Here is a 72089-nt window from a genome sequence, read left to right as displayed (position 1 = left end):
GTTTGCTTAGATACCCAAGAGGTTTTCCATATCTCACTTCTAATGAGAAGATAACCTTATGACCTGGGCAGTCTGTGTGCAAGGTTGTGACTGTAGCTCGCAGTGTACTCACACCTGCTATATTACTTGTCTCTTGGCAAGGGGCTTTGAAATAGGTAAAATGATGTCCTTTGATTCATGCATAAATTGGATTTAAATGAAGCAGAATTGCACAAAGTTGTTGGCCTTTCTCTTCAAGAAGGGTCAGAGTCCTGGGGCAGCTAGGTGGTGTAGTGGATAGAGCACCAGTGTAAGAGTCAGGAGGAACTGAGTTCAAATCTCACCTCAGACACTTGATACTCACTAGCTGTGTGACCTTGGGCAAGTCACTTAACCCCAATTGCCTCATCCTGGGTCATCTCCAGTCATCCTGATGAATATCTGGTCACTGGATTCAGATGACTTTGGAGGAGATGTGAGGCTGATGACCTGCACAGCCGCCTCTCACTCAAAACAAAGTCAAGTGCAGGTCATGTCATTATTTCTCTGATGGCATGGTCTTCTTCAGCAACAAAGGATGAACACACACTGGCTAGAGTGCAGTGGCATGACAGAGTCAAGACAATTGGTATTGGCTTGAGATGCAGTGGACGACCTTGGTGTCTTGCATGTCTAACCAAGCTCTAAGCACTCCACTACCTGCATCAGCTGCCTTCATGGCCATTGGAACAAATTGTTCTAATCTATCCATTCCACTAGGGAAGACTTCACGTGCTTAGGATAGGCATCCCCCCTAATTCATCCATGGGTTTGAGACCCCTTAGTTACCATCAACCTGGTTTAGCCCATCTCCCAAAATAGTTTACTGGGGTGTGGCTGCTGTGCATACTACAGCTTCTTGGAACCACAGGTGAGAATTTGGTGGGGCAGATAGACATCAAATGTGGAAAGCAGCCCTTAAAAGGGTCCTCGCACAAGAGGCACTAGTCTTCTCTGAACATAAGGTACACCCCTGAAGAGAATATAAATCTGAGGGGAAAGAAAGTATTAACAACTGATATCATGGATGGATACCACCTATAGGAAGTGACAATTCGTTAAGCCTTGAAGGGAACTGAGGATTCTATTAAGTAGGAGTGAAAGGGAGGTAATTCAGGAAATGGGGTAGATAGCTTGGGATGTAGATGGGAGTTAAAGTGCTGAGTTTGAGGAACAGCTAGTAGTTCAGTATGGCTGGAATACAGAGTGCAAGAGAGGGGGTGATATGAAATAAATCTGGTAAGGTAAGTTGGAGCTATAATGTGGAATGCTTTAACTGTGAAAATGAGAAGTTTGCATTTTTTTTCAGAGGCTCTCAGGAGTCACTGAAGGTTTTTGATCTGAAAAGTCACTTGGTTAGATCTGTGCTTTTGGAATATGAATTTGATAGGTGGGTGAGGATAGATAAGAGAGGGGAGAAACTTGAATGAGGAACATCTGTTAATTAGGAAGCTATTGCAATTGTCTAGCAGCTGTATGAATGGAAAGGAAGAATATACAAATGTTGTGGAAGTAGATGGTCAGGGCATGAATGTTGACTTGATATTAGAGATGAAGGAAAGGGAAGAGTCAAGGATGACTGAACTTATGATAGATATGGTACCCTCAAAAGAAATAGTTTGAAGGAGTAGCTTGGGTGAGATATAATCAATTTCATTTTAGAAATATCAAGTTGCAGGTATGGTTAGGATATCTAGATGTAAAAGTCTAATAGGCAGTTGGAAATGGAGGACCAGAATTTAGGAGAGGAATTGCAAATGGATCTAAGAGTCATTCCAAAGTTCATCATGATAATTTAACTTATGAGACCTGACAAAATCAACAAGTAAGTGAATATACAGAGAAGGTGAAGCAGGTCCAGAAGAGAGCTTGTGTTGGAGATGAATGAAAATCTAGTAAAAGGGGCTAATAAAGACTGGTTAGATGAATAAAGATACACTGAGGAAAAAATGTCATGGAAACCAGGGGAGAAGAGAGTATCTAGAAAGAGGAAGGGGTCAACAGTGAAAACACTGGAGAAAGGTAAAGAGAAGACAGAAAAGGTTGTGGAATTTAGCAGGCAGATCATAGGATCATATAGTTGAATATGGAAGGAAGCCTTAGAGATCAGATAAAATCAGATTCATTTTACAAATGAGTCAACTGAGGCTCAGAAAGATGGAGTGACTTGTCCAGGGTCATATAGTAAGTGTCTGAGGCAGAATTACAGCTCAGGTATTCCTGACTCCAGAATATTTGACCTTTCTACACCATTTAGGTAATTTTTAACCTTTTTGAGAACAGATCCCAAAGAGTGGTTGGGTCAGAAGACACTCTGCAAAAGTTGGATGGCAAAGGATTGCAAGGTAAGTAGGATGTGAGGAATTAGAGGCAACATATGTGGACACAGTTTTTTTTTTTTTAATAGTTTATGTGTAAAAGGGAGAAGAATTATAGGATGGCCACTTGGAGGTGGGTGGAGAGTAAGTGAAGACCTTAAGGATGGGGGAGACCTGGGCATGTTTATAGGCAACAGGGTAGGAACCAGTGGGAAAAGCTGGAGATGAAAGAGAGGGGATGATTAAGGAGGCTATCTCTCAGAGAGGATGAATGAATGAATAAAAATTTATTAAACCCTTAATGTGCTAAGCCTCTAGTAAACACTAGGGATAGGAGCAAAGATAGTCTATACCCTCAGGGAACTTTTTTCTAATGGAGAAGACAACATATATATAGGGAACTAGTGACCAGACAAGGATCATTTGGTTTGGAAAGTCATAGGGATGATGAATGGAGCCATAAGGGAATATGATGACAAGTATTTTCCAATAGTAATGGTGATATTAATTTGATTATGGTTCTAGAGATAGAGAACAAGGGTAAAGGGTATGCATGCAAAGGCAAAGTGGCTGCTAAAGAAGGTAACAGTATATCATCAAGTATGACAAGGTCTCCTATTACAGTGGATAAAAAAGATACTCACCACTCAATGAGGAAGAAGCAGAAAAGACTAAAAGGATGAATTACATCTGGGCATAATCTCTGTTCTGATGGTACAGAGGCGGTGCAGCTGGAGAGAAGTTGGCTAGGGAGAGAAGGGAAGAAAGGATAGCAGGAGCAGTTAGCTATATCTCTTCTCCCTACTCCATTCCCAGTCTAGTTCATTGTTTATCTGTAGCATTTGTCCAAGAAATATTCTCATGATTCAACATTTGACATTTTATATCCTGGCAAAAGAGAATTAATGCAGTTCTCGTCCTTTTATCGTTAATTCTCAGCATCTTAGTCTGCTGGCATAGATGGTGGACTGGAAAGTCCCTTGTTGCACAAGGGAAGCTGTGGAGGAGATTTAGTCAACTAGCATGAGCTGCACTTGGCATCCATTTAGATTCCTTCTGGCTCTGGGGTATTATAATTCTGTGATTCTTTTCATCGTTCATTTCTCTAATTAATGTTCCTCTTAGGGACATTACCTGTCCCTACCCCAAACTCTTCCTCTCCTTAGAGACACTCCTTGCACTCATCTTCCTAACCTCACCCTTTTCACATAGAAGGGGGATGAAAACAAGCAAACAAAATTAAGAGGACAAAGTTGAGTTCACTTTGAAATTTTCCCCTCACTCAGAAATTGTGGCATTTTAAAAACATGAATGTTATTTAATGTAAAATGTTTACAATTTAGAAAGGAGCAAAGCTTCAATTTAATTAGATTTCATTTGCTTAAAGATGACAAATCCCATGAATTATACAATAGATTTTTTAAAAATATTATGCCATAGTCTATAAAATGATGAAAGGTATGGATAAGAATACTAAAATTTAAAGTTGCTGCTGTTGCTACAGATGGTTAACTGAAGCAAACAGGGTTAAGTAGTTTGCTCTGGGTCACATAGCTAGTGTGAGGATGCATTTTAACTTAGGTCCTCCTGACCCCAGAGCTTGTGGTCTATCCACTGCATCACCTAGCTGTTCCCCAAACTCAGAATACTACATTCTTCAGCTTTGAATTTTTGAAGAATCAAGTGTTCTAGTCTTTGAAGATTGATAAGGCTTGCAAGATTGCTATAACTTGCTGGTGGGTGTCCTGGCCTCAAATTTCTCCCTACTGCAGTCCATCCTCTACTCCCTCAATTGTCAAATTAATTTTTTTAAAGCACAAGTCTGACCCCCTATTCAAGAAGTGCCAGTGGTTCCCTATCACCTCCAAGATAAAATAAAATACCCTTTCTTTATTACTCACCACATACTTTATGATCAAATGACACAGACGTCTGTACTGTTCTTCCAACAATTACTCCATCTCCCAAATCTGTGCATTTTTACTGACTGTCCCTCATGCCTGGAATTCTCTCCCTCTTCATCCATGCCTCCTGTCTTCCTTTAAGTTCATCATTTTGTGCAAGGCTATCCATGTTGACCATTGAGCTCCTCATTTCTTATAGCACCATGGTATTCCACCACAATTATATACCACAACTTGTTCAGCCAAAGTTTTAATAAAATGGTAGGGAAATTATCTTTCTGTAACTAAGGGGATAGATTACATGGTCTCCTGGGGCCTCTTAGAACTCTACAATTAATGTAGAGTTCTCCAAATTTATACATTTGGAACTTACCTTTCCATAGAAATAACATTAGATATGGTGGTTAACTTTCCCTGACTATTCACCAAAGCCTGTGTAATCTCACAGTGCTATAGAAACCATTCATCATATTTAGCAATATTTCTTAGGGAAAATGCTTTTAAAATTCCAACTCAGCATCCTTGGAGCACATATTCCTAACTAGGAACTCCAGCATGCTTTATTTTCCTACAAGTCTTTGACAGGGAGTGAAGGATTCACAAAGTTCCAAGCCATTGGTGGTGGCTCTCGTGGTCTCGGGAAGGGCCTTCACATCTGAGCAGGAATAGAGGGTTGGGGAGAAGGTTGGAGGCAAAGGTCCTGAGAGCTTGGGGAGATGAGTTATGAAAACTAGGATCTCCTGGCGTTGTAAACCCCTAGTAAAATGTCTCTATCCCACATAAGTTCCTAGTTAATGCCTTTGTTTTTTCTATAGGTCTCAGAGAGCAACTTCCTTTTACTGTCTCCTAGTACTTCTTGTCAGGTTTTTAATTATTCCATGCCCACAAGCATAGAAGACATTTGCTTCTCTACCTTCCTTTCCTTTTGAAGATTACTAAAGATGTTTGTTTTTTCCCTAGTTCAAGGAAAAAGGAGTAATAGCAAAGAGCTAAAATGAGATCCTTCTAATGCTCTGCTTGTCTACCTTATCTTCCTCTAATTCATTATTCCTTTCCTCCCTTCAAATTCATATCTTAGAGGAAAAGACAAAAGCATGCAAAGATGATAATGGTGAGCATACAAAAGGCTATAATGATATTTACTGATATTTCAGAGGAATACTCAACTTCAGGGTCAGCTATCCTAGGCATTTGTTACAGCAATTAGGATATGTTCTCAGACTTGGGTAAGGAGGGACATTGCCAATAAGACCAGTGCTGAAGTTAGAAGATTAATTGCTGTAAAGGAACTATGAATGGACATGTGGTGGGGTATGATACATTTCCTTCTTCTATTTTCCCCTTAGCAGGTCAATACTGACATAAAAGAAACTACTATTGATAGAATAAAAGATCAATCAACAATCCATCACCAGACATTTATTAAATGATTATTATGTGCTAGGCATGTGTATCAGTAAGCACCCCAACATACACAGAGGGTCCTGCTATCACAGGTTCTTACATCTGCATTCATAAAAGGAAAGGTAGCTTTCAAGGGGTTAACAATCACTTTAATCAAGCACATGTGTCATTCCTTTAGCCAAGTACATATATCATTTAGTTAGTTCAGGGGAGTCAGCACCCTGAATTTCAAAGAAAATACAGAGAAATCAAAAGATCAACAGACATGGCTTCCTCTGCCTGAATTCAACAGTTGGATCCCAACTGTCTGACCATAGTTATCAGAAAGAGAAGCACTGATATCTGGGTTTTCAAAGGTGGGGGCCTCCATTAACAGCTTCCCAGAGTCCTCATCTGGCCAAACAAACACTTCCAGTTAGTAAGCCCCAAAGTAATCAACAGACATGGCTTCCTCTGCCTGACCATAATTCAACAGACAGGTACAATTGTCTGACCATAGTTACCAGAGCGGGAAGCACCAACATCTGGGTTTTCAAAGCCGGGGCTCCTTAAAGCAGTTCCTGGAGTCCTTGGCTGCCACTCAAACCTTCCTATAAAAGCTAAGCCACAAAGTAAAACCTCAACTCGGAGTATTTACACCTTTTTAAGAGCCAGAGGGCATCACAACCCTTTGACCCATTGCCTCAACAGAAAAAACAAAAGGTACTTGAGACCCTCCTACAAAACAACTCCCCTAATCAAGCTTCCCACAATGAGCAGGCCCTTCAATGGATGGGATCTTCTTTAATCACATTATTCAATCAGAGGCACTTTTAGTAAAACAAAAACAGCAGAAGATCCTAATTTGATTGCCATCACAGCATGGCCTTGGGTGCTGGAGATATGAAACTGAAAATGAAACAGTTTCTACCCCCAAGAACTTTACCTTCTCTTTGGGGGAGTGCAAAATAAATCAAAGGTAATTTCACAGAGAGGGACAAGAAAGGAGGGGAGGGAGATGTTGCTTGTGCTGTTTTGTAGCAAGCTTGGAATTTTAAGAGGTGGAAGTGAGGGCAAATTGTATTCCAGGTATTGGGGATAGCCTGGTCAAATACAGGGAGATGGGAAATGGAATGTTGTGTTGGAGGAACAGTAGTGAGCCCATTTGTATACACTGTTGGGTATATGAAAGAAAGTAATGTATAATAAACTTAGAAATATAAGAAGAAATGAGAGAGAAGCTGGCAAATGGGAGTGGGTTTATCAAAGTGCTTTCTACTGAGGAAAAGGGGAAGGGAAGAGGTAAAATAAGCTCTAAGTAAGATATAGAATTGTGAAGGGAATTCCTATGACCAACTAGTTGTCACTCAGATATTACAGTCATGATGAATTCCTGCATATGAATTTGGAAAATGTCCTGCTGCAACCTTATACTATGGTACAATCTGTGCCTTGATTTCCGTACATCAGGTTGACCAAGTTACTCAAGCCCAGGTCCAGGGCCACCCTCCTCTAGGGCTTAGAGGTGGGAGCCAGATTTCCTGGTTTAACTCAGGCATTGATAGATTGTATCTGACATCCAGTGTCATTATTACTTATTCTTCATTCTGGTATGTTTTGTTTGTGCTTACTAGCAGTATAAAGCATAAAGAAGACTGACCCAAGATCAGTGTCAGGAGTTCAGTCACCCTTACTTTGATGGTAGTTTCTCCACCAGCACTCATTCCTCCTGTGGTTCTCACTGAATATTTTGTTAAATTTTAAACTTTAAATGACATGATTTCTGTGACACACTCTCTTAACTCCAAAACTGGCTAATCTCTGCCTCAATGAAACCATTCACACGCAATAGTCTAAACACCCCTGAGAAAATACCAGAGCAACCAACTGCTCATCTATACCTTCCCTTACCTATGTGCCTGGTAATATTCCAGTTTCATGACAAACGCATAACCCCAATCTCAGTCATCAACCAAATAAGCTTTCATCAAGGACTGACTATACACCAGTCATTGTACATGGAAATGGAGTGAAAACATTCCCTTACATTTGAGTGAAGAGGTAATATGTACATCTACAGCAATGTACAAGATATACACAAGGTGACCTTGATAGGAAGGTGTCTGGGGCAGCTGGAGGACCAGTTAAGGCCTCAAGCAGAAAGTGTCCTTGAACTCAAGCAAACTAGGGATTCCAGGACACAAAGAAATTACAGCACAGTATTGTAGATGTAGAGGCAGCTGGTGCGAAAGCACTGAGACTGAAGATGGATCCTCATGTGTGAGGAAGAACACATAACCCTGAATGACTGGACCATAGATAGCAGGGAAGGGAGGGGAATAATATATAAGTAGACTGAGAAGGTAGGTCACTGTCATTTTGAGCAGTGTTTAAATGCCAAATGGAGGGATTTTTATTTGATCCTAGAAGGAATAGGGGGTTCCCGGAGTTTATTGACTAAGAGGATAATGAGGTTATCCCTGAGCTTTAGGAAAATCACTTTAGCAGTGGTGTGAAGGATGTATTGGAATGGAGAGAAACAAATAAATTAGGAAGCTATTGGATCAGACCAGGCAAGAAATGAGTATTTTTGAAGGGATATTTTAAAAAGACATTAAAAAAAAAGCAAAACAACTTCATGCAAAACAGAATGATAAACTGGAAGATGCCTTAGAGTTCATTTAATCCAACTCCCTTTTTTTTTTTTTTACAAACAAGGAAAATGAGGCATAGGAAAACCAAGTGACTTACCTAGGGTAAGATGGGTGGTAGAGATAGAATTCAAACCCAGATGTCCTGTCTCCATCTCCAGTGTTATATATAATGTACCACATGCTTCAGAAAGGAGAGGTTGGGGTTCAAAAAAACTGGGAAATTTTCAGCTGTTTGGAGTTGGAGGTTACTTTGTAAACCTTTTAAACCTTAAAGTGATACATATATATATGCATATATATATTACTTTCTCTCTTTAATGCTTCATACAGTGCCTGGTATATAGCAGGCACTTAATAAATGGTAGCTCAATGACTGACTTTGATTATTGGCAGAAGACAACTTTTATTAGAGCTTAACAAGCATAGTATATAAATTTGGAAACATGAGCATTATTTATGAAAATATCAGCAAATGTATTTTAAATTAGAAAAAGGAATGAAAAAGAAACTGTCTACATGTACAGGTAGACATCTAGATACCTATAGATACTTATAATGACAATAATTCCATTCTTTCTATGTGTAGATCCTACTCTTGATCATATATAGACATAGATATATAGATACCTATATATATTTTGCATATTTTGCACAGCATTCCATGTTTCATCTTCCTGCTTTTTCCTAGACTATTCGTAATACCTGGAATATACTTCCTCCTCTCTTCCACCTCCTAAAATCAGCTCAAGCACCATTGATCCCACCTAGTCTCTCTTAGAGATAGAGATCTCTAGGTGTCTATATTGATTTTGCATATAGATAGAGATTATATTAAAGGAACAGGTAGGTAGCACAGTAGATAGAGCACTGGCTCTGGAGTCAGGAGGACCTGAGTTCAAATCCAGCCTCAGACACTTAATAGCTGTGTGGCCCTGTGAAAGTCACTTAACTCTGTTTGCCTCAGTTTCTCATTTGTAAAACGAGCTGGGGAAGGAAATGGCAAACCACTTCAGTATGTCTACCAAGAAGACCTTAAATGGGGTCATGAATAATTAGACTCAACAGAAATGATCAACAACAAAAAAGAGATTATATTAGATAGTGATTTTATAGTGATTATGTCTATTATAGATAGAGATATCTAGATAAATATGAATATCTAGAAATCTCTAACTATGTGATAGAATAGGGGCTATAACACTGGAAGGATAGCATTAAAGTTAATTCTAATTCCCAGTTGATTGAATCTGAAAAGGAGTAGAACTGATTGACTCAGATGGCTACAAACACATACATGGACCATGGGTTACAAGTAAGGGGAAGTAGTGATTCTAATGAAGGCAAAGTGGATCTCAAATATCCTTTGTCATCCTTATTGCTGTTTCTCTTTTCATGTTATTGGTTGTTCTCTTGTTCTGAGGTGGTGAAGGAAATCTAGTCTTATAGGCATTCTTTTACTTTGACATCCTGTTAGAAATTTTAACTATGATTTAACAAATAAGAAACTACTGGTTAGCAACTTGAGAGTCCTTTCAGAATCATTTACCTGTGTGATGGACCATTGAGTAGGGGAAAATGAAAACCAGTATTAAACTAGAAAAAAGGAACAAAGATGAGATGACTCTAGGGACAAAAAAGATCAGTTCCAACCTGACACACACAGCCAAGTTATTAACACCAAAAGATTGGAAATTGATAAAGGAAAAGACATTGACACAGATGTTCACCATTTCCTACAGACACTAACAAATGTAAAACAATCATTCTAGAGACCAAAAGAGCTCAGAGACTGCTTTATCCAGCAAATACTTGATGACCTAATAATAATTAATCACATTTACATGGCACTTTATTCACAATAATCCTGTGTGGCAAACAAATCAATGTTCATAAGCCTTAATTAATTTAGATGAAAAGATCAGGATTTGAAAGGTTAATTGATATGTTCATAATCCCACTGCATAGGACATTTCTGAGCCAGGAAACTAATACAAAGGAGAATGGTATAATATTATGACCAATATCACTTTACAAAACAGAGATGAAGAGTGGAGAACAAGACTTCATAAAGCCTTGCATGGGAAAGAGCTAAGATAGATAATCATGAGAGCTTTAGTAGATGAAATCATGATTAGAACATTAAATAGATGAAAAAAATGGAACAGATGAACAAGTGATATAATGATCTACTTTCATCATTTGTGAGAGTAGAATTATAATATTTATTTTTTATAGGAGGAAGGGAAAATGAAAATGAGGGGGGTGAAGTCATAAAAAACACATTGAATAGACTAAGTATAGCCAAAGGATATCTATGCTAGAATTAAAAGTTTTTAAAGATCTGAGGTATTGATTTCCAGGATATTTAAAAGAAAGAAAGATATTCTCAAGTTGGAAAAAAATGACGTATTACTACAAAAAAAGTACTCAAGGCCATCGGTGTCTATTTACTCACATGCTTTTTTCTCATCTCGAAAAAATACTTGAGAAAACATTCTTCACATATACTGAAGATATTATTAATGGAAATATAAGAAAAAAGATTGGTAAGATTTTGCGAACAACGTTCTGCCACAGACTACATCTTCACTACATAGTCACACAGTTTGCTGAAAAATGTGAAGAATATAGGATTCCACAATGTTTATTGTTTATTGTAGAACGTATTGGGCCAGCTAGACCAAAATTAAACCCAATAGAGCTGTCTGTCCTGCAGGTGATACATTTAGACAAGACTCTTGGATATATGCAGCTGCAGAAATAACAATTTTCTACAATTTTCTGGTTATTGATAACAAGAATATAATAGGGGGAAAGTATGTTCACTCAAGGTCTTAATTTCTGTTATGAAGAAAATTTTGAATAGAGTTCAAATGGATGAAATTTTGTGTGGCTGCTGGAATAGCCTTAGGCATTTCTGTTTTCTGATAATATTATTCTGATTGTCAGATGTTTCTGAATATCATAGAACCTCTTCAGTGGGAGTCTGTCCTCAGTCAAAAAGAGATTGGCCTAGCAATCTACACAAGACAAACCAAATAGATAAAAGCATGCTCATTGCCCAAAGTATGACTTGCAGTTGAATGAATTTATCCTTGAATTTATCCATTACTATGTATGTTGAACAGGCACTATGCAGATAAAGAGTTGGGCCCAACATTGAATAGTAGGAAACAATGTGCTGGTTAGCATTTTGAAGAATTAATTCTACATTCAATAATTCTGAGCTGCTTCCTAACACAAATATCCATTTTATAAAACCAATTTTCTTCTAGTGATGTTTTATGGTATGTTATAAATTAGCATAGACTATGATGAAAGGCAATAGAGGGATACATTATGGGTCTACACAGGACCTAACAGCATATTACATAATTATTTAAAGGTATAAAAGATATCACCTAGGAAATGTATGATCAGACAAGGACCTTGTCAGAACAAAAGTGGACAAAGACAGTACAGTTGCTTCACTGATATTCATAGAATGTCAAAAGACCCATTTGGAGAATTCTAACCTATTACTTTGTAAGCATTTATGGAATAATGTAGGCAAGAATCTTATAGAATGAGAGTCAATAGATGGTTAGCACATGGGTTGTAATCGCATGATTAAATAGAAATCCCACTTTGATGAACACAGTCCTAGGGAAGTATTGAAAATGTGAAAATTTACATGTGGGCAAAAGAAAACATGACATTTTTGCACGTACAAGATAGGGGAGTAGAAGCGTAGTTAGACAACAGCTTTGGTATTATGTGTTCCTTGACCATCTCTATGACCTTAGAATTGAATTCAAATCCAGAAGCAGGCCTGAGATAAACACACACACATACATGCAAACAACACATACATGTATACATATACATGAATATATTTTATATATTTATGCTTATGTATGTATATATTTTTGCAGATAAATGGGAAGGAAATGGTAAGGGAATAATGAAAATAATAATAAGGGAATAAGCATTTATATAGTGCCTGTGTAGTACTACTATTCTCTCATTTGATCTTCATAACAATCCAGCAAAGTAGGTACTATTATTATCTCCATTCTACAGTTGAGGAAACTGAGACAAATGGGTTAAATGATTCGTCCAGTCATGTAGTCTGTAACTATCTGAGGTCATTTTAGAACTCAGATTTTCCTGAATCCAGGCTGAGTACTCTTTGCACTGCATCTATATGCCTCATAAACAGCTGTTTAGCCTGCCTCAGAGACAGAAGGGGATTCTCTCCCCTCTCCCATACTTTATTTACTTGAAGATAACGTCTATATTATTTTCTAAGTACATAGTAAGAACTAGGTAAATACCCTTTCCTTGCTTACTGCAAGCAGGGCATAAAACTCAAAGTTACTATGGGCTACAGGTCTGAAAATAGAATTAGGAAAAATTAAAATCACAAACATAGGATTTAGAGGAGTTAGGGGAAACCGCGTTTTTTGGGGTAAAACATAGTTAATAGGCATTAGAAAGAAATGCAGAAAAGAATGTGGTTAATGAAAGGAGAAAGTTCTAATGAGTTTGAACACTGTTTTTCTAAGTATAGGGTGGGGCTGACAAGTTGTTTCTCCATCCTTGCCAAACAAACCATAAGCCATCCTGCCTTGATGGATAAAGAGTAGATTTCACTGAACTAAGAGTTAGTAGCTGAGGAAAGTTATTGCTAAATTAGGGAATTTTTCTAGGGAAGAATTATAAGGGGAAGTTCCAGGAAAAAAATGGATCAGATTTCTTACTTTCCTAAGACAAGAGTTAATGGAAGAATATCAACAACTTAAAACAAACTAAATTAAAAACATACATCTTCTCCAGACTTTGAAAGAATGTAAAGTATACAATGAGATGGGGGTGAACCTTATTCCTCAGGACTCCTAAGTTTAGGTACTGCAATTGAAGGCATGATTCAGGTACGACATCACAGTTAGAGACAATATATTGTTCCACAGTTTGAAAGGCAATGACTTTATTTTATTTTTTGAAAAAAATTTATGGTGAACTTGTTGGAGACAGAAAAATGTACATGCAGCTTTTTGATTACATCTGTCTATTCAGAAGCCTTATTGATTCAATTTACTGCCTCCTTATTTTTTTGGTAGCTTTTGTTCTGATATGTACATCTGAAATTCCACATATCAGAATTTTAGATATAAATTGGCTGGCAAAAGTTTCTATGGACCATCATCAAAAGCAAACATTTAAAGAGCTGTGAGTACAAAGAAAAACAGTTCCTGCTCTCAAAAAGCTTATATTCTAATTGGAGAAGATTATAAACAAAAGGGAGCTAGAAAGGGGGTGGGGGTACCATTATGGGTGCAAGGTTTGGGGGATGCTTTATAGGGAGAAAAGAAGGAAAAGGGAGAACTAGAGACTGTTTTTAAGTTTATTTTTTTCCTTAAAGAAAAAAGATATTCATTTGGAACAGAAAGATTTTTTGACATAATGACATAATTATTTATGAAATTAAAATAAAACAAAAGAAGACACCATCTTTTGTCTTGTTTCACTTGGATATTATTTTTGTGGGCATGATATACCAGTAACTGTTCAAATTTTAAAACACTAAAGACATCCAAAAAAACAGCAAAAGTAACACACAAACCAGGTTAAAAGTTGCTCATTCAAGGACACTCTTCACCAAAGAAATTATTCTTTTAGACTCTGTTTTTAGCTGGGCGTGGAAAGGTAATTTTCCCCTTTAGCTGGGAATTTGGTAAGAGGCCAAAGTGAACACCCATGGCAAGTCAACATAATTATGAGAGGATTCACCCTGAATCAGTTGGTTCCCATGAATAGGCTGAGATTTATTAATTTATTTTCAGTTAAAGATAAGAATTTAAACATAAACTTCTTTTCCAGTAATGGTGTATGGAAAGGGAGCATATTTCTGTACAAAACTGCTAACTGGATGTGCATAGATGTGTTCTAAAAGAGCAAGGGTTTGTCAACAGAGCAAGTTCTGTCTTTCTTCAGAACTTTGAATGTAGCTCAGGGACAATTAGGTCTGTTTTGGTAGTTCAGAGTTTAGCCCTTGTACCAGGTCCAAAGTTTGAAACTCCCCCAAACTGTTCCAATGTAACTTAAAGGAGATAGTGGAGGTGGGGAAAGGAGAGGCCATCAGAAGGGTGAGGTTTTAATCCTGTCTCTTCTATCATGTGGCTCTGAGACTTTAGGCCAAGATAACTCTCACTTTTCTGGGCCTTTGCTTTCTCATCTATAAAATGAAGGAGTTAGACAAGGCAATGATATCTAAGTGCCCCACCAGATCTAGGATTCTATGAATTCATTTGGTCAGTGACCCTAGGATGGAAGCCTCTCTTTTGGCTCTAGATTTCATTGAAATAGTGAGAAAGCAGCTGATGACGTGATGGGATAATACCTTAAAAAGGGATCACACAAACATTGCTTGGAAAAAAATAGGTATAAATGTGACACTTGGAAAAATATTACAAATTCCCTTCTCTAGAGATGCTTAACATTTTAACGTGAGAATTCTTTGAAGAATTTCTAAAACTTTCCTTTTCGATTCTTCAATTTCCTTTCGAAATTGAAGAAATTGTTTGTGAATTTTCCGTTGTTCATGAGAGGTATCATGAGTTTCTCAGAGGCTCCAGAAAACACAGCTGCCAACAGTCTGTAACAACGCTTGTTATAAAGCTCTTTATACAAGGCCTTACCCCCGTCTCACGAAACACCACCATACTCATATTTCCCAACCCCACAATGCCACTCAGACTTCACTTCCAGACCCCTCACTCCAAAAACTTTCAACCATAATACCTTGCCAAGGCTATCTTCTAAAAACTTTCTATTGACAGTTGCCTAAAATGGTTGTTTGATTTACTACTTATTCTATGAGTAAGAGACCCAGTCCTGCCCATCAGGCTGGTGAAGTACACCAGCAATGTCTGGAACAAATACAAAAGGCAGAGCCTAAGCATTGTCATTTAATTGACAAGAACAATTAGATTTATTTACTACGTGGGTATAATTACTAAGGTCATAGATGCATTATGCTTATACAATGCTGCAAAAGTGATCCCAGCATAGTTCATTTCAGTGCTTTATTTTCTGGCAAGAATGTTTACTTGTATTGGGGAAGAAAAATTTTTGATTCGTGTGTGTAAAGCAAATACTTCTTTGAATGTTAGTTGATGAGAGCCATATGTATTCAAATTAGTCTTTGGAATTTTGTGTGTCTTTTTGAGTTGAGTTGAATTACAAAAGAACAGAGATATTGTTATTATTGTCCAGTTGTCTAGTCACTCTCTATGTCCCCATTTGGGGTCTTCATGAACACGTTTGGGGTTTTCTTGGCAAAGACACTGAAGTGGCTTGCCATTTCCTTCTTCATCTCTTTTTACAGGTGAGGAAACTAAGGCAAACAGGGTCAAGTGACTTGCCCAGGTTCACACAGCTAGTAAATGTGTGAGGCCAGATTTGAATTCAGGGATGAATCTTCTGACTCCAGGCCTGGCACTCCATCCATTGCAACACCCAGTGCAGAGCAGCTGTTCCCAATTCAAAATCTGGCAAAATGTTTTCCATGAGTGAGACTGAGAATCCTTCAGGATAATGCTTGCCTAAGGAAAGATGAAGACCTTCACCCCCAGCAAGATTGAGACATTCTACACATCACTCCTCCATTCTGTATTGCTTACCTGGAAAACAACACAAAATCAGAAAGCCTTTGAACTTCTTAGGTAGAAGACACAGTACAAATATAAGGAATTATTTTGAGTGGATATATGTATCCTGTTATTGAGGATCTTTATATTTATTAATAATTATTTTTTGTTTCTCCAGGTATTTTTAGAGGGTGTCTTTGATTTTCATCATATATTTACTGCTTACTATATGCAAAGCATTCTGCTAGTCCTCCATGGGATACAAAGATGAATAAGATTTATCATCAGATCATAATTTTAATTAGACAGAATCTTTGAGATCATCTAGTCAAGGCCCCTCTTTTTCTAGATGAGGCAATTGAGGCCCAGAGATTGCTTGACATACTCAAGATTTCACAAGTAACAGAATTCAAATCCAGGTTCTCTGATCTCAAGAACATTCCTTTTTCTACTATGTCAACAATTTCCTCTTTTACTTTGGTTCTTTCATTCATGCTGTTTAGTCTAATATCTACTTTTATATTTTCTTTTCCTTTAATTTAAAATTAAAAGTTTTAGTAAAAAATGTTATTCAAATGTATTTAAAGTTATTGATTGCAAGGGTCTGGCATCTCTCTCAGGACTTAGCAAGGCCTAAGTAGCAAGAGAAAACAGAGCTATGTGGCTAAAGTCAAAGGCACATGATGGAAGGTTTTAGTTTCTCATCAACTGTATTTTTTTGGGGTGGGGGGGTTCTGAATGGTTTCCTTGCATTGTATAGTTCTTTCACTACAGCATCAGAAAAAATCAAAGTAAGATGTGTTCTGGGTAGAATTCAGCCTGACCAATAAATAGACAGCCATGAAAAGGAAGATGCATAAAATGGATTTTTTCTATCTCAAGTGAGCAAAAAAAAAATGTAAGTCTGTACTTCAGTATGCTTGGATTCCAAATCATATGATTGTCTGACCAATAAGCTAGAAAAATGTGATCTAGAGAGATACAGTGATATGGATGTATGCAGAACTGCAACTAAAGAAAGATGAATTACTCTATGGGTTCCAGACAAGACTTGAGAATCTTCATAATATAAAGGCCAGAGCAGTAGGAAATAAACTTTAGTATGAACCTATTTTATTTCACTGTAGGTCAGCTGAATAGTATATTAAGATTTCCAAAAGAATCAGTAACCTTTTTGGTTCAGGGCATGGTGTCATAACTATATGGAGAAAATAAATTTAAACTGATTTGACATATCAGAAAAAGGAAAATTAAAGATAAGAAAGTACAAAAATCATCATTAGGTCATTGTAATTGCACATATATGCACTTTGAAAAAAAGCCAAATTTTTTAGTATGAATTGCAAGCAAGTGTGTCTAATGAATGTATTTATTATGGAAATTTTGCATTTCATAGACCAGAAAATACCGGATTCAGAACTGAGGTTGATCTTTGAAATCAACTACTCCCGCTCCCTCCAGATGAAAAAACTGAGACCAGCTAATATTAGACTTAATTATTTAGCCTATTTCTTTCCCTCTTGAATTTAGATACTGAAAGCCTTTTCAGTTTTAATTCATTAGCCATGTTGAAAACTGGGCTAAGCCCAAGTCGCTCTCATGTTTAGTCTGATTCTACCCTAGAGCAAAGGAGGAGAGAAATTTATTTTGTAGCTTTTCTTTCTTGCCACTCCCTGTTCTTCTTTGCCGAAACCTGCTGTGGCAGCCTCATTTTGGACTTAAACTGAGGAAACAAGTGGATACACTTTAAATGCCAAATGCCAGCAAATTTTTAGCTTGTTACTGTGATGGGACAGTATCCCATTTTTCCTCCCTGCTGGCATTTTTTTTTTTTTTGTGTGTGTGGCATATCTGCTGAGCACTATGTCCTACGCTCTGTAGAGTATGCATACACAACACACCCTACCAGTAGTCTTCTCCCCGTCTTTGCTCAGGCTGTCCCCAAGACTGGAATGCACTCTTCTCTCATTGCTCTCTTAAGATTCCATAGCCTCCTTCAAGACTCCTTTTACAATCAGCCTTTCCTGACCCACTCTCTCCACCTTCTCTGTAAGTGTTCTCTGCCATCTCAAATTATCTGGTCTTTGCTAATCCATGTATAAAGTGAACATCCCAGCAGAATATCTGAGAAAAAACAGCAGTTTCCTTTTCATCTTATCCCTCCAATGACTTGTCCACAATAGCAGCTTAGTAAATGTGTATGTGTATTTTTTAAAATGGAATTCCTTTGAAATTTCAACCTAAGATGGCTTTAGTAATCTATGTCAACAGAATGCAGGGAACATGTTAAAACTTTAAAAAAGTTAATGGCATAGTAGCTAGAAGACAAAATATAAAACAATTTTATGGTAAAATAGGAAAGAAATTGACCCAAATTAAATCTTAAATCTGTTTCCAATGAAAATATGTTCCTTATTTTTTTTCTAGAAGTGAAAGTGTATTCCTTAAGAAAAACAGTATTTTAGTTTCCCTCCTAGCCATATAGTATTAATTCTAATATCTTCCCATTTTCCAAAATTCTCCTTTCTTTCACCTAGACCTTGGTATATAATGACAAGGTCAGTTTGGCTTTATTTCTTTTCCTCCACATCAAAATGTTTCCACTTTTTTCATCAAGCTGCCTAAGACCCAGTTATTCTTCAGTTTCCCAAATATCCACTCCTCTGCCATTATCTCCTTCCTTCATTGGTCTCACAGCTCTCATCCTCTCTTTTTTAGCTTATCCCGAGACACTGTAGCCAAGATAACCCTTTTTTCCCTATTTCTTTTTCTCTGAACCATCATGAAAGCATTCCTTTTAGTTGTTCACCCTTTTCTTTCCTCTCTCAATTCTTTCTTTTCCCCTGCATAACTTTATGCTATAGTCAGTTATATGTTCTCCTTAGTCCACTTGCCATCTTCCATTATTATCTGTCTTCATGCTTTCTGCTTTACCACCAGTGGTGTGTTGGAGCTATCTTCAAACAAGATTGTTAAATTTTCAGTGTGCATATTTATACCTCAGAAATCTGCAAATGCTATAAGTCAACACTTGCTGTTTTTTGTTGGTTGCCCGGAATTAAGAAAGTGATAGAGAAAATGTTAATTGTGCAGATTAAGCTTAAAAGTGTGTTGTGCATACTTTTTTTGGAGAGCTTATCATTAAATATTTACAAGCATGTTCCTGCATGCAACTTTTCATGTCTGAATCATAATATTTTCCATCAGAAACATCTAACTTTCCCTTTATTGTTGTCTCCCTTTATATCTCATTTCTTCTTTAAACCTGTTATGTTGCATTTGGCAAAGGATGGAATGGATAAGCCCATTTTCTCTCCTTATCAAAGTTGGTATTTACAGCCTGTCTAATGATTGTAGAAGTCTTTCACAGGATCATGGATATAGAGTTAGAAAGGACCTAGAAAGATCTAACCTCCTTCATTTTGAGATGAGGCCGTTAAAGTCCAGAGAGTTATACAACCGGGAAATATCAGAGATAGAATATGAATCTAGGTCTTCCTGACTTCAAATCTAGGATTCTATGACAGGTTCTTTCTTAAGAGTCATCATCAATATATGGGATAGAAATTAGGGTTCATATTTTTAAAAATTAATTTATTTTTAGTTTTCAGCATTCTCTTCCACAAGATTTTGAGTTCCAAATTTTCTCTTCATCTCTCCCCTCCACCCATCCCATAAGACTGTGCATTCTGATTACCCCTTCCCTCAATCTGCCCTCCTTTCTATCACACCTCTCCCTTTTCTCATACCCTTCCCTTCTATTTTCTTGTAGGGCGAGATAGATTTCTATACCCCATTGCCTGTATATCTTATTTTCCAGTTGCATGTAAAAACAATTTTTAGCATTTGTTTATAAAACTTTGAGTTCTGACTTCTCTCTTTTCCTCCTTCTCCAACCATCCCCATTGAGAAGGCACACAATTCAGTATAGGTTATACATGTGTAGTCATGCAAAACATTTCCATAGCAGTCATGATGTGAAAGATTAACTATATTTCCTTCTATCCTGAACCCCAATTATTGTATTTTCTCCTTTGACCCTGTCCTTCCTCAAAAGTATTTACTTTTAATTACCCCCTCCTCCCATTTTTCCTCCCTTCTATCATCTCCCACCCATTTTCCCCTCTCCCCTACTTTCCTGTAATGTAAGATAGATTTTCGTACCAAATTGAATGTGCATGTTATTCCCTTCTTAAGCCAAATCCAATAAGAATAAGGTTCACTCTTTCCCTCTCACCTCCCTCCTCTTCCACTCCATTGAAAAAGCTTTTTCTTGACTCTTTTATGTGAGAGATTATTTACCTCATTCTATTTCTCCCTTTGTCCTTCTCCCAATATATTCCTCTCTTCCACCTTGATTTTATTTTTTTGGATATCATCCTTTCATATTCAACTTACTCTGTGTCCTCTTTCTATATGTATATAATCCCTCCAACTACACTAATATTGAGAAAAGCCTGAAGAGTTGCAAATGTTATCTTTCCATGTAGGAATGTAAACAGTTCAACTTTAGGAAGTCCCTTATGATTTCTCTTTCCTATTTACCTTTTCATGCTTCTCTTGATTCTCATATTTGAAAGTCAAATTTTTTATTCAGATCTGGTCTTTTCTTCAAGAATGCTTGAAAATCCTCTATTTCATTGAATGACCATTTTTCCCTGTGAAATATTGTATTCTGTTTTTCTGGGTAGGTGATTCTTGGTTTTAATCCTAGCTCCTTTGATTTCTGGAACATCATATTCCAAACTCTCTGATCCCTTAATGTAGAAGCTGCTAGATCTTGTGTTATCCTGATAGTGTTTCCACAGTACTTGAATTGTTTCTTTCTGGGTGTCTGCAATTTTTCTTCTTGATCTGGGAGCTCTGGAATTTGGCTATGATATCCCTAGGAGTGTTTCTTTTGGGATCTCTTCCAGGAGGTGATTAGTGGATTCTTTCAATATCTATTTTCCCCTCTGGTTCTAGAATATCAGGGCAGTTTTCCTTGATAATTTCCTGAAAGATGATGTCTAGGTTTTTTTTTTATTATGGACTTCAGGTAGTCCAATAATTTTTGGATTGTCTGTCCTGTATCTATTTTCCTTGTCAGTTGTTTTTCCAATGAGATATTCACATTGTCTGCTATTTTTTCATTTCTTTGACTTTGTTTTATAATTTCTTGATTTCTCATAGAGTCATTAGTTTTCATCTTTTCCTTCTAATCTTTAAAGGAATCATTTTCTTTAGTGAGCTTTTAGACTTCCTTTTCCATCTGGCCAATTTTGTTAGGGCATTCTTCTCCTCATTGGTTTTTTTTTTTTTTATCTCATTTGCCATTTTGGGTTAGTCTATTTTTTAAAGTGTTATTTTCTTCAGCATTTTTTGGGGTCTCCTTTAGCAGCATTTGACTCATTTTTCATGATTTTTTTGCATCATTCTCATTTCTCTTTCAAATTTTTGCTCCAAATTTTTTCTCTTACTTAATTTTCAAAATCCTTCTTGAGCTCTTTCACGGCCTGAGACCAATTAATATTTTTCTTGGAGGCTTTAGATGGAGGAGCTTTGACTTTGTTATTTTCTTTTGTTTGTATATTTTGGTCTTCCTTGTCACCAAAGTAAGATTCTATAGTCTGAATTTTTTCCTGGTTTTTGCTCATTTCCCCAGCTATTTCCTTGACTTTTGAGCTTTTGGTCAAGGTAGTTTTCTGCTTCCTGTGGGGTGGGAGGAGTGTACTGTCAGCAGCTCAATCCCCCCACAATTTGTGGGCCTAGAGCTCCAGAAATAGCTGCTGCCTCTACCCCTGCTGAAGCTGCCATGTGCTCCTCCACTGCCCTGGGGCTGGGCCACTCTACTCTCTCCCACAGGTCCAATAGATTTTTTCCACTGACCTTCCAATTTGTCCTTGATGTTTTGGGGTTGTGAAGTCTGGAAACTGCCACAGGTGCCAGAGATTCAGTCCCCTGAATCCCACTCAGGTCCCATCTGTGCCAGGGTAGCCCATGTTGGACTGCGCCATGCTCCCAGTGCAGTGCAATAGATGCTTCCTGTGGACCTTCCAGACTTTCTTGGGCTGGAGATTTGCTTCACTCTGTCATTCTGAGAGTTCTGCAGCTCCAGAATTTGTTTAGAGTCATTTTTTGCAGGTATTTGGCTGGGTTTGGAGGGGAGAGCTCTAGTAATCCTCTGCTTCTATGTAGGGTTCATATTTTTAAAACATGTTTTAAATTCTTATTATTTTATTATATGCAATCATATGTTATATGTTATATTAAATTCCTAAATATCTAAAACAATTCCTAGTACATGGTGAGGTGAATATTTAATTAAATAGGATAATGGATGTGAAGTTTTGCAAATTATGAAGTACTACAAAACTATTATTTATAATGACATTTTAGTTATTTAATAACAATTTTCACATATGTAAGAAAAATATATGTTTCATATACATCTGTGTATATATGAATGTATGCATGTATACATATTCATTTATGTATATATGTATATGAACATGTATGTTCACAAAGTGGAAGCAAGTGGTTTTTCAGTTAATCAACAGCATGGTAATCACACTTGTCCCCATTTCCTACTCTTTCTTTCCATATTGACACCATATGAACAATTCTTATAATGTCCCTCCACCTCCATTCTTTCCTACCCTCTAATGAATGCATGGAGTCAGTGTCATTATTGTGACTATAACCCTGAATCCCCAACTGACCTTTCTTCCCTACTTCCATCTTAGAAAAGGCTTCATTCCCATTAGAACAGCAGTGGAGGAAGTTGAATAGAAAAGGCAAAAGAACAAAAATAAGGTCACAAGGAAAATAGTGGGAGAAGAGTAAAAGGAGGGAGAGGAAGGAAAAAATCATCAGGTAGCCCAAGAAAAGAGAAGATGAAATGTATGTCCTGCAAGACTAAGGCAAGAGCTTGCCTTTGTACCTGTTGGCCTTCAGTGATGAGCCTGCTCCTTGACTGGTCATACCACACACTTCTGATTTATGGTATTGCAAGTAAGCATCACTTTTCCATGCTTGTGACTCAGAAATCTGCAATTGCTTTCCTTGCACAAGACCCATAAAATATAAATTAAAATAACTGGTGCAAGGTTAGGAAATGACACCAATAAAGATTTAATTGTAGTACAATATACTTTTGGTTATCAGCAGTGATAAAAAAAAAAAAAGGCTTAGATAGGAATATTACTTCAGATAAACACTGTAGTACCCAGAGATTTATCTACTCTCTTCAATGCTCCTCAGAACAACAAAGAAATTTTTGGGAAAGCAACGGATTGGGCACTCAAATATTTCTGGAGAGTGGTCCTATAGGGTACCCTTAACGCCAGCAAAGAATGCTTAATGAAGCCTAAGGCTTGAGAGCCAAGAGGAGGAAATTTTCTCTTTGTTTTCTTTTTGACTGTGAACTAGACTAATGCTCAGTTTTTCGGAAAAATCTCAGGATCCAATTCATGTTAGAAGTCTATTGTCAGCTATGTCAAGACTGAATGTGGCACTCTTATGTTTTGATTGCTATTTGAATGCATTTATGATCACACACAACAATTCATTTCCTGCCTTGATGGAAGTCCTGTAAAGAGGAAGATTTATCAACTGTTATCTTTTTTTTTTTTAAAGTAATTTACCAATAGCCACAGAGTGACTTTTCACCCTGAGCTGTCATACTCTTGCAAGCATGGCTGACAATATTTATCCTATCCATGGTGATAAGCTCTCTAATCCCAGAAGAGGCTGTAATCACCATGTCTCAGATCAGAAACTGACCTTTTTAAGGAAGTCTATAGAGTATCTATTTAAATCAAATTATGCCCTGCATTTAACAGACATTTAAAAATTCAGTGTTGAAATGCATAACTGACAGTTTTGTTCTTATGGTCAAGATAAATATAAAAATATACATGAAGTACCAAGGGTTATTTTTATCTATCAAACATTGTTGAAATGCAACCCCATGTATCCCACAGCCATGCAATGACCTTTGTTATCATCACTATGAATAAAACAGGTCAAGGAAAATAATGTAAAGTTTATAGTTACAGAAGAAGGACATTAAGATATTGATTGTAAGCATCATTTAAATATTTTGAGGTCTAGACTATGCTTTAAGTAGGAATCCTTTAGTAAACCTGATATAAAAATGAACATAGTATTCATAACTGAAATAGATCTGCATTGCTGATTAGTCACATTTACTAGGAAATGTGGTAATATTTTCTGTCTGGTCTGACTGCTTGGGAGGGCAAGTACATATTTCCTGAGAATGCTGCCACCTTCAGGAAGTTCACCTCTCTGGATGTGGTCAGCTAGGATGCTGCTGGTGATGGGGTGGGGGAGAGTGTTAAAGGAGAGGGTAGGAGGGTTATTTACCCTACATCCAGATTATAATTTTTAATATGACAACAGAGGGAGAAATATCCTTCTTGATGTTTTTCATAGGTGAATTCCTTTAAGAAGAAATTTTAATGAGATCTATCAATTTTTTTAAAAGCCAACTGATTTTTCTAGATAAAATAAGCATGTATTGCTTTGATCAATTCTTGAATATTCCCTTGTATTTGAGCTAGATGAAGCAAAGAAATACCCTTAGCACCTATTTAAATAGTCCAAATAATATCAGTGCTTCAGAAAGAGGACTTGGAATAAAGCAAGATTGAAAATATTACCAGATTTTCCTGGTCTGATTCATGGACCCAGAAAATAATCATAATAAGTCATTTGTAGGGAAATTCTGAATCAAAACTACATGATTTTATTTTCAAAATCATGTTTTGTTCAATGCTGTATCTAGAAGTCATTGATGTTCTGACTGATTTTGGCTTACTGCTTAAGCTCAAACTATATTTTAACTATAATTATTATATTTGTGATTTATCTTTGTAAACTAAATTGATAAGTAGATTTTAAAATTTGTAAATCTACTTAAATGAAGGATGACTTCAGCAATAAAGTTCCAAATAGTTGTGTCTTTCTAACATAGTCTTGGGGATGAAGGTTAAGACTGAAGAGAAAGAGAAACTTCAATGTTAGTTATCAGTAAATCTCTCTTTATTATAATAATCATGGTCTTATCTCAAGAAATAGTCATTTTCTTCAAAGTGCATGCTAATATCGGAGATATTGACAGCCTGGTATAACTATGCAAATATAACTTCTTTCTACATCCTCTGAGGTGAGCTTAAAGGAGAGAGGAAGAGTTGCTTTTCTATTGTATTGTATCTGAAAAGGGTTCACTTTCTGGTCTAGGCATCACAACTGATATTAAGGGCCAAAGGACAATGTTACGATCCTCTGGAATGCCCCTGTATCTGTAGCAGATTGGTTGACATTCTAGCTTATTTCTTGACATCCTTACCTTATAAGAGTAAAATACCCTATTTTGGTTAATAAAAGAGAGACTTTATTGAATATGATTCTTTGAACTGTCTATGAATGACAGTGGTAGGGCAGGCAATTGGTATAGAACTAAGGAGGTTAATCTTGATATCTTGTTGAATCTATCCAAAGGATTGCTGAAAGTCTAATTTCTAAGATTTAAAGTGTAGGGTAAAGGTACATGCAAGGGAGACACATAGCCTGAAGGTTATATGGTGCCAGACATCAAAATAGCTTGTAGAGTTGCTCCCTTCGGCAGCAGATTGCCATATATTCTTTAAATGGTGACTCTTAGCCTGGGATTCATCTTCCTAGGGTTGTTGCCACAGGAATATCCCTTCTTTCTTCACCATTGCTTTCTATTCTTTATCTTCTTTTTTCTCCTTGCTAACTATTCACCTTCCAACATTGGTGCTTTCTTCTCCTCATTTCCTCCTGTCCTTAGCTTGTAGTGATACCTTTCCATTTCTCATTTTTTCAATGCCACTTATGAGGTTGGGAGGAGATGGGGCAGTATCCCTGATAGATCTCTGTCACCTGACTCAGGACTATAGGAATTCCTGTCTTTCTACCCACATGCTCCACAGACTAGTTCCCATACCATCACTTTTGCTACAAAGAACCACTCTTGCCTGCTTTAACTCCTATGTCTACAGTTGCCTGAGTTGACATTGGGGACCACCTTGAACTACAGTCCTACTATTCCTGAAGTTTGTCTCTTCCATCCCATAGATGAGCAAGCAGTGCTTTGATTCTTCTAGAAGTGGGTGAAGAGGATGCTGGAGATACCTTTGTATTTGGTCATCCTTTCACATAGCAACTTTCTTTCTTTTTGGATCAGAAACTCCCCACCTTCCCTACCTTCTCCTTAATTAAGACATATATCGTGGATAAGGTGGATGCCACCCCCATATCTTAGTTCAGTGTTCAAAGTCCAAGTCAATCCTAGGGCATTGTGGTCTCTATATCTTTATTTTAAAAGTATTAATCAGATGATATTGGAATCTCTCATTGCTTATCCTGAAGCAGTGATCCCAAGGGATAAAATCAATTAGCTGGGCAGTTCCAGATAGTGTTTGTTGACCTTGCCATGTGGGCTGCTCAGTACTTTTTTTGTGTTAGTATCCTTACTTTATCATGTGACTCTGTGGAAAGATTTCTGTTATTCTGTCCATTTCTTCTGTTTTGAGTTTTCTTATAGATTAGCATTTTAATGACTACAAAGTATCTGGATATGCTTAAATACATTTTATGTCTAAAAGGAAAAGATAATTCCATAATATTATTTTCCACTATTAGTTTCATTTTTGTAAAGAATTCATCACTTTGTTAAAGGATTATTTTTCATCTTCCTCTCATGTCAAGGAGAGATCAAAGATCAGACTACCTACTCTATCATATCATGAGATTATACCTCTTCGCTTTCATAGCCCCCACATGTCAGATGATAGGAGCTCGTCATTCTATTTTTTAAAATAGTATTTAAATTTTTCCCCAATTACATTTCAAGAAAATTTTTAACATTCATTTTTATAAGATTTTGAATTCTGAATTTTCCTCCTTCCCTTCCTCCCTCACTCCTTTTCCTCCTATCTTCTGAAAATGGTAGGCAATTTGATATAGGTTATACATGTGCTATCATGTAAAACATATTTCCAAAATAGTTAAAAAATGGATAGAAAGGAAAAAATGACATGAAAAAGAATAAAGTAAGTTGATCTGCATTTAGAGTTTGTCAGTTCTTTTTCTGGATGTGAATAGCATTTTCCTTAATGAGTCCTTTGTACTCGTCTTGGATCATTGTATTGCTGACAGGAGCTGAATCATTCGTTGTTGATCGTCACACAATGTTGCTGATACTGTTTATGATGTTTTCCTGGTTCTGCTCATTTCATTTTCTTTCAGTTTGTATAAGTCTTTCCAGATTTTTCTGGAAATTTGCTGTTCATCATTTCTTATTGCACAATAGTATTCCATTATATTCATATACTATTGCTTGTTTAGCCATTCTCCAATTCCTCAACAGCGCATTAGTGTCCCAATTTCCCCACATCTCCAACATTCATCATTTTCCTTTTTTGTCACATTAGCCAATTGGATAGGTGTGATGTGGTACCTCAGAATTGTTCTAATTTTCATTTCTCTAATCAAAAGTGATTTAAAACATTTCTCCCTTGATTTCCTCATCTGAAAATTTCCTACTTGTATCCTTTGACCATTTATCAATTGGGGAATGGCTTGGATTGTTATAAATTTGACTGAGTTCTCTATATATCTGAGAAATAAGGAGGATTCTGGTTTTTGATCTTCTCTGCTTTCCCTTTCCATTTTATGGGGAAGTTCATCTCTTTCACATTTATGATGACTAACTATGTATTTCCCTCCATCCTATTTTTCCTCCTGCTCATCCTCTCTCCTTTCACCCTTTTCCTCCTCACCAGTGTTTTGATTCTGTCACCTTTCCCAATCTGCCCTCTCTTCTGTCAGTCCCTCCATCCCCTTTACCTCATTTGCTCTCCACCTACTTGCCTGTCAAGTAAGATAGATTTTTATATTGAACTCATTGTGTATATTATTTTCTCCGATGAGAGTAAGGATCAAGTGATGCGCATTGACCATCCTCCCATCTTTCCCTTCACAGTAACAGGTTGTTTTGTGCCTTTTCATGTGAACTAACATACTCCATTCTGTGTCTGCCTTCCTTCTGTATTCAGTGTACTCCTCTTTCTCATCTCTTAATTTTTTTATGTCATTCCCTCAAATTCAACTTATACCCATACCCTCTGTCTATGTATATTCCTTCTAGTTGTACTAGTAGTGTTACCATTTTTGAGAATGACAAGAATCATCTTCCCATGTAGAGATGTAAACAGTTCAATTCCATTGAATTCATCATGTTTTCTTTCCTCTTTTTACCTTTTTGTCTTCTCTTGTGTCTCCATAATGGAAATCAAATTTTTTTGTTCAGTTCTGATCTTCTCTTATGAAAGCCTGAAATCCTTCTATTTCATTGGATGGCTATCTTTGCCTCCTTGAAGTTAAGTATCATGCTTAATTTCACCACGTGGGTGATTCTTGTTTGTAGTCCTAGCTCCTTTGTCTTCCAGAATATCATGTTCCAGGACCTCCTATTCTTTAATGTTGTAACTGCTAAGTCCTATGTAATCCTGATTGTGGCTCCCCAATATTTGAATTGTTCCTTTTTGACTACTTGTAGCATTTTTTCCTTTACCTGTTACTTCTGAATTTTGGCTTTAATGTTCCTTGGAGTTTTTATTTTGGGATCTCTTTTCTGAGGTGATCAGTGGATTCTTTCAAGAACTATTTTTCCCTCTGGTGAGTTTTCACCTTATCAGGGCAGTTTTCCTTGATAATTTCTTGAAAGATGCTTTCCAGGTCCTTCTTTTGGTGATGGCTTTCAGGTAGTCCAATAATTCTGACACTGTGGCTCCTGGATCTACTTTCCAGGTCAGTTGTTTTTCCAATGAGGTATTTTACATTTTCTATTTTTCTATTCTTTTGAATTTATTTGATTGATTCTTGATGTCTGATAGAGTCATTAGAATCCACTTGCCCAATTCTAACTTTTAAGGAGTTGTTTTCTTTTTCTAAGCTGTTGATTCTTTTTTTTTGTAATTCTCTTGCATCATTCTCATTTCTTTTTCCAGTTTTTATTCTCCCCCTCTTATATGATTTTTAAAGTTCTTTTTGAGCTCTTCCATGAGTTCTTTCAGGTCTTGAGTCCACTTCCCATTTTCCTTTGGGGCTTTGCTCATAGGGGTTTTGACATCGTTGTCCTCTTCTGAGTTCTTGTCTTGATCTTCCCTGTAATAACTTTCTATGGTCAAATTCTTTTTTGTTGTTTATTGATCATCTTTTTTTACCTTTTTCCTTTTTTTTAAAATTTGAGCTCTGCTCCCGGGGTGAAAGGGGCACTCATTCAATCATCTTGTGTCAGGGGCTGTAGGCCTGGGCTCTTTACCTGATGCTGCCCTGATGCTCATGGGGGACCCTCATATCTGGTGATGGGCTGAGGAGATGAAATGGGTGTGACTGGCTCTGCTGGAGGCTGTAGGGGTCAGGCAGCTTACCTGATGCTGAGTTGGGGTCCTAGTGCTGGTGGCAGGCATGTGCTGAGGTAGGTTTCTGCATTTCCTCAGGGCTGTACTGAAGCATTTGGTGATCTAGCTTCTAGAGGCTGCCTGTTTGTCCAGGGCTATGCTAGAGCACACATTGGTCCTCAGAGCTACCCATTATCCTTGTTATGCTGAAGCATGTGGAGGGTCCTGGTATTGGTATTTGACTGCTCTACCACACTGGGACTCAGAATCTACCATTAGTTTACTGAAATAAGGCTTGCTGCTGGCTTTCTGGGATGCTTCCTTTTCTGGACTGTGCTCGTCTTTTCCCTGAATGAGACAGACCTTTTCTGCCAATTTTCCAAGTTTCTTGGGCTAAAAGATTTTTTTAACCTGTCTTTTTGTTGGTTGTGCGGCTTCAGGATTTGTTTTGTAGTTCTATTTTATGATTTTTTGGAGGTGAATATGGGTGAGTTACAGTGATTTACTGCTTACTCTGCCATGTTCCTTCTCAAAAGTTTCCACTCATTTTTTAAAGCTTAATAGCACAGTATTTCAGTCATATTTTCAGTTAAAATGACTTTTTTTTTCAGATAACATGTGACCCTAATCAGCATCTTATACTAATATTTTTAAGGGAAAATATAGACTGAACTACAAGCACCAAACTTCCAAACAATCTCTTGGAAGCTATTTTCAAATTCAGGACTCCCTGTAGTGTGATGTCCTAGACTAGATCAACTAATGATTCCAGATGCAAATTGACATGGAATGAAGCATTCATCTTCTGCAAGAAGGGAAAAAATGAATGAGACACTAGGCCAGAAGAAAAAGAGAATGTGTGTGTTGTTTCCTTTAACCAGAAAGCAAGATAGTACTGGTAGTGAATATTCCAAGATTAAAGGGAAGGATTTGTCAAAAATATGGTCAGGTGATGCAGCTGTAAATTGGTTAGTGTGACAAAGTGAAAACTATGACTTGATTGCCCTAAAACAGGTCATTAGGGCATCTATTTAATCCCACAATTTGAAATGATCATGAGGAGAGCCTGACTCCTCATAAAGAGAATTTAATTATACATGGCATGACAAAGACAAGCTTCTTACCCTTAGGGGCCTACCATCTGAAATTGATGTGAACTGACCTATAGGATAGAGACATAGCAGGGTAAAGACATAAAATCAAAGTATATACAACCTAAACAAAGGGTCAGCTAGGTGATGCCTGGTCTGGAGTCAGGAAGATCTGAGTTCAAATCTAGCTTCAGACACTTACTAGCTTTGTGACTCCTGGCAAGTTACTTAACACTGTTTGTCTCAGTTTCCTCATCTGAAAAAATGAGTTGGAGAAGGAAATGGTAAAACTATTCCAGCATTTTTGCCAAGAAAATCCCAAATGGGGTCATGAAGAGTAGGACACGCTTTAACAGCAACATGCTAGAGGAAACTGCATGTGAGAGGTTAAAAGCTAGGATCACCACACACTATGAATGCATATAAACAGAAATTTTAGAAGTAGAAGAGGCTTTAACACCATCTAATTCAATTTCTTTACTGTGGAACTTAGGGCACCGAAGCCCAGAACAGCCAGGGGACTTGTTTAAGATCACATGGCTAATGATTGCCAGCTGTGACAGGGATGGATAAGGGGAAGGGTTGAGGTGGCAATTACCCACATTCACCAGTGCTCTTGTTAGTATGTTAAACTGAACTGTGAACTTTGTAGATGAAATGATTAGCAATAAAGTTTGTTCTTGAGTGGCAAGCAATGAGATACTCAGTAGCGGCACTGAAGGAAGTGAACAGCTATAGACCTAACCAAGAAGAAGTTAGGGTTATCATTTATCAGGGATGTAGTGAAAATGTTCATTAGATGAAGGGACCAGAGATCAGGCCCTACTTTTGTCACTATGACACCTTGGACAAGTCATTTATGGCTGCTCAGACTTCTATTTCCTCATTTGTAAAATGATGAGTTTGAACTAGATCTCTAAGGTATTTTAAAGTATCATCATACTGTACACCTTTCTAACTTTGTAATAAGTATATGGTAGTAAAAGTCCTACTTGAAAATATTTTTGGTTCACTTTACAAAACATAACAATAGTAAAAATTCCCCCAATGTTTGATTACATATCAAAACTATGTCAGAATCTGGACATTTTCAATTTCACTTATTGAGTTTAGGTTTCTTTGAGGCTTTTTAAAATTTTTTTACACATTTATTATATAGCTTAGCATTTGTCCTACCATGAAATTAATCTCTTGTTGTCCATGCATAAAAGGATGAAAGGAATTAGAATTGTGGACGAAGGAGGAACAGGATGATATTTCCCATGAAACTCAAAGATAAGCCTCAGTGAAGTCCTATGGACCAGTTCATCTGAGAACATGTGCCTGCATACAAAATGATTATGTTAGGAAAACAGCAGGGACTGGAGAAAGGAGAGGAATTACAGGCATGTGGAGTCTGAAGGAGACAAGATAGTGATGGTGAATTCTAAGAATTCAACAGTCCCATCATGACACTGATATCTCATCAATAAAGGAGTGGAGACATTCAGCCTATGAAAGATGGGAAGATCAGGGAATGTTCAGAGAAGAAATGTAGGTACTTTGGGGGTTGGTGCATTTTATTCAATTAACCCTGCAAAGAAGTAGGTATAGGTATTATTTTCTCTGTTTTAAGAGGGTGAGCCTTAGAAAGGTCATATGATGTGTTCCAAATCACAAAGTTAGTAAGAAGCAGACATGGAATTAGAACAAATGTTTTTTGATATTTAGCCCAATGCTTCTTCTGACCTACCTCCAGTCAACTGTCAAGTATTTGCACCATTTAAGGATTCTTAAACAAATATTAATTGAAAAAGTACTAGAATGTCAGCTACCCACAAGTCACCAATCAGCTGCTACTTGAATAAATGCCAATAGTAGAGTCTTCACAAAGGAAATTGAAAGTATTGGCTTTCTAGGAGTTATTTAGTTAGTCCAGTGTAGAAGAGCCAGTCTCCAAGAAGGCAGAACTCTGCTCACATCCTATGACCAACCTTTGAATATGTTACTCAACTGTATCATTTATTTTAGACTTACCAATTATTTCCTTTGGCAAAGCTAGTCAGGGTGTGTATTAGAATGTCTTCTGGTGCCTCAAAAAAGGATAAAATTTAAAGATAAGCAATATCTTAGAAGTGATTGTTATTAGGGAAATTAAATTCCAAAAATGAATAGTTAATGTTCATTTTGCTTCTTTTTCATGGCACAATCTTCTCTCAGGTAGAATGGAGAACAAAAAATTGCCACATCCACAGTCACAATAAGCAAATTCCATTGTAACTGCATGAAAGTAAAGAGACTTGGTCTAGTAGAAAGGGTGCTGGACTTTGAATCAGAACATCTGTATTCTTATCCTGGCTCCAACATTTATTAGCTTTGTGATCATGGGTAAGCCACTTAATCTCTTGGGGTCTCAGTTTTGGCATCAGTAAAATGGGGATAATAATACTTGCATAAGGATTATAAAGAGGAAAGTTTTTGGTTAATCCTAGAGTACTATGTAAACATGAGCTCTTATACTTTTTAATTCTACAAAAGAGCTATGCTTTCATTAGCATGGGTACTCCCTTCCTCGATGCATACCATAACCCCTCCACACCTTAGTAGATAGTCTTTGTAAGTTGCCGCATCCAAAGAAAGCAGCTGACAGCTGAGGGTTTGGGCGAGTCACTCCAAATGTAGCTAAACTGATCCTCATACCATACCATACATGTGGAGTCCATCTCTGGGGCCCTGTGTGAAGCCTTTCTAGCTCAGCATGCCATGCTCAAGTTTGCTCTCTGCAGGCAGTGGCATTGAGAACATAGAGTCCTCTTTATAGCATAATGTAGCATTAGAACATGACCTTTGTCGGGGTAAGGTCACAAGAGGCAGTGTAGTGTAGTGGATAAACTGGCCACATAGCTAGGAATACCTGTGTTCATGTCTTGCCTCTCACAGGGCCTGGATCTGTGGCCCTGGACAAATCTCTTAAGCTCTCCAGGCTTCAGGCAATTCTCTAAGACTAAGTAGCATAAAAGGGGCTGATCTGCATTGCTAGAAGACATTTGTCACTGGAATTTCCTTGAAATTAGTGAAATTATATCTCTATTCCAAAAAATACAAAAGGACAGATTGAAGTAAATGGTCTATCCTCATAAGATGGCCCTGTATTCGACAGAAAAACAATGATTTCTATTTCTTCTGTGCACGATACTCTGCACATAGCAGGATCTTAACAAATGCTGGCTGACTGTCTGTTTCTCCAGGATTTGAGTTGCTTCTAACTCTCTAGAAGAAGGTGGTAGTATTTAAAAATTTTATATCCCATCATATCAGATCATACCGTACTGTATCCTATCATATGTCATACTTAACATAACATATTACAATAAGATATGATATTAATATAAATATAATATAATATGATATGATATAACATAACATAACATAATATAATATATAATACAATAAACATTGGCTATCTGTTTTTTCCTTCATCTAGCCCTGCATCTCTAATTCAATTCAGTTCTACTGATCAAACATTTAAGTACCTATTCTACATAAGACATTTATATAGGCCCTGGGGATACAAAGACAAAACACTCCATGGCTCAGAGACCAATTGCTGGGGATGTACTAGAAAGATGCATGTACACAGGCAAAGTAGTATGATACACACTAGAATTGGAGTCAGACTCCATTTCTCACACATATTCCTGTGTGACCTCAGACATGTCCCTTAACCTCTCTAGCACTTAATTTCCTCATTTGTAAATGAGGTGTTTGGACTAGATGACCTCTAAGGTCCTGCCTAGCTCTGAATTGATGACTGATGTAATTTGAAGAGAGAGAACCAGTAAATGAGGAGCATCTTTGAACTAGAAGAGAACTTAGAGATTACATATTTCATGCCCTGCCTTTGATTTACAAATGATAAAAAAGTGGTTTCCTTAAAGTCTTGCAGGTTGCAGAATCAGGATCTTATGACTCCAAAATTGGTTCCTCTTTCACAGAAGAGGTGGCAGCTGAGCTGATAGGATTCTTGAAAGTTTAGAGGGAAGGCATTTGAGAGGTAGACAGAGATGAGAAAGAAATGCATTCTTGAACAAGGAACCACAGCTTGTCTGATTATGTGAAGACAGGAGATGGAATATCACATTCAGAAAATAACAATCGAGTTTGACTGCAATATACACTGCACAATGGGGAGGAGTATTAAATGTTCAGAAAGGCACTTTTGGGCCATATTTTGTAGTGAGAAAAGTGGGGCTGAGTATATTGTCCTAGAGGCAACAGAAAGTCATTGGAGGATTTTTAGGGTATGAGAAGGGTTGATGGGGTCAGACTTGTGCCTTACAAAGATTATTTCACTATTCACTTTAAGGGATAGGTTGTAGAGGAGAAACTGATTGGCAAGGGAAAGAAACCAGTCATGGTGCTGTTGTAATAACTGACCTACTATGGCTCCTCCACAGGGTCCTTGAAGGCACTGAGAAGTGAGTAGATGTTCAGATAAGGGCTTAGAATGAGTGGATTGGAAACTGATTATCTTCTGCTACTCTGCATAATATATGAATTTGTCCATATCTTTGCATATTTCCAAATATGAAATTTCTTGAGATCTCCCTCTAAGAAGAGTATTATATCAAGTATATCTCAGAAAAGTCCAGATCCAATATTCACTGGAGGTGGAGGCAGGTAAGGGATTACAGTTGGGGGAAATGCTAACAAAGGAAGTCTTTCAACTGTGTAATGCTGAAGAAATGGTGTCTGGTTACATTTTTCTGGTTGGTTTTTAACCTTAAAAATCTTGCCTATGTCATGGAATGAGTCATTTTCAAATTAAGGAAATAATTTTCTTTAGAAATATTTAAAAATATATATATATACACACACATACATATATATATGTATGTGTATGTATATATGTATATATATGTATATATGAAACTGATTTTACTAGTGATTTCTATTTTAATTATACATTCAAAGATAATAAGGGACCAGAATGGTGTAGTAGAAAGAACACTCGACTTGAAGAGCTGGTGCTTGTTTTTCACTTGCCACGTCATCCTGGGGGAATCACATTAATTGTTTGAATCTCAATATTCTCTTTCATAAAATCGGGATAGTAATACTGTACTACCTGCATTATAGAGTTATTCTGAAAAGTCTTTGTAAAGAATTATATGTAAACATAAACTATCATGTAATCATATGTAAACATAAGCTATTAAAGCCATGTAAAAAAGGTAGTATCAGTAAATGACTTCAAACACATAGGATAGTATATAATCATCTGTTAAAAATGTTAATATTATTATTGTAATCTACTTGCTATTCAACTCTGGATTCACTTGGAATTCCATTCTTTGTGGAGATATTTTAAATCAGAGGTGTCAAACATGGGCTGCAATGGATTGTACAGTCTTCTTTTTTTTTTTTTATCCCAGAGTATTTGGGAAATAATCTATCTTCAAACTCATGTTCCAAAATGGGTGTGGGGGATAGATAAATGCCCAGTCCCTAGTGTTGCTGGACTGAGGTAGTCTAATATTGCCCAGCAGCATCTTAATGTCTGCTTAGAATGTTTTGCCTGTTTATCTCTTACCATTTGGATGTTTCCTCTTCTTTTTCCATGGAGTCTGAGGATCATCATGGCATTCTTAGACTCTCCTATGCTATAGTCCTTGACCCCACACGTAAGTCAGAGAGATACCAGAGAAATCACAAAGTAGAACAACTTGTGATGTATTATAAAAATATAAAAAATGAAATGAAAACTCCCTCTCCGTGTAACTAAATCAATCTAATATTAGTCCAAAGTTGAAGTTTTAATTTTCCTTCACCAGAAAGGAAGTTATATTGAACAAGTTAAGTTATATGAATAGATCGTTGTAGTTAATCATTAATGAAAATACACAGGACCAGGACTCCTGATAACAGTGGAATGCAAAGCTGTTTTTCATTCTAAGAGATTATGCATAATGAACGAGGTAAAACTATTGTGATAAGAAAAATACAATGATATCAAGGCAAATACAGAGACTTAGAAAGAGTTACTAGGTGTGACCAGTGTGAAACTAGCTAAGTACAAATTTCAAATTACAAGCAGCATTTATGAAGCATCTACTATGAACCAGGTACTGGACTAAATACCCCACAGACATTATTTCATTTGCTCCAACTTAGGAAGATAAGTACAATTATTATCCCCCCTTTTACAGGTGAGGAAACTGAGTTAAATGACTTGCTCAGTCACACAGCTAGCTAGGGCTTGAGGCAGAATTTGAGCTTAGGTTTTCCTGACTCCAGGTCTAGCACTCTATCGACTATGCCACCTTGCTGTCTTTAGATAAATAGGTTTTTAATTGAATTCAATCTAAAGCAAAAAATAAAATAAAATTCAGTCTAAAATAAAATTTTAATGCCAATTTAAAGATATATGCTGACAACCTCCCCTCCCCCGCAAAAAACCATTAGCTTCCCTCATTCTCTGGGTTGCCCCACCTCCCCCCTTCTGGATGACTGTCCTGAGGCACTCCTCACAGAGCAGGCCTGTCCTGTACTGCCCTTTTTTCAGGAGGCTAAGCCCTGATGCTCATTTCCCTCCTTACCTAAATTACTTGCCAGACCAGGGGTGGGGAACCTTTGGCCTCAAGGCCACATGTGGCCTTCTAGGTCCTTGGGTGTGACCTTTTGTTTGAGTCCAAGATTTATAGAACAAATTCTTTTATTAAGGGGATTTATTGTGTGAAGTTTGGATTCAGTCAAAGGGCCAAACTTGAGGACCTAGAGGGCCTCACACTTGCAGTTTCCCCACCTCTGCTCCAGACTGTTCTTCCTCCTCAACAGATTCCTCACTCTCTCCCCCTATCACTCATTTTCCTCCTCCCCTTTATGTTCTGTTTTTCCCATATGCAAAGTCCTTGAGAGCAGCGACAGCCTTATTTCATTGTATTTGTGTCCCCTACGCTTGACATAGTGCCTGGAACATTGTAAGGGCCTAATGAATACTTTATCTAGCTATCTATCTCAACCTAGACATTACTCCCGTGTGTTCTTATTAGTGAATAGCAACATGGGCATTTCGCACCAAAGTGGACCCTAAATCCCTCACCAAAGGTGACTTTCTGCTCCCAACTTGCCACTTAGAACTTTTAAGCAGTAGAGTAAGAACCCTGAGTCCTGAGATTCTTGGGTCTCAGAGATCCCAGGATGTTTTGGAGAAATTTTCTTTCTAGGGACCTGATCTTCCGTCTGGTCATGCAGGAGGTGTTTAGGAAGCACTTGTTCGATAATTGCTTGAGCACAATGGATTTCAGTTAGCATCAGAACATCCAGGTCTGTTTTTGTCTCAACACTCTTTCAAACCTAAAGGAAAGCAAAACCAAACCAAACTCAAAACACACACACACACACACACACACACACACACACACACACACACACACACACACACACACACACACACACCACCACCACCACCACCACCACCAACAACAACAACAACAACAACAACAACAAAGAAATAGAAAGACCTTACTACAAATTCTCAAGAATAGGCTGTCAGTGCAGATAGCAGTGATACTTTTTAGAAGAGTACTTTTGCAAAATGACTACAGTATTGCATTTATCTGTAAGTTTTAAAAACTGATTTATGGATTTTTCCCATAGAAACCTAGTAGAAGTTTACACAGGATGAAAATTATGCTCTTAATTATATACAGAGAGATAATGTCAAATAAGTGATGTATCTGTGCTCTAAAATTGAGTTCAAGCCTGTCCTTCAAAGTATACATATTAGGTAGGTCACTAGATTAATGTAAATATTTTAAATTGCCATAAACGGATGGTAATTTTCAAATCATTCTACATTGTACACATAGCAGAACATATGTCACTTTGTTTCTTTTTCATTATGATGTTACATTTATTTTCATTATTTAACATTAACATTATTTAACATTGTTAATAAGAGTGACAAGGGATAATAAAATGATAGTACATTTCCACAAAGATTTCCATCTGAGATTCTCAAGGAAATTAATAAATGAATTATAGACCTCCTAAGAGCTCACGAGTTACCTATCAGAGCAACACGTAACACCAGAATTGAAAGGAATCCCAGAGGTCATCTATTCAAACTCTAAGTGAAGTATGACTCCTATCTATAATATTCATAGGATCTCATTAGCAAAGGATCATAAAGGGACCTTAGAGATCATTGAATCTAAACCCTTGGTTTTACAGATGAGAAAACTAAGGACCAGTTAAGTGACTTGTCTATGGTAATACAGCTAGAAATTAACTGAAAGAGGATTTGAACTCATTTTCTGACTCCACATTAAGTACATTCTACCACAATGCTTCAGAAGGGATTATCTAGCCTGTGGTGATCAATAACTTGCCATTCAAGGACTTGTCAGCTCTGCTTTAAGGTATTTCTGAGCACTAGGAAGCTTTCAGCATTATAGGATAAGCATTAGAGTTTTAAAAGACTTTAGATATAATCTAGGCTGATCCCATTTTACAGATGAGGAAACCGAGGGCCAGAGAAGCTGAATGATTTGCCTAAAAAGTTAATTTAAGTAACAGAGACAGGATGTGAACTCAATCAGTAAACATTTATTAAGTGCCTACTATGTGTCACACTGTGTTATGTGCTAGATATATAGAGGCAAAAGACAGTCCCTGCCTTTGAGGAGCTTACAATCTAATGGGAAAGACAATGCAAACATATAGACAAAGCAAGTTAAGATAAATATTAAAGAATTACCCAAGTCCTCTGACTCCAATTCCAATTTTCTCATACTAAGCTGAGAGTTGCTTTGCTGTAACTCTTGTTTATTTATAGTAGAGAACTTTGATGCAGCAGGCAGGCAAAAAGAATTTATTAAGCACTTACTCTGTCGGGCACTGTACTAAGCCCTGGGTTCAGAAATAAAGACAAAATAAAAGATAGTTCCTGCTTTCAGGGAGTTACATTCTAATGTGAGAAGGCTTCACATAAAAGGAGGCTGAAACTGAGAGCTCAGAGGAGAGAAGGTAGCTATCCAAAGATTAATGGTGAAACCTTGAGAGTAAGAAGCAGAGGCAGGAGGGGAATGAAGCTTGACTAGCCTGGTCCCATCCTCAAAATGGAGATATCTGGCAAAAACTCATCAGTGGGAGAAGGGGGTCAGATTAATAGAGGAGTGTTCCAGGGTGAAAAGACCCTGGATAATGAGAAGAAATTCCAGGATGCTTTATTTTGGTTTGGGAGTATTTCTAGATAGAAGCACTGTTCACTATCAACAAGCACTAGCTTGGTTTTAAAGGATTAGTAGAAATTCAACTAGAGAAGAGAGTAAAATGTTGGCTTCTTGAGAGTAAAGAATTTTATTTCTGAGTATCTCTGGCACCTAGCACAGTGCCTGGCATGTTGTAAGCACTTAATGAATGCTTGTTGAATTGAACAGCCTGAATAAGAGGTCTGAAGAAGTAATATATATTCAAGGGACAGAGAATCATCCAGTTGGCTAGAGTATCTAGTTCATAGAGGAGACCAAATTTATGAAGGGCCTTGTGGCTTAAGAGTTTGAAAATCACTCAATAGACAATAAGAAACCCTGCCCAAAACCCTGGTTTTGGGTAATTGATTGGATATGAGAGTGGAGGGAGAAAAAATGTCAAAGATCCTGCCAAGATAACAAACATGAGAACCAGGTAGTGAACTTAGGTGAGGTTATGTTCTATCTATTTGCACTGGTTCATATCAGTTGAACTTTGTGACTTTCTCCAGGTGTGCTCAGCAACCCAGGAATAAGACCTGAGAAATCTGATGTGGTAGGTTGCCTATAAGTGAGAATTGGCATTTATAGAATGGTGGAAGGTCATGAGGATCAAGGAATTATTGGGGTGGTTAGTGAAATATTAAAGTGAGAAACTGGGATGTCAATTTTGATGTCGAGGCACTGGGAGAATATTGTTCAATGAAGATACCAAAATCATAATAGAAACAAAGAGAAGAATTAATGTGAATAGAAGAGTGAGAAGTGTAAAAGGAAGTAGGCTGGGATTGGAGAATGGAATTTCAAAGTTTTGAATCTTGGAGGTTGTACCATCCAAAGACACCATGTAAAAGAATGTGATACTGTGTGTTGATATATGCTTCAAGTGGGGTAGTGATGAAGGAAATTAAGAATCAAAGAGTCAAAGGAGTTATGTGGTTAGTTTATAAAAGTTTTGTGTATTGATATTAAATGATGATAGCAGGGAATAAGGTGGAGAGGAAGAAAAGCATCCAGATATTAAATTAACTGAAAAAATTGATTGAATGAGTTAGGAGATAGCAGATGATGGCAACAAGAAGAGATGCTCCTTGACAGGTTATTAAGGGATGCAGATAGAATAATGATTTAGAATCAGCCACAGAAACTTAAAGGGGTATGCTCACTTCTCTTCCTGATTTTGTAAATTGTGTGTGTGTGTGTGGGGGGGGGTAATAGGAGAAAATATAGCTTCTAGAAAAGATTGTAAAAGATGTGGAGTCTTCAAGTTTCTCTTAAAATGGAAGGGTGAAGGAATGTTGATTGAAAAGTTCAAGTAAGGGATTTTAAAAAAATAAAGAAGATATTTCAAGTGGCACAGTAGGATAAGTCAGGCAACTGGTGAATCAGATTGGAATGGGGCTGGAGAGACTTAGGCATGATTAGAATATGGATGAAAGTTTAATAGGAGATAGCATTGTCTTGCCACTTACAACAAAGATGATGAGGCTGTGTAATGGTAATTTAAATGGGAAAATCTTTCCCATTCATTAATAGGTTCATGTGACCTGCTTAAATTACATAGAAGCCAAAGTCCCATGTGATAGGAGGAGTTTACTGAATGGGTAGAACAGGAATGGTGCAGCAGAGCTGAGAGGAAGTTGGTTAGGCTAGTCAGAGTTGGGAAGGATACAGGCAAGCGAGGTTCCAGCATTTTGGGGGGGGCGGGGTGGGGAAGCTTGGAAATGCCTTTGTCCCCTGCAGTGCTAATGTGTCTTGATTTCTTGGCTACTATGACTAATTTGTCTTTCTGGTTTGGGGATTTGGCTTTCTGGGATCTGAATAGATGTTTTTCTGCTGCCTTCTATATGGAGAGTTTGTTATACTTTACAATTGAGAACTATGCTGGTATATTCATGATCCCTAAAAGTGCTATGAATATTGCCTTGGTGATAGAACCTATATAACTGGGATTGCAAAGCCAGCACACAAGGAGTTACTACATTGGTATGATGTACTCATTTTATCAAGGACTGATAGAATTAATCAGCCCAAGAGTTTCAAATGGAATTTTGAAGTTTGGAATACTGGTGTTTTGCTGTGTCCTTCCATGAATTTTCTTATGTGTCCTTTTCTCTTGGATTCAAGTTTTGGAATTAAGGGAGTTATACAATGTAATTTTTATATGACTTGCGATTTAATTTGTCAGAGAGAATTCTCAGTGAGGAATCTTCCTCTGCCAATGTACTTGGTCTTCAATGTATAGTCTTAGAGAATCAATATATCGGGGATTATGAAGTTCAATCTGAATATAGCTTCCTAAGATTTGAAAACAGGTGGGAAAACGTCATCCTTTGAAATAAAGGAGATTACATACTTCAAACAGTGCATTTATCCACCAATCCAATTTGAAGACAGGGTCAACAAATGTCATTTTCCAAAATAAAATCAATAAATATTTTTCTTTATAAGCATATTTGTAAAGTATGTAATACATACATACATATATGTGTGTATGTGTATATAAATACACACACATTTGTTGTTCAGTTGTGTCCGAATCTTCATAACTCCATTTTGGGTTTTTTTTTTTTTGGGCAAAGATACTGGAATGGTTTCCTATTTTCTTCTCTAGCTCATTTTATAGATGAGAAACTGAAGCAAAATTAAGTGACTTGCTAAGGGTCACACAGCTAGTAAGTGTCTGAAGCTGGATTTGAACTCATAAAGATGAGTCTTCTTGAGGCCAAGCCTAGTACTCTATCCATTGTGCAATGTAACTGTTCCACACACACACACACACACACACACATCTATATATACATATACAGTTATGTATATACGCATATATAACTACAAACAAAATAAAAATGGAAAAGGTTTGCAAAAACTATTTATGCAAATTGCTTTCTTCATCAAAGATTGTAGAGATGCTACACCTAGCCCTGATAACACAATCCCAGGTACAACGTATAAAGGAGATAGAAATGACACTATAAAGAACAACGATCAAAGAAGCGGCTGGATTGGACCAAGATATTTGATGTCTCTCACCTTTTTACAGAGAAGAGATTAATGCTAGAGGTGAAACAATTGCGAGAACACTGATGAACTGATATACAATATATCTGAAGGACAGAAAGATACCAAAGGCATGAAAGAGAAATCCATTTTTGGATTAGTATGAATAAATATTTCTCAGAAATAGTTGCATTATTTAGATTTATACTGTGTACTTATATTGAATTGGAATCAGTTAACACATTTTATGTAATTATAATTTCACATAGTACCCATTTGAATACTTATGACCACTTCAGAGTTCATTATTTGTGCTAATTGGTGACCTAGCTGTACCCTAAAAGTTGACTTGGAGAATACTAATAACTACCTAGTCTCCTCTTTCAACAATAAAAAATTCTTGAGTTATCTATGAATGAATTGAGGTTATTCTCAATGAGAACATGAGTAAGAACAAACAGGCTTTTTTAAGTGATATTCATCAATGGCCCATATCCTTGCCATTTCACAATTAATTGAAAGATGTAGAATATAAGATCCCATTGAGTTTATTGTTCAAAATAAATAAATATTTTATTTGGTAGAACAAACACTACTTTACAAGTTATTCTACAATGAGATACAGTAGAACCTTGATTTACAAATTTGATTCTTGCCAAGATTTTGTTTGTCATGTGATTTGTTCATATTGCAAAGTGAATTTTCTCTTAGGAAATAATGTGAAGTTGGATGATGAGTACCGCATTCCCAAAATATTCCTATAAAATAATTATTTATAATTTTAAGTAAGTTTTTTTGTCCCTAATGTGTCTGAAATACAATAGCAATGATTAGTAGACAATATGAACAAAAATAAAGTAAATTAACCTACTCTTTACCTTTGAGAAGAGTCGTGCCTGGTATGAGGGAGATGAGAGGGAGAAGGAGGAGGAAAGATTATTGCTTGGAAAGAGAATCTCCTTCTATGAGAACATTGGGGATTTCAACGTCGGGAGTGTTCTCTTTTATGCTACTTTCTCTAAGTAAGACTAACACTACTGCCTTCTCTTATTTTTCATTTTTAAGAATCACTTTCATGTTTTGACTCACTGATTTTTTTCTTTACGTTCACTTTTGACTAGGAATCTAACAGCACTTCTTTTTGACATTTTTCAGAATGTCACAGAAATGTGACATTGCATTATCGTTAAAAATTTTCGTGGCTCTTATTGCTACAGCCTTATTTGGTGTTGTTTTTCAACAAAATTTTGATGTTCGTACTACAAATTTTTGTTCATCCTGCAAGACAAATTCTGCAAAAAAGTTTTTCCTTGTCCAGCAAAAAGCATACGGAAGCCAAGTTACTCCTAAACTGAGGTTCTACTGCATCTCCCATCTATACATAAAGATCATTCAAGATTCCTTGGACGGTACAACAACGGGAACAACTTCCTTCAATGATCATCTGATAGCAAATATCCATTGAAACATGAAATAGGAAGCTGTATACTTGCTAAAGGTATTAACTACTGAAATGGAAGATATCCAGAGCAGAGACCAGGTTAAAGAAGGGTTCTTTGTGGATGGTGACATGCTCTAGAGATACTCCTATTTGTGAATGATGTATACAGAACCTCTTGAAAGAGATATGTGCATCCTCATAGGAAAGAATAAGTGGATAAATAATGCCTATTTTCCAAATTTCCACATGCATTAGGATGGATTCCCTCTCGCAATTGTTTAATATTATATATATATATATATATATATATGTGTGTGTGTGTGTGTGTGTGTGTGTATGTATGTATGTATATGTATATATGTATATGTGTATATATGTATGTGTGTATATGTATATATGTATATGTATATGTGTATGTATGTATATGTATATGTGTGTGTATATATATATGTATATATATACATATACATATATATATATATATATATATGAGACAGACAGGAGAGATGTCCATAAGTTGGGACAAGAGTAGAAGAGGAAGAGGAGAGCAGATCACATTATTTTTAGGGAAATTGCAAAAATTGTTCCCAAGCTTCCCATGAAAGCAAAACCCCATTTTTTCAATACTAACATTTTACCAAATGTTATCAAAGCAGTAAAATATGGAATCCTCTCACTGCCTCCAAAGAACTTTAAATGAATATTCCATGAGCAATAATGGAGAGGTTCATGATGGTTGTAACCAGGCTGCAACATAGAACCACTGAGGAATTCCAGGATGGAATAGGAGTAGAGCATGTCAGCAGGAATATTTATGATAGGAAGAAAAGATGACGTAGTTATGTGGCAAGAGAAAGAGGATAACAGGTGTACATCCAGAGATCTCCATGGCTACCCTTATGATCGAGAGAAATCAAGGAAGATCTCCAGCCTTTGAGTGGACTTCTTGTGACCAGCTTTTGGGAGGACATGGACCAGTATCTCATATGATGAGCAGTCATGGATGGGCTGTGATTGGCATCACTGTAGAGAATTCTGAATCAACTAGATCATAGATCCCTTTGAGTAATGGAATATAAATATATAATATGTGATGTATGTTTTATATAAACAGATGAGCCTCTAGGTAGTGCAGTGGATAGCGTGCCCAGCCTGGAGTCAGGAAGACTCGTCCTCCTGAGTTTAAATCTGGCTGTAGACACTTACTAGCTATGTGATTCTGGGCAAAGCACTTGATGTTGTTTGCCTTTGTTTCCTTATCTATAAAATGAATGACAAATCACACCAGTATCTTTACCAAGAAAATCCCAAATGGGGTCACAAAGAATTGGATACAAATGAAGAACAACAACACGTAGAGAGATAGAGAGAAAGAAAGAAATACGTTATTACAGAGATTTTTCTAAGTAGGCTAACGTCCTTAAGAAGACTGAATTACTTGAATGTTAATATCCAGTGAACAATTTAAAAAGCTGAAGAGGCATTTCAGAACAGAATCTGAGAAACAGATTAGTCTCATCTTTGTTTTCCCCACAGTGCCATAGGAGATGCTCAATGAACATTTGCTGAATGCTTGAGTGAATAGTGACTTAATATACATTTAGAAGACTTGAAACGTTCTGTCTATTAATAGAAGAAATATGATTCTGAGTATGTTTACATTGTTTATGTTATGTTTATGCTGAGACTTTATTAAGCAATTTTTGATAAAATTATTAATAAACAATTAAAGACAATATGTCTGAGTAGTGAAATCTTAGACTATTGTGGCTTGCCTAGAAGTGAGAAAATCATTCTCTGGTAGTTTAGCCATATTTTACAGATAATTTTGAAGCAATTGTTAAAAATTATCAAATACCCAGAGGACCTTGAAGCTCATAGGCCACTTCCTAATGCAAATTTCTTTGTCATATGCAGCATATACTACCAGTGACTTTGAAAAGGGGCTTACCATTCCCTAGCTTTCTCACTTGGCAGATTCACTGTAGAACACGTGGGGCCCAGACACAAGACTAAAAGGAAACGCTGTTCAAAAGGCTCTTTAAAAATTAGTTAATGTCAGCTACCGTAGCAGAGGATAGTTCTCCTGACTGCTACCAGGACCACAGCAGGTGTCTAAACATGCTGGAATTTATTGAGAAACTGGATTGTAGAGATTATGGTTAATTCTTTCAAGGTCCTATCATACAATATTGTAAACAACTTTATGTTGTCAGTTAAAGTTTTTTGTTAAAAAAGGAAAAAGGGCTAAAAGCTAAGGAAGTAGTATCACATACATAGATTCAGAGCTGCATGGGGTCCCAGAGGTCATTTAATTTAACTTTCTCTTTTACAGATGAAAAAAAAGTGAATCCCAGTGGAATTTTCTCATAAGAATAAAAGTGTCAAACTGATATATAAAATCCAAGAATAGCATTTCAACACAAAGTATATTTTAAGGTTTTGATATGTGAACATAAAACTTATTTATTGATTTAAACTAAGACTAAAAATAGTAATATTGAAATGAAACACAATTCAAAATTCTACTACCATTAATCATATATTTATTTTTGTTTTACATTTTTATCAGTTCAGATATATAAAATATGTATTTTATTTACAGTTAGAAATTTAAATGGAGAAATAAAATGCAAAAAGACTGAAATATAGTACTTAACCTAAAGTAGCAGGGAAAAACCATATATGGTGGTAGAGGTAGAAAAAGTAGACTGGTTATTTCATACACAGGTATTTCCATCCTGCTTCCAAATATCTCCCTTACCCAAAACACCTTTAAAAAGTTTTGAAGCCTTTGATTCTACAATTAAAGAACTTAAAATAAGACTCAAAAGGGACTATTCCTGGAAGAAGTAACATATTGACATAGACTCAGTCTAAGGTGAAAATGACTGATATGAAAGCCTTTCTTGGGAACAGCTTTTTTTTGGGGGGGGGGAATGAGTACTGGTTGCCTGAAAAGGAGTGTGTATGTGCAAAGAAGTAGCACCATGGGTGATAAAAAAAAGGCCACAGAAGAAGATTGTGATTCCATGAATCATGGAAAACAAACTATTTTATTAATCATATCTAAGAAACTATTACTTTCTGAATCTGTCTATAAATGGTTAAATTTGGGGACAAAATAATAATAGCTTATAACATGTGTATATGTGTAAAGAAATCACTTTAACATTTGAAAAACATTTTCTTCACTTGACTCTCTGATATATGTAGTTTCAGTGTTATTCTGCCCATTTTACAGATCAGAAAACTGAGTCTTAGAGAAACTTATTAACTTGCCTAGAATCACACAGCGAGTACATATTGAAGCTGGGACTGACTTAGGCCATTGGTCCAAAAATTTCTTGAGCCTTTATACTATACCACGTTTCCTCTCCAATAATAGGTAAATTTTTAAATGAATGTTAACCTTTAAATAAAATATCTTAAGTGATTATGAACTTAATTATGAAGGAGGGGTCTTAGAAACCCAGGGAAGTTAACTAATTCGCCTGAGGTAAAAGAAGTGGCGTTTGAACCCAGGTCTTCTGACTAAAGGGTCAGTGGTTCTTTTTTTCCCTCTCACTGTACCATCCTCTTTCTTTTCTTATCTATAGCCCTCCCTCACTCAAAACAAAGTCAAGTGCAAGTCATGTCATCATTTTTCTGATGTCCTGGTCTTCTTTGAAAACGAAAGATAGACACAATAGTGGCATAGGAAGTCTGGAATGTGCTATACTCAGGGGGAAGTCTTCTTTGAATAGTTTTTCAAAACTATGATTTCATTAGCATGGTCATTCCCTTCATCAGTACAGATGTTAAACAACAACAAACAAGCAAAAGCCATCATCACTTGGTGACCAAGTTTTGAATTTAGTGAGACTGTCCTCCATTGATGGACAAACAATCCATCTTTGAGGCCTGTGTCCATACTTGAAATGCTTTTCAGGCTGATAGCATCTTTTAGAATTTACACTTCACTGTCTTAACTCAGGGTCACTTTCACACCATGGTTGGACATTGAAGAAGGACTAGTGACCTCTTTCCTGTGCACAGGATGTTTTCAGCTCAGTATGACTTAAGATGGAGGATAGAATCTATCTAGTGCTAATTATATACCTAGTTTGTACCTCAGGACCTCAGTTAGCCACAACAGATCCAGAATCAGTGAGGACAGAATCTGAATGTAGACTCCAAACAAATCTGGCCTGCATCCTTCCAGCTAAGTGCTTATAAGATCCAAAGCTAGTTTCTATCCTGGCTGTAATAGGACAGGTCTACATAAGGGTCTCAAACTCACTATGTCCAAAACAGAACTTGTTACCCTCCCCTGCCCCCACTCAACCCACTTCTCTTCCAAGCTTCCCTAATTCTATCATAGGTACCACCATCTTTCCAGTCACCTAGGGTTGCAAACTGAGTGCCATCCTAGACTTCTCACTCTCCTTCATCTCACCTATATGATCAGTTGCCACATCTTACCAATTCTGTCTTCCCCAAAATTCTTGCAATGCATCTATCTCCTTTTCTCCTCTTCAATGTCATCACCCAAGTTTAGTCCATCGCAACTTCTCACTCAGGACTATTTTGATAGGCTCCTAATGAGTATTCCTGATTCAAATCTCACTGTTCTTCAACCCATCCTCTATATAACTGCCAAAGGGGTTTTCCTAAAGCCCAGATATGACCATGTCATATCTCTACTTAATTCTAGTGGTTCCATATTGCCTATAAACTCATGTACTGAGTAATTTGGAATTTTAAACCTTTTACAATCTTAACCAATCTACCTTTCCAGCCTTATTGTATTACTTCCCTTCAGATACAGTACAATGAAGGCAAATGGGCCTTCTTGCAGGTCTTTACATGTGACATTCTATCCTTATCTTTCTACCTATGTACTCTATCCTTGGGTCCACCTCTTAAAATTACTTGCCTTCACCTTCAAGAAACGGTTTAAGTAACTTCTACATGAGAACTTCCTTTCTCCAACTATTAGCATTTCCTGCCCCTCCAAACCAATTACTTTGTTTTTATTTATTTTATGGGTATTTTTCATAGGTTTATATTGCACATGTAATCACCATGTAAGTGGTGTAAGTTCCTCGAGGTTCGTTTTTGTCTTTGTATTTCCAGTGCCTGCAAAATGTCTTATACATAATAGATGCTCAATAAACACTTCTGGTTTGATTTCTAGCTTGAAATGTACCTTTTGATTTTTCAAGTCTAGCATTCATTCCTGTAGGGCTTGTCTTGTCCCAGTGCAGCAAAGTACACAGATATCACTTAACACATAGAAACATGAAATATGAAAGAATGTAGAAATACGAAAATCATGCACATAACCATGGACATCATCTTGTAGCTATAATCAGGATTCCTAGAAAAAAAGTCTATCTTGTCCCTATTACTTTTTTAAAGTCTTGAATAATGAAGGAAGGGCCTAATGCAGGCTAAGAGAAAGTTCTACTCCTGAAGCATAACAAATGAGTACAGGCAAGCTTGGGCAAGCAAGTGTACATAGTTGTGAAAGCATGATCAGCACATTGGAGGAGAGATTTGGCAAATGTGCTGAGTCCTCCTTTTCTCACTCCTTTTTCCCCTTCTCTGCCTACAAACATTCTTTATGCAACTTTAGATAGAGTTCTTCTAGATACAAATCAATCCATGGAAACTCGGGGTAGAAATTTAGCCAGAATATGACCTTTATACATTCTTAAAGAAAAGAGCATCTACCTTCATCAAAATATCAGAAAACTTTGATTAAAAAAAAAGTGGTTTCATTGACTATTTGGGCATTTTTAAGAGCTGTGGGTGTATTCCACTCTTAATCTGGGAGTTCCACTCTCAGTTAGCAAGCACTAACCAAACAGGGTTGTGGATTTTCCTTAAGGCTGAAAACAAGATCTTACCTGTTGTTCTGCATGAATCTTGAGTATGTAATCTAAACCTCCAGTCCATATAAACATTGACTGATATATGTTGCCTAGTAATGAAATGTAATCCAAGCCAGGATGTTTCAGCACATGGGGATATAAAAAGTGAAGGAAAGACATTTAGGAAATTCCCAACTAAACACCATTTTGTATATACCTCCCATTGTTGTCAGAGCAGTGATAGTTATATATGCTCAGACTCACAAAAGAGGCTATGAATGCCTCTGAGTGCCTTTCATTCTTATTTCAAAACTCTGAGTCAAGACCCTGGGAATAATAGTCTAGAACTGTGATTTTTATCAATAACAGTACATATATATGCATACATACAGAAAGACAGACACACCCACTATCAGTAGAAAGTGCATCCCACTTGAGAACACACACATGCGGTCCACAAAAGCCTAGGACAAGGGTGGGGAACCTGCAGCCTGGAGACCACTTGTGACCTTCTAGGTCCTCCACTGTGACCTTTTGACCAAGTCCAAGTTTTGTAGAACAAATCTTATTATTAAATAGATTTGTTCTATGAAGTCTGGATTCAGTCTAACGACCACAACTGAGGACCTAGAGGGCCACATATGGCCTTGAGACCACAGCTTCCCCATCCCTGACCTAGGACATTACCAGGGTATTTGTGTATGAAACAAATTGCCCATGTTACTGAAACACATATAGGGAATGTATGTGTCCACCTGGGGTATACATATGGAGGGATGCACATATAAGGAACATGCATGGTCAGATATATATGTAAAGAACTTAAAATTATTGTCTAACGCTATAGAGCCACACTTGTCTTCTGTCACCTACTTAGGGGCGAGGAATTCCTTTTCCCTTTTTGGTATTCCTAGCACTTTGCAGTGCTTGACATGTAGTAGACTCTTAACAGATGTTTATTGATCAATTACTGGTTAATTGTGTTGTTCCCACTGGGCTTTCTTCCTGATGGTTTTGCACATACACGGACGTCGCTGGGAGGTTCTTTGCTGCGCTTGTGGTTGTTGGTAGGCATTACTCTATGAGCCATGCAGTTGTAAAATTTCTCTCTGTTGTCAGCTTTAGGATTTAACTGAAGTGCTCCCTCTTCCCTGTAAGGAAAGCAATGACTTCTATGATTTCTCATTTAAACTTGATCACAAAGGGTTAAGCTTCATGTCCTTTAGTGCTAGATACAAACCTTAGAAATCAAGTCAAGTCAACAAACATTTTTTATCTATTGTATGCCAGCAGGTATGTGCTACATTGTGGGGAGAAAAGAAAAATTAGTCCCTGCCCTCAAGAAGTGCATAATTTAATGGGCAAAAACAACATTCAAATAAATAGGCATAAACAAGATATACATGGAAAAGTAGAGATAATCACAGAAAGAAGGTACTAATGTTAAGGAAAACTGGAAAAGTTTGCTTCTAGAAAGGATTTTAGTTGAGACTTCATTCAAGGAAATCAGAGAAGCCATGAGGTAGAAGTGAGGAGGGAGAGAATTCCAGGTATGCAGTAGAGTCAGTGAAAATGCACAGATTTGAGAGATGGACTATGTTGTACAAGAACTACCAAGGATGCTGAAGTCATTGGATCATAAAATGTGTAGAGAGGAGGAAGATGGAAGAAGAGTAGGATGGTGGAAAGAGATGTCATAAAGGGCTTTAAAAATCAAACAGAGAATTTTATATTTGATCCTGGAAGTAATTTGCTGAGTTGGGGAATGATATTGTCAGATTTGTACTTTAGGGAAGATGGCATTGATAGCCTAGTGGAAGATAGATTGTAGTGGGGAGAGACTTATGGAATGAAGATCAACCATCATGCTAGTACAATAAATTCAGGCGCAAGGTGATGAGGGCCTGCACCAAGGTGGTAGCAATATCAGAGGAGAAAAGGGAAGATATGCAAAAGGGGTTATGATTTGATAAAATTTTTAGGACTTGGAAACTATTTGGATATGGGAAATGAGAGATAATATTAATAATAATTGCAGTAGCTGTCAGCATTTTTATGCCTAATATGTGCCAGATATTGTGGTAAGCACTTTGAAATTATTGTCTCATTTATTTCTCACAACAACCCTGGAAGATTCATTTTATAGTTGAGGAAACTGAGGCAAGCAAAGTTTTAAGTGACTTGCCCTAGGTCACACAGTAAGTGTCAGTCTGAAACTGGATTTGAACTCATATCTTCCTAACTCCAGGTCCAGGTTTCAATCAGTGGTACCACTTAGCCACTTAGAGAGAATGAGGAATTAAGAACATCTATCTGAGTTGGGAGCTTGGATAATTGGGGAGAATGGTTCCCTTTACAGTCATAGGGAAATTAGGAAGAAGGGAGAGTTTGGAGAGAAAGATCATGAGTTAGTTTTCAACATTTTAAACTCAAGATGCCTGAGGGACATCCCAACTGAGATGTCCAGTAGGCAATTTGAGAGAGGAAGTTAGCAGGGAGTTTAGAGATGGATAAATAGGTTTAAGAGTCATCTGCATAGAAATCATAGTTAATACCATGGTATCTGATGAGATCATTCAGTGAAATAATATAAAGGTAGAAGAGAAAAGAATTCAGTATACAGCCTTCACTCCCTCCATCCATCATTAGTAGACATGAGTGCCGCAGTCCAGCAGGTCCAGGGCGGATACGGGGCTCACAGAGCGAGGATGAAAAGACAGGCGGGACACAGCAGTCTGAACAAGCTGAGTTTACTTTCTATCACTGTGTTCCAAACATCTTTCATACAATTCAGATTTCCAACTAAGTAGTCTCGTCCTTCAAGAGTGGTTTAGCTATATTGTACCAATCAGAGGGGTATAGGGCTGTCTGAGAAATGCTGTCTAGAAGAGACTGAATGTAAAGACTATCTGGTCCATAATTGAGCAATTTCTTTGAGAATTTAAAATCCAGAGGGTTATGTTCTCTTATAGCCGCTCCTGGGTTATAGGGATGTGGGGTTTCTATTAATACCAATGTTAGCCTCATTTCCAAAAGTATTCCTTCTTCTCTTTCTGTGGCTTGCCTAAGGACTTGTCGTACAATCCCTTCAGGCTCCTGAATTTTTTCACAAACTTGTGATCTAGACTTGTAGAATGGAGGAGCAGTGGGAGGAGGAGACTGTATTTTAAATTTTTGTGTGACACACTCCATCAGGTCTTCCTTCTCATTTGTAGTAGAGGCTGCATCTACCTTTATTGTTTTTGTGGCTAACAGTTCAGGTTTCTGTAGACATATTTTAAGTACATTCCAAATTGAAAATATTGTAACAGGAGAAGCACTTGGTCTGACCTCTCTATAATATTCACTCATCTGATTGCCTACTGTTTCCCACTTTTCAAGATTTATAGTCCCTTCCTCTGGGTCCTTCATGCCTTTCACCACATGAATCACTTCATGACCCCATGATTGCTTCACCTGTCTCTTTTAAACGCCTGGGCTCTAGCCTATTGCTAAAGTGAAACCAATTTCGCCAAGCTCAAAGCGAAAGTGACCACAGAGAAAAAGCAGACCCTTGCAGGCCTTCCCCTCACCTTTTTCCTGTGCGCTACTTTTCCCTTCGGCTCCAGGGGTCCTCCTCTGGTCTTGCCACACGAAGTAGGTTCTCCAGTCTAGAATGGGCGGGGCCCCTCTTGGGCGCCAGATGCTGCAGCCAGTGCAGTCCAGCAGGTCTGGGGCAGTTACGGGGCTCACAGAGCAAGGATGAAAAGACAGGCGGAACACAGCAGTCTGAACAAGCTGAGTTTATTCTAGACATACTGAGCCAATAAATTAGGGGGTCAGGGTGCTTAAATAGTAAAAAACCGTAGGGGTAGCAATTGAGGCATGAAACAGAACAGATTGTGATAAGCAGCAAGGGAGGCCTCACTCTTTATTGGAATGTTATCCTGTATAGCAGGGGCCCTGATTCCTGGAACTTCAACACCCGAATTCAAGGATGTGCATCTGAGAACAATATATCACTTAACTTCTCAAGTCAGCTACTCTCCCTTGGAGGAAGGGAACTCTTGATAAGGGGCTCTTTCAAACTCCTCAAGGTTCTCTGAACCTTGAACATGAAGTAAATGAAGATCAATCAAAGACTGAGAAAAAGGGAGTTGGAAGAAAGAAATGTTACAAAAACCTAGACAGAAAAACTACCAAGGAAAAAAGGGATGTTTGACAATGTCAGTGTCTTTGGAGAAGTCAAGATCGATGAAGACTCAGAAAAGGTTATTATATTTGGCAATTAAGACATCATTGGTAAAAAAAAAAAAAAATAGAGAGAGAACAGTTTTACAGCTGAATGATGAAGTTACAACTAAAACTCCAGAAAGTTATAAAGACAGGGGAAAGAAAGAGGAGACACACATTATTGTGTGATGGTCTTTTGAAGGAATTTTGCCATGAAAGGTAGAAGAGATGAAAGATAAGAGTTAGCAAGCATTAATGGATCAGCATTAATGGATCAAATGCAGTTTCCTTGGGGAAACATGGACATGTTTGTAAGCTGCAGGGAAGCAGTCATTAGATAGGGAGATATTAAAGATTAGTGAAAAAGTGAGAATGATAGAGGTAGCAGTCTGCTGGAGAATGCTGGATAGAATGGAATCACTTGTTCTCATATAGGTGTTTACCTAAGCAAGAAGAAGGATTACGTCTTACTGTAAGATGGATGAAGGAGGAGACAGTGGTGGAAGGCATCTAAGTGACATGAGGTGAAGAAGAGGGCATAAGAGGGAGCTCTCAGTGAAAAGTTTGAATCTTTTTCAGTGAAATATTAGCAAAGCTTTCAGATGAGAGGATGTAGAAGGGGGAAACTGTGGAAGGCTGAGGAGGGATGAAATGTTTTGGAAAAGTCCCTGTAATGAGTGAGATACTGAATAAATTAGGGAGGTATAATATAAAAGGGTTGCCCTGATACTTTGAAATTTCAGTAACACAAATTTGTAGTGGATCTAGTTGATACAATTCATGATTTTCTCTAGCTTCCTTCACAACAAATATGTGAACAGGAATGAGGGATGGTGGGACCAATCCAAGGATGAGTCTTGGTAAGACATCTGATAATAGGATAACTTATCAGCCTGATAAGGAGACACCAGAAAGAGAATAATTGGTGAATTTTCCATAGTATTAGATGTGAATGGCTTTTCCCCCTACAATCTCTAGAAGTTGAGTTCCTTTTGAACAGTTTGCAACCTAAGGAGAGACTATAATCATTGATTGTCTTTGAACTAATTTCATCTTGCTAAGAAAATCCATATTCTTTTTCCAAGATTCCATCTGACAGAGTTAAAAAGTCTTTGCAAAGATTATTTTTTTCTTTTCAACTGGGAGAGAGAAAGAGAGAAAGGCCAGAGAGAGGTCCTCCTCTCCCACAAATTGAAAGAAGCAGGAGGAGGGCCAGAAGAAGTCATAGAGAAGCAGGACAATGTTATTACTTTTTGAATTTATAATATACTTGAAAATAAAATCAAGCTTTTTGAAACTCACAGTTCCACATACAATCCTCTTCTATTGTACAGTATATTTGGAAATACTTGTATTTTAGATGTTTGCTAATTTCAGAATAAAAAAATAAAAAAGAAAGTAGTCTTCATAATGTCTTTTTCCTTTATTGTGTCCCTGTGCCATCAAAACTATTTTGGGTAAAAGACTCTTTCAAAGTCATCTCCATTTCCTTCAGTCCAAAATCTCTAGAAAAAATTAACTGGAGAATCAGAGTAACATAAAAAGCCAGATGGAGTCTTTGCTAGCCATCATTCCCTACCCCCAATTCAACCCTTTGTCGCAAATTACTTCTTTCCTCATGTATATAGGGTTAGCAATAAACTTCCCAGGCTTTCAGCTTTGAATACTTTAAAAGATTCAGGATTCCATCAATGCTAGTGCTCCCCCAATCAATGAGGATGGAAATCCCTCCTTACTTGTATTCATGAGATACTTTGAACAATAGCTTAATGTGAAAAAAAGCTGAGGTGTAGCGTATGTATACTAACTAGTATTAAGACTTAGTTTCCTATATCATCATATTGTATATCAAACAACTAAGTCTCTAAGAAGCATCTAAACTTGCAAAGATAATTCAATGTGAAAATTTTAGAACCATGGTCCTCCGTATTTACAGATAGTATTTGCTTACTAGTTTGCAAGTTATTTCTCAAGTGGAAGATAAGCTAACATATATTGTATCAAGGGCTATAAAGGGGATAGAGAGATAGGGGGACATCCATGAGTTAGTAGGTCCTGTTCCTACTTACCAGCTCAGGTAAGTTCTCTTTCCCCAGCAGAGGAGAAGGATTCCTAAAATTAACTTTTAGGGCATAAGGTGAATATTACTTTGGTATTTTGATGTCATTTATCCATCCATTTATCTTGGTATTCCCTTCATAAATTCAAATCATATCCTCTCTCCACCACCTCATCTTGTGTAATTCTTGTCTGTGAGTTTCTGCTTCCCCCACCAACCCACGTTCTCCACCCCTTATCCCCATCCTTCATGATCAAGTCCCAGATGCTGAGTCCTTACAATGGTGCTCTTAGTGTCTCAGGATTATTACTAAAGCGCTTGACTTATTCATTGAACAGCTAGGTGGCTCAGTGGATAGAATCAGGAAGACTCATCTTTCTGAGTTCGAATCTGGTCTCAAACACTTGCTAGTTGTGTCATCCTGGGCGAGTCACTCAAGCTGTTTGCCTTAGTTTCATCATCTGTAAAATGAACCGGAGAAGGAAATGGCAAACCACTTCAGTGTTTGCCAAATGGGGTCACAGTCAGACACCACTGAAAATGACTGAACAGTTCTCAAAAGAGAGAGATTTCCTTAGCTTATCTTAAGAGGGTGGAGTATGTGAAGCAATTAAATAGAGAATTTTTGCAATGTCATGAATCTTTGAGATGTTCATACCCAAGACTACCTGGGAAAATAGCAAAGAAATGATACAGTAGCAGTGCCTAGTAGAGTTTGGTGCTCCAATAACTATCCTTTATATAGCACCCAGGCAACCCTCCTATGTAGTTGCATATATCCACATACATATACTAATACACTTAATACATTCTGATTTTAAATAATCTAGCAAGTTATCAGCGCCAAAAATTGAGAAGTGAAAAAAAAGAAGATATAAATAAATCAAATATTACTTCAGCCACTGACAAACTGTGTGACCTTGGGAAAGTCAGCTTTCTCATTGGTAAAATGGGGATAATAATAGCACCTATCTCAAAAGTCTGTTCTCAGATTCCAGTGAGATGACATATGTAAAGTGATTTGGAAACGTTAAAACACTATATAAATTCTAGATGTTATCATCATTGTTACTTCCTATGGACATTTGGCTCATGTAGTCCTCATAATGAAAACAAAAGTGTTCAGAAACTGTCTCAGTAAAGATTGGATCTCCACCAAGCAGAATGTTTAGAATATAAACTTTTGTTTTTTTTAATTTTCTTTTAAAATATATTTGCTTAATGTTTTTCCAATAACATTTAAAATGATTTTTAACATTTTGGTGGGGTTTTTTTGAGTTCTAAACTCTCTCTCCCTCCCTTTCCTTCTACCTCATTGAGAGGGCAAGTAATTTGATACAGGTTATACATGTACTGTCATGCAGAATATTTTCATAATAGTCATCTTGTGAAAGAAAACACAAATTCACCTTCTGCCTCCCCCAAAGAAAAGAAAGTTTATTTAAAAAGTGTGCTTTGATATCCTCTTTGATATGCTCTGTCAGTTCTTCTCTGGAGATGGATAGAATTTTTTGTCATGAGTCTTTCAGAACTGTCTTGGATCATTGTATTGCAGAGAATAGCTAAGTCCTTCACAACTGATCATTATATAGTATTGGTGTTACTGTGTACAGTGTTCAAATGGTTCTGCTTTCTTCACTTTGCATCAGTTACATGTAAGACTATCTTTCATACTACTCAGTATGTGAAAGACTACTTCTTTCCAGGTTTTTCTGAGATCATCCTACTCATTATTTCTTATCGGTCAATAGTATTCCACTACATTCATATACCACAATTTGTTCAGCCATTCCCCAGTTGATGGGCATCCCCTCAATTTCCAATTCTTTGCCACCACAAAAAGAGCTGCTATAACATCTACGTACACGTAGGTCCTTTTCCTTTTTTATTTTTAATCTCTTTGGGAAATAGACTTAGTAGGTCTATTGCTAGGTCAAAGGGTATGCACAGTTTAATACCCCTTTGAGTATATTTCCAAATTGCTGTCCAGAATGGTTAAATCAGTTTACAACTCCACCAACAGTGCTTTATTGTCCCAATTTTCCCACCTCCCTTTCAACATTTGTTCTCTTTCTTTTCCACCACATAAGTCAATCTGATAGGAGTGGGGTCTTCAGAGTTGTTTTAATTCACATTTCTCTAATTAATAATGATTTAGAGTATTTTTTTCATATAACAATAGATAACTTTGGTTGCTTCATCTGAAAGTTGCTTGTTCATATCATTTGACTGTCATTTGGGGAATGGCTCTGATTTTTATAAATTTTATTCAATGTTCAATTAGGTCTTTATCAGAGAAACTTACTTAAATTTTTTTTTAACTGTTATGCTTACTGTGTATTTCCCTCCATCCTATTTTCCCCTCGTTTATTCTTCTCTCTCTCCTTTCACCCAGTTCCTCCTCCAAAGCGTTTTGCTTCTGACCATCACCTCTACTAGTCTATCCTTCCTTTTATCATCTCTCTCTTACTTTCCCGTAGGGTAATATGGATATCCATGCCCAATTGAGTGTGTATATTATTCCCTTTTGTAGCCTATTCTGATGAGAGTGCTCTTGTCTCCTCCAATCTGAAAAAAACAAAACAAAACAAAAACTCAACTCTCACTTGATCCACCCGTGCCTGATATCTGTTGTCCCATACCTCTCCTATAAACTCCTTGAAAATGCCATTTACAATAAGTACCTGCACTTCTTTTTCTCTCACTCTTAACTTTTTACAAAGTGGCTTCTACCTTACCATTCATCCAAAGCTGCTCTCTCCAAAGTTACCAAAGATCTCTTAATTGCCAAATCTAATGCCCCTTTCTCATGTTCATCCTTGTTGATTTCTAAAGACTTCAGCAGAAAAATCACCTTCTTCTCCTTGATAATCTCTTCTCTCTAGGCTTGTGTGACACTACTTTCTCTTGATTTTCTTCTGTCTGATCACTCCATTCTCAGTCTCCTTTGCTGGATCTTCATCCGGATCATGCCATGCCACAGGGATCTCTCTTAAACCTTTTTCTCTTCCCATTCTATTCTATTTCACTCAGTGATCTCATTAATGCCCATAGGTTCAATTATTTTTCCTATGCTGATGTCTCTCAAATCTAGTTTTCTAGTCCTAACTTCTCTCCTGACTACCAGTTTCACATTCCCAACTGTTTATTGGGTATATTGTACTGAATTTCCTGCAGAAATCTTAAAATTATGTCCAAAAATGAACTCACAATCTTTCTTCCCATAATGTTATTTAATAATTTATTTGATATTTAATTAAATTATTTAATATCTAAATAATTATTTAATAAAATAAATTAATAATAATAAAATAAATTATTTAATAAAATTATTTATTATGTTTGAGGATGCCTAAAGTGCAGGTCTGACCATGTTATTCTCCCCTATTCAATAAATGTCAGTGGATCACTATCACCTCCAGGATCTAATATAAATCTTCTGTCATTCAACACCTTTCATATCTTGCCCCTTCCCACCTTTCCACTCTGCTTACACCTTTCACACCCCACTCCCCAATTTTAATGTTTCATTCAGTGACACTGGCCTCCTTGCTGTTTCTCAGCAAAACAAGAAACAAAACACTTCATCTTTTGACTCCAGGCATTTCACTAGCTTAGAATTTATTTCCACTTCCTCACTTTCCTGGCTTCCTTTAAACTCCTAGATAAAGATAAGATAAAATCTTATCTTCTAAAAGAAGCCTTTCTTAATTCTCCTTAACTCTAGTATCTTCACTCTCTTGATTATTGCCAATTTGTCCAGTATATATCGTATTTCTATACAGTTGTTTACATGTCGTCGTCCTCAGTAGAATGTGATTTCCTTGAGAAGAGGGACTATTTCTTTGTAACCTCACTTCTTACCACAATGCCTAACATATAAATAGAATAAATGTTTATTAACGGACTGAGCTGGAGAGCAAACCCACGAGGGGAACCAGAGTGGTAAAGTGTTTTTAGTCCATGCTATATAAGGATTACCTAAATTGGCAGTGTGTAATTTGGATAACAAAAGGCTGATCAGGATTGCAATATAAACAACTATCATCAAATATTCAAAAACTGTTATGTGGAAGAGGAATTTGATTTACTCTGTTGGTCCTCAGAGGACAGGACCAGGAGAAATGAGTACAAAGAATGTACAAAGAGACCAATTTCAATTGCTTCCTAACATCATCTTTGTTATCATCTGCCCAAGTGATCTTGGAAAAGTCACTTCATCTCTCTGGGTCTCATTTTCCTCATCTACAAAGTCTTGAGATTTGACTAGATGGTCTCTGAGGTTCTTTCCAGTTCTAGACCTATGAACCTAGGGTATTATGAATGAGAGTTATACAAAAATGTATTGTTTCATCTTCTGGATGCAGTGAGCTCTTCCAAGCAAAGATTGAATGACCACTTATTGAGCATGGTAGAGATATTGGGAGTGGTGGGAGGGAGTGGATTGGACTAGATCTCTATGAAAGTCTGTACCAATGCTAAAATTATGGGATTCTATGATTTGTTCATGGTCATTCAGTGAGGAGTTTCCTGACTCCTGGTTGAGTACTCTTTCCACTATCCCATGCTGAATAAGCATAGTAGCCTTTTTTAGGCACAAGAATAGTTAACTCTTTATTTTTCCCATTTTCAAAAGGATGATAGGACTTCCAGGTTACATGAATAACAAGATGGCAGACTAAATATTTTCTCTAATTTCTGTGACCTATCAAGCCTTTTAGAAAACAGAAAATTTACACCAAAGATAAAGCTATTTTCATGGTCTAGGATACCTAGAATCCAAAAGAAGGTTAACAAAAAATCCCCCAAAATCCATGAACTTATGCTTGCTGACCCTAAGTTCACTCAGCATGCTTCCCTTCCCCACACCCTCCATGCTACCAGCAACAAGGGTGCACTCACAGATTGAAACAGGCAACATTGGCTTATATTAAAACTTACTCCTACAGCCTGATCCTCACTTTCTCTTAGAAGTACTAAGGTCAGTTCTAGGCCACAGAATTTTGCTTTGGCCTCAATAGTCAGCTTGGCCCAAGATCATCAGGAGAAAAAGCCTGCCAGGGACTGAAACCTGGAATGGGCAATGCTATAAATCCCTGAACTGGTAGTGCCAGGAAACATAGGCTCTGAACAGATAGTGCCAGGCCAGAAAACCAAGGAAGAGAGGAATAGAGGGAGAAGGATAGGATATGAAAATATGACACTATGTATGTGTGTGTGGGGGAGAAGGGAAATATGTGTAGCACTCTACCAATCCACCTGAAGGAAAGAGCACAACATTCATTTGGGGTGAGTTCTCACCACCCAAAAGTCAATTAGGGCAGAGAACTAGACTGATAAATCATGAATTTCCCAATGTAGGAGGAGGTTAAAATACTTTGAGATTTAGCACCCAAGGAAACTACAATCAAAGGGGAGAGAACCAGGAAGTGGATGATAAGGAAAATGATAAGGAAAATAAAGAAAAGACTGAAAATACCAATGATTTCAGAAAGAAGAAAACTCAAGATCTTTCAGTTTTTATCAAAATGATAAATTTATCAATTTTTTGATAAATCAAATTTATCAATATTTATCAAACAGATAAATCAACAGATAAAAAGCAATAACAACTCAAGAAATATAGACTCCACATCTAATAAAAGAATATAGGCATCTATGAATAGATACCGCAACATAAAAGAAAATGATACAATAATTGATGAGACAGAGGACCTTGTGGAATTAGAGGAGAAGTTGGAACTACAACATGTTATTTACCTCAGTGATTTAAAACAGGAATTAGAATTGTGAGAGCAGAATTTTTGTTCTGCACAGTAAAAATACGAACAGAATAGAAAAACTTGGATCTGTAATGGCAAATCTCACAAAAGAAATAAAAGGGAGAAAAGTAGATTAAGAATGCAAATACACAGAGATGAAGGACAACCCAAAAGAAGAGAAGCAAAAAATAATAACATCAAAAGAAAATATACACAGTGTGCAAGCAAAACATCCTGAACTTGAAGATAGGATGTACAGAGACAAACTAAGGATTATAGGTCCCAGAAGAACATGATGAGAAAAACAAAACAAAACAAAATCTTAGCATCATAATGAAAGGGGAAAAAATAGAAGAGAAAAGCCCAGAACTTCTGAATGCAGAAAATGAAATCCCTATTGAAAGGATTCACAGATTACCTCTAGAAAGACAAACAAATCTAAGTTTGCAATCTCCAAGACAAATAGTGGTAAAATTAATGATTCAATTCAGAAACAAGTTCTGCATGCCATTAGAAGACCTTCAAATATAAAGGAAAAGATATTCAAGTAATGCAATTTGTGTTCTGAAGAGCAATGGAGCTCAGGATGTAGCCCAGGGTAACATCTTGCAAATCTGAGCTTAGCGACATGGGACTAAAGATATATATCCAATAATAAAGAAGAATTTGAAACATTTTTAGAAAGACAGAATTGCAGAGATTATTTGCTTTTTAGACACCCCAAACAGCAGAAATGCAGGAGTAAATAAATACACAAGGTAAGGTTATCAGCAGCAACAGAATGACAACAGAGAGATTTCTTTCTAAATATATATATATATATGAGGAGAGAGGGGTGAAGGTGGAAATCAGGTAGAGATAACAATGAAGAGGAAGACAAGGGGGCATTATGGACAGAATTTGGAGACACCCTGCTTAGAGGTGAATTCTTTTTTGGAGGACTACATTATAACATGTGAAGATAGATGAAAGTAGGGGAGGGAAGCAGAGAAATGGAGAAAAGTAAGTAATGCACCAAGAATAGATTGAGGGCTAGAGTGGGAACGTTACCTCTATGGTTTCAGAAAGGGAAGAGACCACAGGGGGTAGGTGAGAAGTGATGTGGTAGATAGATTGAAAAGTAGAGGAAAGGAAACAATCCTTATTTTGGAGGTGGGAGGGGGTTCTACTGATGAATGCTTCTGTGGGTGAAGAGAAATGGTCAGCGAAGAGAGATGAGGATCTTACACTGGATGACACTGTAGAGTGTGTGTTTGAAAAGTCTACTTCTGAGGCGGAAGGGAGAGTTTCCTTGAGGGTAAATGGCACCTGGAAGAGTGGGGGAGCATAAATACAGGGAGAGTTCCAGGCAAATGTAGGGGAAAAAAAGTCCATAAGAGAGGGTATAGATCAGTAGTGGAATACAAAATCAGGGATGTGGGGGAGAGGTCCTGCCAGGGGGCAGTGTCCACTCTGACACCTGCAGTAATTGACGTTGTTCTAGAATTGAGGCACAATGGAAAAGGGGAGCATGGGACAAGTCCTACAAGGCAGTGGAAGAAAGTATCTAGAGGAGAGAGTCTAGAATGGGTCCTTTGAAAGTTTTGATTGCTTGAGAAGATGGAGAAAACCATGAATGAGAGAATGAGACTCTAAAGTAAATAGAAGAGACATACTGAAGAAAAGTGAGAGAAATCCTTTTTGGAAAGGGGCATAAACATGAAATTAAAAAATTAATGAACTGCATTAACTAAAGGGGAGGAGATGAGGGGAAGATAACAAATGAGAAGAGAGTGGGAACAGGACCATCTTAAAAAAAGATTAAAGAAGGAATAGAATATTGTGTTTATAGCAGGAGGGAACTTGAAACTGAAAAACTTCTGTGCAAACAAAATTAATGCATCTAGAACAAGAAGGCAAGTGGTTGAATGGGAAAAAGAAATTGCATCAATTTTGTATCCAAAAAATAAATAATCAAATACAACAACCACAATATATGCACATATTCACACATGTACATATATATGTATATTACACATTCCACCTGTATATATTCACATATGTGTATATATGTGTATATACATGTGAGTGTATATTTCATAGCCATTCCCTCAATAGATAAATGGTCAAAGGATATGAAAAAGCTGTTCTCAAAAGAATTGCAAAGTATTCACACCCACATAATAAAGCTCCAAATCATTAATAATAAGAGAAATGCAAATGAAAACAATCCTAAGATTTTAGCTCATAACCTGAAAACTATCAGAAATGACAAAAAATGGCAAAAGGCAACATTGGAGGGGTTGTAGAATGATAGACACATTATAAAAGAATGATAAACTCATGATAATTAGCACCTGCACATTTTACTCTGACCCTTCCACACTCTATGATGTGAAAATAAATAACACTGTTCAGAAACTTCCTTGAGAAACTCAGCTATAACATGCTCTGTTAGCATCACCACTATTACAAAATAGCTATGAGTGTTGGGAGGATTTGGTCCATTTACAAGAAGACTAAGAGCACCTTTATTGTGAAGGTTCTTTATGGGGTAGGAAAGAGTGACAGAAGAGAGAGGAGGCTGCATTGTTTGGTTTCTCCAAGCTCATCATTTAAGTAGCCATCTCTCGTGCATGATGTCACTTCCCACCTGGAGGGCTGGAATGTCTCCACACCCATACAATTTTTTTTCTCTGCTGACACTGCCAATTTAGGGGGTGGTTTTTGTGATGCAGACTGATGTCTGTCAGGAACTGTATGTCATCCCTCCATATATCACACAGGGAAGTTTTTGCGTACTAAGTGGTCATTAGGAATTCTGACTCCTAATGTTGACTCTGCTAGAGTCACACAGAGTAAGTTAACAGTTTTTACAAGACTTAAAAAAATCACGAATAGTTGGATTGTTAGGAAGGAGAACTTGGTAGCTAACTTTACTGAGCTGGAATTCAATTGCTTGACTTATATGGCATGACCATTAAATGTAGTTTTCCTAGCTAGTGACTGTGAAGCAAGCTGTAGATGTCCTATATCATTCCTCAAATGATCTAGATATTTAATAGCCAATAATTTAATGTCCCTGATTTCCTTTGAGATACATTTGACCAGGGCTGATTGATTCCCCAATAATTCATGAGCCAATGAGATTTGTTCCAAGGAAGATGGAAGATAATTTGAAGGTGTTGGATAGATACAGGGTGATAATGATATGGGAGAAGCTGAGTGGAACAGTGTCTCCATTAGTATCACCATATTTAGGATTTCTGTTGGAATTAGTCTGAAGGCATTAGTGTGACAGGTAAGTTCAAAAATATTTAAGAAATAACAACGATGATAATAATTATTATAGCAAATGTTTATATTATGCTTCAACATATTTGAAGCATGTTATATATATTATCTAATTTAATCTTCACAACAACTCTGTGAGGGAGGTGCTATTAGTATAACAATTTTACAGATGAGAAAACTGAGACAGGAGAGGTGAAACCTTGCCCAAGGTCACACAAAGTATCTGAGACTGGATTTGAACTCAGGTCTTCTTGACTCCAAATATGGCGCTCTATCTACTGTGCCACTTATTTACCAAAACTACATCCCTTCAAGATAGAAGAATAAAGGCCTGAAAACTGGCTTAATGCAATTTAGACAAATTCTGAAGACCAAGGACAAAGGATCTGTATAATCCTTGCTTATGAAAGGATTTGGGGGGAAAAAGTGGTATTGGAACTGATGGACATGATTATGTAATTAGGGTAAAACAAATGATAAACTTGAACTTTAATTAAAAGCTAAATTTCAAAACTAGATGTATTTTCACATTGCTGAATTGTGACTTCCTCAGAATAGAATATCAGCAGATCACCAGGATGGCAAAAGTGAGTCCGTTGGAGTAACTTTACATTCTTGTTATAGGCCAAGTAAAGAACCAGCAGTCAAAAATCCTAGTCCTTGATGACACATCTGTTCTAGTCTCCTTTTCTCATAAATCTTTAAGTTCTTCTCTCCTCCCAAGTGTGGCCAGAAATGCAGGTCTGCAGCAGCTTGGGTGTGACAGGGCTGCTTCTCTGGAAGTAAGCATTTCTCTCCTCCCTGAGGGAGGAGTTAAGGCACCAAACCCCCAAGTATTAGTTTCCCATGTCCTCTTCTGACAACAAAAATAGTACCTAAATGTTACACATTACTAACTGGATGAAATAATGTTGTCAGACTTGTGGTTTTAGAGAGAGTAGAAAGAATGACCATTTAATCAACAGTTGTTAAACAGTAGTTTCTACCTCCTCAGCTTAGTTGTGTTTGCAAAGTTTAAGAACAATTTATGAAATAAAACAGTGCTGTCCAAGCAATATTCCAAAGAATACATTGTGTTCCAATGCCTGCCTACAAACGTACCGCACATGCACTTGTTGCTTAATAAAATGTATGCAGAGTTTTAAAGGACAATTTGTATAAGGAAAAAAAAAAAGCTTCTTAATTTGTAATCAATCAAGAACATGTGTTGTTTCAGTGCCACAGCATTTAGATTTTCAAGGAATCTTAGAAATGACCAAATTAACTCTTCTTTTACCCCCATCCCCATTTTACAAAAGAAGAAAATGAGCAAGGATGAGAAGACTAAAATTACCCAGGTCCTTGGAAATCGAAACTGATGTACTTTTCACTCTACTCCTATGGTTTTAGGGATAGTTTTCAGTACATGGCAGTAACCACATCATTTGCTCTGAGTTGTATTTCCTTTAGAGTAAAATAAAATAAAATGTCATTCTCGGGGTTTTTCTGCTTTATTTTCTTAACAACCACCATCAAAAAATTTAGAAAAGCTCAATGTTTTGCAGTCTATTTCTTTCCCAACCTTTTTCCTACTTGTGTTTTCTTCTTTATAAATAGTTTCTTTGTTGACCTTAAAAACTCAACATCCTTAAGAAAATTTCCCTCTGGTCTCATTCACAGTAAGATTAAGATGGGAGTGTTCTAAACTTTGGCATTTAACACTGCCATTGTTTTGACAAACTCTAATGAATCAGCACTTTCTTTTCTAGTGAAGAAAACAACATTATACAGGAAATAAATCATATGCGAATAATGTGTAAAAAGATTTGTGGGTAAAATTCAAACTGTTGACATGATGACTTTTTTTTTTTAACCATTTTTTGAGGATTTATTTAAGGATGTTTGCTAAGAAAATGTTTCTCTTTTATAATCCTTTAAATAATAACATTGCAATATAAACCATTTTAGTTTATGATGCTTCTAGTCTCATTTCCTTAGGTATAACTTTTGGAAATGCATGATTTATAGTATTCTACATTTGAATTGTCCCTTAGATCAAGACAGTGGAAATGGGTTCAAATCTTTTCCTTCTATTCACTATGTTGAAGGAATTAGTCATTTAAAACCTCTGGGTCTTAGTTGCCTCATCTGTAAAACAAGAAAATTGGACAATATGACTGCTCTCTTTTCCATTCTCTAAATCCAGGATTCTTTGAGGGTTCCCATAAGGTCCCAAGCATCTACCTATGCAAAGGAACAACTGCATTTTCTTCCCATTACCATTCTTGCTTATGGCGTTCACCAGGGCAGTCACAATGTTTTTTAATTGAATGATTACTACTTAGCTCAAAACTCCAGTAGAGTCCTGGACTTCACCTTTCCTGTTAAAACACACACACACACACACACACACACACACACACACACACACACACACACACACACACACACACACACACACCAGTCCCTTCCCTTTCTGCCCTCCATGAATATTTGCCCTCTCTATTCATTCTCAGTCTTTTTCAACTTTTCAGTCTACATCATAGAGAAGGCAGTTCAGTGATATTAAATAAATATTTGGCATTGCTTACAGAAGTATTACTAGAAAGTCATTCTTCTGCCAAAAGAACTTTGATATTATTTATCTCCTATGGTATTTAGAATGAACCAGGTAGGTGGATGGGGTAGCTAGGTGGCTGGGTAGATAGAGTATCTAGCCAGGAGTCCAGAAGACTCATCTTCCTGAATTCAAATCTGGTCTCAGCCACTTATTAGGTGTGTGACCTTGGGGAGGTCACTTAGCTCTGTTTGCCTCAGTTCCTCATCTATAAAATGAGCTCAAGAAGGAAATGGCAAAGCACTCCAGTATCTTTGCCAAGAAAACCCCAAATAAGGTCACAAAGAGTCAGATATGACTGAACAATAACAAAAATATAAAAAATACAGGAGGCTAACGTTTGAGAAGATGCTACTTTGGCCAGTTAGTGGACAAGACAAGTATAACTTCTCATATCTTTAGGTTGGATAGAAGCAGTGCTTCTCTGAGAATGATTTCTTTCCTGGATTTCTCCCTACCTGGCTGACTTGGACAGACATGCCACATTAAAAGAGAATGAACGTAATCTGTTGTTCTTGATCACAACTTCCATGCCAAGTTTTAAAAAATGAAGCCCTGTATTGTGATTTATCTCCATAACCACAATAAACTGTCTGTTGTGTTCACACTCCAGAGAAAGCACAGACCAAGGTCAGTTTCCAAATTATTTGGGGTCCTATCAAGAGCTGGCAAACTAATCAGTAACAACTTGTAGAACAAGTTTTGTCTTGTCAGACTCATTGATCTCCGTCACAACAATGGAAATCCACAAGCGTCCTCTTGGTTATTATAACCAAAGAGAGGGAATAAATAAGGGAAAGTTAAAATGCTTTTTTTTTTTTATTTTTTATGAATTACTCATATCCAGGTTGAGCAGTTAGGTGACACAATAAATAGAGTCACAAACCTGGAGCCCTGGAGTCAGGAAAATCTGAGTTCAAATCTGGCCTCAGACATTTACTGGCTATGTAACCCTGGGCAAGGCACTTAACCATGTTTGTGTCAGTTTCCTCATCTGTAAAATGAAGTGGAGAAAGAAGTGGTAAACCACTCCAATATCTTTGCCAAGGAACTCTCTCCCCCCCAAAAAAGCAGTCTCAAAGAGTGGGACACAACTGAAAATGATTAAACAACCACATATGTAGGCCTAACTCATAAATATCCAACATACAAATGGTCACAGTTTCCATGGTCTTATTTCCTTCTTTCTCCCTCCTCTTCCCTCATCTATTGTTGCTATTGTTGTAGACTTTGGGAAAGATAAAGACATTTAGCTGAAGTTATAGGGAAATGATCATTAAGCGGTAGTAGATGCCATCTACAAACTTTGCCTATTAGCAGAAATTGCTTAGGACCCTTCTCCAGTTACAAAGCTGAATGATCCTCTGGGGACTTCCATGACTCAGTAATCAAAACAATATTATGAATATTATATTCCAGTTACTTTATGGATCATAGTTATATAGAGTTGGAAGAAACCACAGAGGTTACCTAGTCCAACCCACTCATTTAATATGTGAAGAAACTGAGATGTAAAAAATTGTCATTTGCTCAAGGTCATACAGATATAAAGTGGCAGAGTCAGTATTCAAACTCAATTTCTCTGACTTCAAATGCAAGACTCTTTACCCTGCACTATGCTGCCTCCTATGGATTAGAGAGGTTTCCAGGGACTCATCTAAGAACTCTACTTCTAAGGCCTTTTCTGTGGAAAAATGAATTTCAAATAACTGACATAAATGAATTCTAGACACTGTAATTCATTTAAAAATCAAACTACTGCCTACATTCTTCTAATTGAGTGTAGATTTTGAAATCTCAATGCTAGAAATCAGGAAGGTCAAATACACGGCATTTGACCTGGTTTGAAGAACTAGATGAAAATACTGTTGTGAACAAATAAATACAAACAGAACAAAAATACAAGTCCATATGCAGCCTGCAGGGATCTTTATGTATAGATTTTTGTTGTTGTTCAGACTCTTTGTGACCCCTATTTGGGGTTTTATTGGCAAAGATTCTGGAGTGGGTTGCCATTTCCTTCTCCAACTCATTTTACAGATGAGGAAACTGAGGCAAACTGTCACACAGCTAATAAGTGTCTGAGATCAAATGTGAATTCAGGAAGATGAGTCTTTCTGATTGCAGACACTGAGCCACCTAGCTGCCCCATGTACAGATTAGTGATCCCCTTTACATTTGTGCTTGACCACCATTGCTCTGATTCATGCAGTTTGAGAGTGATCTTCCATCCATTCAAGTAAGCAATTATTTTTGGAGCATGCACCTATATTTGAAGGCACTCTGTTGTGGGATCCAAAGAAAAACTAGACATGGTCTCTGCACATAAAGATCTTACTACTTAATAGGAGAGTTGACACATATCTTGAGATTATTTCCCCCCATGCTTTTACTTAACCTACTTGACATCTCCACCAATGACATAATCAAGGTGGTATATTGTCCTTTGTGCACTACAGCCACTACAGCACTAAATAATATACAGATTCTCCCTTCCCAATCCATCCATCTCCAGCGTTTCTTCTCTAAAATGCTATTCAAAACCCATTAGGGACATAGAGCAGATAAGTAGATAGTTGCTTTGATCAGCTAACTCAAGAGGATAGAATGTCAGAGCCAGGAGTGTGGGGGTGGAAAGGGGAGTATTCTTAAGGGCATCTAGTCCAACACATTCATTTTCCAGAAGAGGAAACTGAAGCCCAGAGAGATTGCATGACTTGTTCAAGGGCATACAGGACTCCAAATACTCTTTTTTACCCTTGCCCATCACTGGAAGTGTGTGTGTGTGTGTGTGTGTGTGTGTGTGTGTGTGTGTGTGTGTGTGTGTGTGCATGTGTTCTTTTTCCAGATCCTGACCTAATGCTTCCTGTTACATAAATCATAGCCCCTCTAAAAGGCTCCATATCCTGGGTGGAGAGTGCTAATAGTTGGTAATTAGTAAGCTGGGTCATTTCTCAGAGTCTTTACTATGTTCTATGTTTTGCCTTTCTAATTACTTGAAAAAGTATACCTGTTAAATAGGACAGGTTAAAAAACCACTACTGTCAGCGAAACACTGATGTTATCAAGAAAGCATGTGTCATCTAATTTCAGTTTTTGAAGGTGGGGTTTGAAAAAGCAGAAACAAAGCTTTCCCACTGGCCAGCAGGGAGCCAGCCAGGCTGCTCAGCCTTGTGGGAATAGACTGCAGGCTAAGTCGGCACCAGATGCCCCAGGTAAGAGGAGATTGTGTCAGAATGCTTACTTCTGGGCCTTTTTATGTTAGGAACTTAGAAATGAATTTCCTTTCTCTAGTCAAGCTAGCCTATGATAAGCTGAGATTCAGTATAAAACAAATACCTCCTTTGTGAATCTAGGCATAAAAGATGATCAAAGGCTCCGACCAGGTGCGGTTGTACAGTTTCATTGCTCAGGGCTAATTATTCATAAAAGAATCCACCCAGGAAAGCTGCCCATCTGGTTTAACACCTCTGCAGGGACACTTTTAAAGGGCCTACCACATTTAAAAGTGGGGGTTCTATTTCACAAACAACATGCAATAACACTAAAAAAAAAAAAAAATACATAGATGGATTTTAAACACCACCACCACCACATACGGTGCTTATTTTCAGGGGAGGTTCTCTACCCTATGTTTTGCATACCTTGTTTAAATAAGCCAATGAATCTAAGACAGCTATTTATTCAGGGTCTTGCCCAAGTGATATTGCTATGGTTTCCCAATTTGTAATTTTGAAAGAACACATTTTAAACGGAGTGTTGAACAGAGATATATTGAAAAATTCAACAGTAATTCAACATGCCTCATGGGAAATGTGTTGTACCTATATCTATCAAGAAACCTAGGTTGGAAAGGATGGCCACAGAGGAAGGACCCTGTCAACTTGGAAATTCCATAGTTCTGACACACTCATTATATAGAAAATAAAGGAAACAAATCTAGCCTACTGTGGTAAGTTAAATAGCAATAAATGTGACATATGATCTTTAATTTATATTCCTTTCAATCAAAATCACCTTCCTAATAAGAGAACATGGAATAGGGCACTTGAAGAACTCAAAACAGGAAGTCTGGATGATCTCTAAGGTCTCTTCATACTCCAAATCTGTGACAGGATAGATTTACATACCTGCATTGCATATTTTAAGAGGAAAAAAACACTTGAATGTATGATAAAAAATATTAAATAGTTATTGTGGGACAACACTGGAGATAAAAGTAA

The 72089-nt window shown here is 37.1% G+C and overlaps 1 long non-coding RNA gene across 1 annotated transcript; it reads right to left on the bottom strand.

The window, feature by feature from the left end:
* Positions 1–46635: 46635 nt before the first annotated feature.
* LOC140501174 (uncharacterized) lies at positions 46636–53768 on the bottom strand. The gene is made up of 2 exons (XR_011966082.1): positions 53537–53768; positions 46636–51115 (listed from the first exon to the last, which is right to left on the bottom strand). It is a non-coding gene; the product is annotated as an uncharacterized lncRNA (long non-coding RNA).
* Between the last annotated feature and the right edge of the window lie 18321 nt (positions 53769–72089).

This window comes from Notamacropus eugenii, chromosome 4 (assembly GCF_028372415.1).
Source record: "Notamacropus eugenii isolate mMacEug1 chromosome 4, mMacEug1.pri_v2, whole genome shotgun sequence".
NCBI lineage: Eukaryota > Metazoa > Chordata > Mammalia > Diprotodontia > Macropodidae > Notamacropus > Notamacropus eugenii.
The sequence above is the reverse complement of the archived record's forward strand: the minus strand, read 5'-3'. Positions and strand labels throughout refer to the sequence as shown.